Here is a 72,089-nt window from a genome sequence, read left to right on the forward strand (position 1 = left end):
TCATGTATAACATGATGAATTGATTGGAATATAGGTACATGCTTTATTTATCTTATGATGGTTATGAAACATACCAAATCGGATGAATAACATGTGTACCATCATGCTCTATCTTCAAGATATATTGTATTTCCAGTAAATTCTTAATTAATAATTATTACATCCTCGTAAGGCTGCATGAGGCCACTGGACAAAGGCCTCTTTGCCAAGATCGTATTTGCCTGTCCTGCTTTAGTGGTTATCGTTCAACAATTACCTAAACCGGTAGTTCTAAAATCTATTATATTATTATTTGAGTGTTAAAAGAAGTCATTATATTCGCTCTCAACGTCGTGAAATTATCACGTTAATCGAAAAAAAGAAAAATATCTAGACCACCTATTGTCAAGAACGTCTAACGATCTAGATTAAATCAAATAGTCTATAACAAATACGATTAATAAGTAGCTAAATTCGTAACTAAAAATTATGAAAAATTAGCATGCCAATTTCCATAGGTTTACAAAGCAAAATATCTAAATAAAGGATCAAAATTAAATAAAATTAATAATAAGAAAAAATAAGGATCTATATCAAATAGTCTTAAAAAATCAAATTATTATAAAAAATGCATAAATAAAGAGTCCATCTAAAATACACGTTAATCAGAAGAAAAAAAAGATCTAGACCACTCATTATGAACATCTAGCGGTCTAGATTAAACCAAATGGTCCATATCAAATACGATTAATAAATAGCTAAATTTGGAATTAAAAATTATAAAAAATAGCGGTTTGATTTCCATACGGTTTGGGAAGAAAATTATCTAAAAAGAATCAAAATAAATAAAATTAATAATGATTGAAATTAGGTTAGATTAGAAAAAAGAAGGATCCATATCAAAATTATTATAAAAATCAAATACCTAAATAAAAAGTTCATGCAAAATACAATTAATCAATAGTTAAAATTCATAATGAAAAATAATGAAAACATTTCAAAATTATTACTAAGATAATAGATTAAGAAGTATTGTGTAGCTCAAGATCGCTGTACCAAGTAGGCAAGACACAACATGTAGGCCTAATTTTATGTATTTTGTAACTAATGACATTAAAATCATAAAAAAGCTAAATATACTATTTTTTAATCAAATATTATCGTGATAAAATATTACAGCGAAACTAGTCATGTTATTAGTATGGATCATCTTGTACAAGGAAGGAAAAGCAACCAACGAATGCTTGTCTAAAGATGATTGCTTGGTGCACACGTTCTGATTTACTTATACCATTATCCATTAAACTAGCCTTAAGATATTTTGTACATTAGCTCAAGCCTCAAGGAAAGTTAGCAGAGTCCTGGTTGCAGAAGGTGTTTGCTCGCCGTTAGAGAATCAGTGCCGTAAGGTGTAAGGTATCAAATAATCTGTGAGTTTGCATGGACATGGTACCAAATGTAGCATCATACACAAAGTCATGGTTTCACTTGACTCCTAAACGAGAGTCCTGTTGCTTATGACATTCAGACTCTTGAGTGGTTTGATTATACTTTGTGTCCCCAAAATGTACTGTACATTTGGCTGTATTTCTCTTAGAGCAGCAGAACTTTCAGATACAATTAGGCTCCGTTTGGATCTTTGAATTGCTATGAATGAATTGAATTGGGTCTCAAATCCATATCTAGATGGAAATAGAAATAAGACTATAATTCAATTCTTTTATTTGGTTAGTGGGAAAATTGTTAAAATGAAAATGAGGAGGGTCTCCGCCCCGTCATCTCCTATGATGACGGCCACCTCCCCTGAATCCCCTGCCACCACCCACCCTGACGACCTCAACGACTCCCTCCGTCGCGGCCTCCACACCTACGCCATCATTCTCTGCTCCCACACCTTCCTCCTCTGCCGCGGCCTCCTCCTCGGCCACCTCAACCCTGCCAGCCTCCTCCTCACTACCTCCACCTTCTCCATGGCCTGCCCGTCGGGTTAACACGGAGGTCGAGCACCGGCACGACCTCGAATCCGAAGAGCCTGATGCGGCGCAGCGTGCAAGTGAACATGCCAGCCTTGGAGCAGGACTCCGCCGGCGCAAACCTCTGCAACGCACCGGTGTTGAGGAGGGACTCCACCCAGGCGGGGTGCCACAGGAACGCACTGATGGCGTCGCCGGAGACCCCGTCTACTAGCCAGACACTCTCCCGCCACCTCACCGTCTCCACGCCAAATTCGGACTCGAAAGACGGGTGGGGGAGTTGCTTCGATTCAGACCCCAGCAGGTCTGAATCATGATGCTCATATCCTAGTTGACGTCTAATTCCGTAAAAATCAACTTTTAGTTCCATTTCCGATTCCAGAGGACATCAAACAGCTGACATGACAAAACCTAATTCCAATTCCGCAATTCCGAGCTCAATTCCACGGACCAAACGGGGTCTTAGACAATTGGACGAACCAGAAAGGGAGAATATATCTAATGTCATTCTTTTTTCCCCCCTTGCATAATAGCCAGGCATAGAGGACTCGCAGTACAGGAGCTGTATTTCTGAAAGACGTCTCTGTGCTTGCTTGCTGCTAGCTCTGATTGTTCTGCATCTGCACGCTTCTTGAGCTCAATTTTTCCTTTTCGTTTCTCCCTCTAGAGATCGTATTGCACTCTGAAAATTCAAGGGATGATTCGTCGCTCCGTTTATGATCTCCATGAATTTGCGCTGTTTTTTCGCGCACCTGTGCAACCGGCAAAACGACGATTGGGGATTTTTCTGGGTGGTCGTTATTTCATTTACTGACCACACCACGACACCATATAAGAAACTGAAATTTTGCACGATGCTTCGTGGTCTGCTGTGGTTGTTTTTGGCGTACCGACCCTCCAGGCCTCTGTTTCAGGCTTCTGCCACGAACAGGACGCATGGATGCCTAGGGAGCGAGTGTGAAGATTGTTGTGCGGACTAGTAACTAACTAGAAAAAATGCAGATCTGTTGCTCCCTTCAATGCTAGAATTCCACTTCCACTACAGATCTTGTGCCGAACTAGTAACTAACTAGAAAAAAATGCGCGGCATTGCCACGCTTCCTTTGTTTGGGGGGGGGGGGGGGGGGGGAGGGGGCTCGCGGTTAAACTCATTAGTAAAAACTGAATCAATGGGATATATCACTGAGAATAACAGGGTCTCAACTGGTCTAATCTTTAAAACTTGGTATTATTATCATATTGTTACTTATAACGCCAATTATTGCATTATTGCATACAGCGGTATGAAATCTAAATTTTATATCATTGCTAGAGGTGTAAGGAATTTGACCTCCGGCTATAGTATATTGTAGGTTTGAAACTTTAATTATGTGCGTAGTGGTTAGACCAGCATGTTCCAATCTCATTGAAGAATCATTAAATATATGATAAATAACATGTGAGATAAATATATGTTGTAAAAATAGTAACTAAGATACACGATCTATATATTATATATAAAAGGTTTGGTACAAATGTTACACATACATAGGAAAAAGTACACCGCTGTAGTATGTTCAATTCTTTGTACATTTGTTGTAAATATTGTTGGTAGTTGGTTCAATGGTGTGAAATTGTACATATCAATTGTCAACTCGTTCCCTTATATGGACACCAACCTATTATTTCAAAACAAAGTGTTTTTAATAATTAATCACCTCTAGTAATTTGAAGTGAATATCCCGAAGTTTAGCCTGTCTGTAGTGAAGCATACATGTATACATTATTATTTATTGTACTATAAATTATATAGAAATTAAGATTTTAGTTGGTGGCTACAATGGTTGCACAAAATTTATTATAATTTTTCGTGTAATTGAAACCCACCCTTAGCACATTGTTACTGTGCCATTGTTGCAATTCCTTAACATATTTGCATGAGGATTGGTAAGTCAGCTTGTTTTGCATTGTACCAGTACGTGGTGTAGTGTCTAAGGTAGGAGAGGCATAGAATTTGTTTGGAACATCTAATTAGATGTGATGATTTTAAAAAAAGATGTAATGATGACTCGAGGAATTTGCGAAGAAAGCACATGATAACGATATCGATTGCGCAGAATTGCCACGCTTCACTTGTTTTTGCTACCTATTCTGTGACCCTGTTTGGTTATTTTGTTCTTTAAAATCATGACCAATGTTGTTCTTTATATATTATCAAACGATGTAGAAATACAGGGAGCATATATTACATATAAAAGGTTGCATGCAATTAAAGGTTCCGTACACTTAAAAGAGACGTGAGACATTATATATATTTTAGTTTTTTATTTGAGGCGAAGCAGTCCACGATGGAGAAGACACTAATTAAGATGGATTTGATTTCCAATCTGTATTTGAAAGAGAAAGAGATATCTCCTCTTCTTCTCTTAGGTGGTTCTTTTTGGTTTGGTTGATTTAAAGAAAGTAGAAAGAACAAGGAAGATAGGCAAACCACGTTTTTGAAATTATATTATATCTGATCTATCACTAGGTTCTTGTCCTTCTAATAACATTATTTCAATTTTAGGTTATTTAGGATTGCATGTGAAAGTTATGAATAGATCTGGCGGTCTGTAAACTCAATATATAGCTATACCATCATGGTAATTTTATATCATGTATCGTCTGCATCCTATATGACTCAATGGTAGAATATCCTTTTCTCCAATTTGATCTCCCCTTAGTAAGCTATTTTCTATAGCATCTGCTATACCTCGTAGATATTGTACTCGTAACGTTTTTTCCACATTTAAAAACATTATAGAAAAACTATTTAAACATTAAAACTATTTGATCTCCCTGTAGTAAGCCATTTTCTATAGCATCTGTTATACCTTGTAGATATTATACTCGTAATGCTTTTCCACATTTAAAAACATTATAAAAACCTATTTCAGATTTATTAAAACATTATTCGATATTTATACATTTATTTTATTAAAGGAAAACCTATTTAATGAAGTAAAAAAATTATTAAAATATTTTTCAATTTTATGAATTATTTTCTCACTTAAGTACTGTACATTTGGCTGTATTTCTCTTAGAGCAGCAGAACTTTCAGATACAATTAGGCTCCGTTTGGATCTTAGAATTGCTACGAATGAATTGAATTGGGTCTCAAATCCATATCTAGATGGAAATAGAAATAAGACTATAATTCAATTCTTTTATTTGGTTAGTGAGAAAATGAAAATGAGGAGGGTCTCCGCCCCGTCATCTCCTATGATGACGGCCACCTCCCCTGAATCCCCTGCCACCACCCACCCTGACGACCTCAACGACTTCTTTCATCACGGCCTCCACACCCACGCCATCATCCTCTGCTCCCACACCTTCCTCCTCTGTCGCGGCCTCCTCCTCGGCCACCTCGACCCCGCCAGCCTCCTCCTCACTACCTCCACCTGCTCCATGGCCTGCCCGTCGGGTTAACGCGGAGGTCGAGCACCGGCACGACCTCGAATCCCAAGAGTCCGATGTGGCGTAGCGTGCAAGTGAACATGCCAGCCTTGGAGCCGGACTCCGCCGGCGCAAACCTCTGCAACGCGCCGGTGTTGAGGAGGGACTCCACCCAGGCGGGGTGCCACAAGAACGCACCGATGGCGTCGCCAGAGACCCCGTCTAGTAGCCAGACACTCTCCCGCCACCTCACCGTCTCCACGCCAGAGCCGGACTCGAAGGACGGGTGGGGGAGTTGCTTCGATTCAGACCCCCAACAGGTCTGAATCATGATGCTCATATCCTAGTTGACGTCCAATTCCGTAAAAATCGACTTTTAGTTCCATTTCCGATTCCAGAGGACATCAAACAGCTGACATGACAAAACCTAATTCCAATTCCGCAATTCCGAGCTCAATTCCACGGACCAAACGGGGTCTTAGACAATTGGACCAACCAGAAAGGGAGAATATATCTCATGTCATTCTCCCCCCCCCCCCCCCCTGCATAATAGCCAGGCATAGAGGACTCGCAGTACAGGAGCTGTAGTCCTGAAAGACATCTCTGTGCTTGCTTGCTGCTAGCTCTGATTGTTCTGCATCTGCACGCTTCTTGAGCTCAATTTTTCCTTTTCGTTTCTCCCTCTAGAGATCGTATTGCACTCTGAAAATTCAAGGGATGATTCGTCGCTCCGTTTATGATCTCCATGAATTTGCGCTGTTTTTTCGCGCACCTGTGCAACCGGCAAAACGGCGATTGGGGATTTCTCTGGGTGGTTGTTATTTCATTTACCGACCACACCACGACACCATATAAGAAACTGAAATATTGCACGATGCTTCGTGGTTTGCTGTGGTTGTTTTTGGCGTACCGACCCTCCAGGCCTCTGTTTCAGGCTTCTGCCACGAACAGGACGCATGGATGCCTAGGGAGCGAATGTGAAGATTGTTGTGCGGACTAGTAACTAACTAGAAAAAAAATGCAGATCTGTTGCTCCCTTCAATGCTAGAATTCCTCTTCCACTACAGATCTTGTGCTGAACTAGAAACTAACTAGAAAAAATGCGCGGCACTGCCACGCTTCCTTTTTTTGGACTCGTGGTTAAACCCGTTAGTAAAAACTGAATCAATGGAATATATCACTGAGAATAACAAGGCCTCAACTGGTCTGATCTTTAAAACTTGGTATTATTGTCATATTGTTGCTTATAATGTCAATTATTGCTTATAAAATCTAAATTTTATATCATTGCTAGAGGTGTAAGGAATTTGACCTCCGGCTATAGTATATTGTAGGTTTGAAGCTTTAGTTATGTCCGTAGTAGTTAGACTAGCATGCTCCAATCTCATTGAATAACCATCAAATATATGATAAATAACATGTGAGATAAATATATGTTGTAAAAATAGTAACTAAGATACATGATCCATATATTATATATATAAGGTTTGGTACAAATGTTCCACATATATAGGAAAAAGTACACCGTTGTAGTATGTTCAATTCTTTGTACATTTATTGTAAATGTTGTTGGTAGTTGGTTCAATGTCAAAATGTACATATCGATTGTCAACTCGTTCCCTTATATGGACACCAAACTATTATTTTAGAAGAAAGTGTTTTTGAATAATTAATCACCTCTAGTAATTTGAAGTGAATATTTTGAAGTTTAGCCTGTCTGTAGTGAAGCATACGCGTATACATTATTATTTATTGTACTATAAATTATATAGAAATTGAGATTTTAGTTGGTGGCCACAGTGGTTGCACAAATTTTATTATAAATTTTCGTGTAATTGAAATCCACACTTAGCACATTGTTACTGTGCCGTTGTTGCAATTCCTTAACATATTTGCATGAGGATTGGTAAGTCAGCTTGTTTTGCATTGTACCAGTACGTGGTGTAGTGTCTAAGGTAGGAGAGCCATAGAATTTGTTTGGAACATCTAATTAGATGCGATGATTTCTAAAAAAAAGATGTAATGATGACTCGAGGAATTTGCGAAGAAAGCACATGATAACGATATCGACTGTGTGGCATTGTCACGCTTCACTTGTTTTTGCTACCTATTGTGTGACCCCTGTTTGGTTATTTTGTTCTTTAAAATCATAACCCATGTTGTTCTTTATATATTATCAAACAATGTAGGAATACAGGAAGCACATATTACATATAAAAGGTTGCATGCAATTAAAGGTTCCATACACTTAAAAGAGACGTGAGACATTATATATATTTTAGTTTTTTTATTCGAGGCAAAGCAATTCACGATGGAGAAGACACTAATTAAGATGGATTTGATTTCCAATCTGTATTTGAAAGAGAAAGAGATATATCATATTCTTCTCTTAGGTGGTTCTTTTTGGTTTGTTGGTTTAAAGAAAGTAGAAAGAACAAGGAAGATAGGCAAACCACGTTTTTGAAATTCTATTATATCTGATATATCACTAGGTTCTTGTCCTTCTAATAACATTATTTCAATTTCAGGTTATTTAGGATTGCATGTGAAAGATATGAATAGATCTGGCGGTCTATAAACTCAACATATAGCTATACCATCATAGTAATTTTATATCATGTATCATCTGCATCTTGTATGACTCGATGGTAGAATATCCTTTTTTCCAATTTGATCTCCTGTAGTAAGCCATTTTCTATAGCATCTGCTATAACTTGTAGATATTGTACTCGTAACGTTTTTTCCACATTTAAAAACATTATAGAAAACCTATTTAAACATTAAAACTATTTGATCTCCCTGTAGTAAGCCATTTCTATAGCATCTGATATACCTTGTAGATATTGTACTCGTAATGTTTTTCTGACATTTAAAAACACTATAAAAAACCTATTTTAGATTTATTAAAACATTATTCAATATTTATACATTTATTTTATTAAATTAAAACCTATTTAATGAAGTAAAAATTTATTAAAAGATTTTTCAATTTTATGAATTATTTTCTCACTTAATTAACTAATTTACATGCGTCCTGTTTTAAAATTCAAAAATAAATAAGGTGTTCCAAACAAACTCACATGAGGGGAGTACTTAGCATGACAAAATGTATTTTTTACTGTGTCATGTATACTTAGATAAGACCTTAAAAAATTGCTTCACATTTTATGATTTTTATTAATTTTTGTAGAAATTAATCGAGTTCAAAAGGCTTCATCAAGATTTGCCTAAAATCATAACAAATATTTCATGGCTAAACTATATTTTTTCTGTACTGATCATGATAAAATAATATTAATAAAATTGGATTGACCAATTTTAGATATTCCAAGATTTAATTATGGAATTATCAAGTTACAGTACATTTAATGAAGTAGAGATATTTCCGTGGGCATTTTCCCCAACCCCAGCAGCCATCGTAGGCCACTGCCGCCGCCGCACGCATCGTCAGACCTCCGGCACTGAAGCAGGCCTGGGCCGTCGCGTGCGCCGGCCGGCCACCCACGTTGTCGTGGACTGAAGCTTTAATTTGCTATTGTTTGAATAGGTACAAGTTGCCCGCCCCCCTGCTTTTGCACCACGATCTGCCGCTGGAAGGGTGTCTCCCCATCGATACTCATTTACCATGTATATATATACCCATCAATCAATGAAACAAATATCCATTTTATTCTCTCAATTCGAGTTATACTCTGCAGTATATTCTAACACATACCATGTAATGGTGGTTGCCCACTCTGGATTTCTGAAGTACTTTATCAGCATTCATCAGACCATGCGGCCATGGCCACGGGTCCCATTCTGAAGTCAGGGATAGACCTAGCTTAAAAATTGAGCAAGGGCAAAAACATTAACTAAGCATTTACAACTTCATAAAAACATACATAAGTTTATTTAAAAATAAGAATTTAAACGGAAGCATATGCCATCACTGGACCTCTCCTTAGTCCGCCCCTGCCATTCTCTACGGCAAGCTTTCGATCCGTTCCTTTTTCCCGAGCTTGAACAAATGAAGAAAAGAGAACGACGTTGTATGGCGCCGGTAATCCGTACATCACTAATTGTGACCGTATCTTATACTCACTCATATTGTAAATGTAGTTCGTTTTAGATTTATACATAAAAATTAAGAAAGTAGATCAAATAACCTTGTTGCCTTTTATTTATTTTGTATCGGAAAAGATAACTTATTTATTTGTAAAAGTGGTAGTATTTATTAAACAATGGTAAAAAGAAAAAAAAAAGAGAGAAAAGTGCATAAAAATTCAAAAATGACTTATATTTAAAGAATAATTAAGAAGACTAAAACGATCTATATTTATCATCAGAGTAAATATTATGTATCTCTGGTCTACCAACAACCTTATCCTACGTCCTCCAATGATACGGCTACCACTTCACTAAGTTCCTTTTCCTGTTTAATTGTTACTACACCAAGTTTCATTGGATGGCATTATGCCATTCTAATGCTATACCGCTACCCGTGCTACATGTATTGTTGCTTTTGCTATGGCCTTTCAGCTAGCGAAGGAACAAGACGTTCAAATTTTGTGGGCGTTTTAGCTTCTCACGGGAGCATGGTAAAGTTGTAGGAGATCCCAACAGCAATACAGCATCCATCTGCTTTCATATGGAAAATCTGTGTTACTGACAAGGACCCGAAGACGGAAGGTAAACAAACAACGGATTGAGCCACTAGCGTGAAAATTGGTATTCTATTTTCTGGAATCTCATTATTGTAGAGGTAGAAGGTTTTGCTCAATTCTGATGAAAAGACCACTATAAAAACTACGGTGTCACATCTTCTACATTGAATCAAAGTATTTGATGTTAACCCCATGCCTCTCACTTATGTGGTGGAGATTTAATCCATTGTATGGTTGTTGAGTTGGTCGCTAGGTGCTAAGGGTGAGCTAAGAGTATATATATCTGTATCCTGATAATTATAAACTCTGCGCTACTTTCGTTAGCTGATATCCCCAACCGGTTCTTTTTTTCGATTTTTGTTTCGTGTTTTTATGCCTGTATAAGACTACTTTTTAGTTTTCAATACAAACCGGGAAACCCCTTATAAAAAACTAGCGTGAAAATCATTACGCTAACACGCATCCGATTTATTACTTGATTTTTATACGATTTTTTAAAAGCAGTTGCACAACCTGAAAAATCTCGAGTGATTCTTCCCACTGAGCAGGCGAGAGGGACGGCTCCACGGGCTACTATAACTATACCCAAAAAAAAAAACACCATATCGAAGCCCAACGGCAGGGTCCGCGGCACCACGCTGCACGGTCGCGGCGCAATACTCGAGCTCGGCCCGGAAGGAGCCCCGCGGCACGGGGACACGGCCGAATTTTCAGATTTTTTAATTTTTATATTTCGAAAATTAAAGAAATTGTAAAACTAGATGTCTATTTAATTTTTTATAAAAATAGACTAACCAAAGCATCGTCCATCCAACAAAAGATAACTTATAAAAAATAAAGATATCATCCTTTCAACAGATGATAACTTAAAAAAATTACATTCTATACACTTAAAATTCAAAACACCATAGAAATAATTATAAAAAATTCTAAAAAATATAAACGGTAGATGATACTATGCTCTAGATTAAGAAATTTAGGTAAAAATATAATATGATAAAGAAAAAAAGATAAATTTCAGATAAAATGTGTATAATAAATTTGTCCTTTTTTCATTGTAAAATAAATTGTTTGAGTTAAAAAAATTTAAGAGATATATTATAGTATTCTCTACAACATACTTTTTAAAAAAATATATAACTATTTCTATAATGTTTTGAATTTTGAGAGCAATAAAATATAGTGTTTTCTATTTTTAAGCTAACACCCATTGAAATAGCAACATCTTTATTTTTTAAAGGTGTCACCCAAACGGCGACATAGTAAATTTTTGTAATTTTTTAAACAAATATCTGGTTTTGCCATTTTAAATTTTCGAAGCATAAAAATAAAAAAGGCTCGAATTATCACGCAGTTAACATTGGCGGTCGGGTGTCGAAAAGGAGGCCCGTACCGCACACGCCTCGCTGGCTCGGCAGGGCCCAAGCGCCGCACGCCTCCAATAAAAAAAAAGCAGGATATGTGCTGAAGAACGCAACAGCACGGCGATGTCCAGTGTTTTTTTTTTCTGAAAATATATTTATATTTTATTAATATTACAAAAGTATACCTCCGTTTGCAAATTTCACTCAAATAGACCCTATCACCCACCCGGTGACCGAGCAAATTCACCCTTTGATTGGACGATTTTTAAAAAATCAAGAAAATGTTGCATGACTTTGCACATATCTTAAAAAAAACCTTCGAAATTGCCAAAAAAATCTGAGAATATTTTTGTATGGTAGATTATGCTCTTTTCAAGTTCTCCACAAAATTGCAACTCAAACAATGTACTTTACAGTGACAAAAAAAGAAACAATTTTCAGGTAACAAAAACTTGTCTTTTTTGCTCCTCATACATTTGAGGCTGAAATTTTGTGGATAACTTGAATGTAGCATCTAGTACATCATTAAAAGTTTTCAGAAATTTTGTGACTATTCGACAAAGGAACACAATATTTTTGTGATTTTTCAAATGCCACCCAACAAATTAGCAAACTTTGCAAATGTCACCCTATGTTCAGTGCAAGGACTTGTTGCCCGTTTATTGAGCGATAGGTATCTATTGTCATAAAATTTTTAAACATAACTCTGAGGATTGGTGGCGTTCTAAAAGGAGAATAAATTAGAATACTTGGAATCTATTTAGTTAAAAAACTACACAAGATAAATCTATATTAATTTTTATCTAAATATGTTATAGATTATCTATAGTGTCTATTCTGCCACTTAAAAAATTTGTAACCTATAGTCAGATATCCTAGCAAATTATTATAGGAAGATAAATATGCAAAGGTAGATTGTAAGTATGTAAATACGAAAACGTAAATAAGTTAGAGAGAGCAAACTCGGCACAAGATATTTTTATCCGATGGTATCAATAGCATGAATGTCACCCTTAGTTCACGTTTGAGCTCCACCAAGGATATGTTTCTGGTCGTTAAAACTCTTTCGATCACGACTCTTGAGCCACCAAATCACAAAGATAAAGATCTCAACTCAGATGAGCCATCAAACCACAAAAATAAGATCTCACCATTAGGCTCTCTCCCAATCACTTGTCGCCATCTTTATTTCGGAGCTTGAGCCACTAAGGCAAGAGTATCCGTGTCCCTATACAAACATCTTACCAATATTCCACACTAAGTCGGAGGGTCAACAAGCTTGAGCAACTCAGACCCAAGGTGCAAGCGAGTCACCAAAACTCCAAGACTCCAACATACCACCCGGTACAAGCTAGAATCACTCCTTTATCCACTTTCTAGGCAACAATCATCAAGCAACACTCTTTCTAGGCCTATAAGCAATAATCACTCACTAATATTATGCTTAATTATCTTGGATAATCATTTTAAGCACTTTGGTGGCTTGGATATATTCTCAAGTATTTCTGTGTTTCTCTGGACTCTAGCACATTCAAAAAGCCAAGTGAGTGGGTATTTATAGCTTCAAACTCACTAATAGCTCGACTTTCTTGTAAGCACTAGATGATTCGATGATAACAGTAGTACTAACACCGGATCATCCGATAAGTACAACCTCAACAACTAGCCGTTGGAATCACGCTCAAAACTTATGTGAATACCGGACTATCCGGCGTAACCGTCAAACCATCACCGGACTATCCGGTGAGTTATCTTGAGACAACCAAGCCATTTTATTCTTCTCTACACAAAATACTCTGATGTGATCCTCTGGTGTACACATATATTATCGGTAAATCCGGTGAGTTGATCGTCAGTCTTCAACATTTGAATCGTTCTCTGTAGAAAATACTCCGGCGCAATACTTCGGTGAGTACGTCTCCAATCACCGAACATATTGGTATGTTGATCTTTAACTGCCTTTTTTCTGAAAATGTTCCGGTGTGTACTGTTTCATTGAGCAATTGATCATCCGATAAGGTTATCCTCACCATCTGTCAGAAATGTTCCAACGTGTTCACGGTTCATCACCGGACTTTCCGATGAGTGTAACTTTCTTGAACTTTACTGACAGAAATACTCCGGTGTAACACCATACTATTCGGTGAGGTCTTTCTCTTATATTGAAAATATTCCGGTGAGTATATCCTTTCGTACACTGGATCATCTGGTGAGAACAAATATATTGGAACTTCGTCAATTCAAACAAACTTTGTTTTGACTATGTTGATTTCTTTAGTATTATATTTATGACATCTACTAACATATATGATTGATAAAATGATAGTCTCAATGAATATATTATCATTAATCATCAAAATCACAATCATAATCTAATAACATCATTTTTGCTATAATAACCTAATTTTGTAATATTAATAAAAAGAAAAAACACTTAAAAATGCATGTCGTGGGATAGGATCCCGTTCGGCTGAATGGCTGTCCAGGTGCTTCCCGCCATTTCGACAACATTTTCCGGCCGTGACACAACCCGGCCGCACCGCGTCCTGCAATTGGACAATGGCAGCAGGTGCCCCACAGATTAGCTGTTCGGCTTCTTGCCTCCCGTTGTGACGTTGTCGAATGTGCATCGTTGGCTTCGTGTCTAGTCAGGTCGCGGTCAATCAGCGAGTCCTCCCGCGCGTCCGCCGTCGACGATTCCATCTGCACCGCGGTGCTGATGGAAAAGTCAGCAGAATCCTCTGGATCTTTGCCTGTCACGACACGTCCCAACAACGTTATCTGTTCAGCTGAGAGACCAATCCTCGTCGAGCCCATCCGCGGCTTCTGGAGTTGAAGCCAAGGCGGTGCCTGTTGCATTGCAACACCGTACCAATAATTTAGGCCTTCGCTGATCCAGAAGGGGGACCCACCCGGCCCGGTGCACTGTTGGATGATAGACACTTATCAATCCACTGAGTGGTAGCTATAGTACGGTACAGTACTGCTGTGGGAAATACGCGTAACATGGTGTTATGGTCGATGAAAGTAAAATGAACGTTTACGAGTAGAGCAAGTATACATGTGAGCATCATGCATGCACAGTGGCGGACGCAACGAATTTACGGAGACGTTGATCTTTCTTCCTCCATCTCATCTCTATCATTTTCACCTCTTCTCTTACGAAAAATAAAGGAGCCTAGGGCTTAGGCCGTCACTAACAAAAATCGTCATATGTACTTTTTCGAGTTCTACAGTATTTTTACCGATCAGCTGCCCATCGTATCCGGCTGCAACGGACACTCTATCCAGCTCTACAGGGATTCGGGAGCTGCATTTTTGCGGGAGGTTCGCAACATCTTTGCGGGAGGAAGATGACTACGTATTACTGTTCTATGCGTATGTTTGTGGGTTTAGGGGAGTACGAGAGTAATAGAATGTAGGAAATATGATAGCTGTTAGAGATGAAAAAAATAAGAGATTTTATAATAATATTAGAGGATACTGTAATAGTATTATAAGAGATGATTTTATAGAGTAGGGATATTTGATCAGTAGCAGATTTAATAGATGGTACTAGTGGACTGTGAACCATCCTAAAAATTTGCACCGACGTGGGGAGCGACGCAGCGGGCACGACAAGCAGAGCAGCTCGACTCCCGTCAGTTTGGTCGTCCCTCAGCAGCTCAGCCTGCAGCACCATCGGCCTGAGCTCAGGTACAGCGCACACCCTGGACCACCCTCACCTAATTTCTTGGATCCACCACTGCATCCGATAGGTGGGACTTGAGCCTTGCCTGCCCCTTGAAGATCCGCTGTTGTGCATGATACACACCTTGTTACTAGCTAGCATGGTTCATTGCACCCCGATCTTGTTTCTTGTGCGCATGCATGCTATGGAAAGTTGGAAATAAACGACAGTTTGGAACACAAGAAACCACTAGTTTCAAATGACTCTCATCAACCAGCCACCAGGCACCCATTGCAGCTGGCAGGTACTGTGGCTGGGCATGTTTTTGCTTCTGCTACCTATACCGTATTCTAAACTACAATCATGGCTGCTGACGGATTGGGAAAGTACTAAGATCTGTTTACTTCCAGTCTTCGAATATCATCTTTTCGTATAAAATAAACAAGCTATACACCATGCTTTTGCTTCTTCGTTCCCTTCAAAGCTTCAACATTTTTACTTTACGATTTCATCATGCAGGATCAGTATTTTCTCTCATTTTCGTTCAAAAATCACTTCAAAGGAAAGCTATTAGAGGTAAGAGAAAATAAAATGAATAGAAAAAAAAGAGAATAAGAAAAAAATAAAATGAAAAAAATATGATTAGAGACGATCTTAACGTGCTCCATGGCAAGTAATATGTCGACGAGTTCACCTGGCAGGCTGGTGCAGGAGGTAAGAAGCCAATGGCATGCCTCGAAACCAAATCTGATTTCTTTCAGCATGGCGCAGCTTACAAGTCATCTAGAAACCCACAGCTGTCACAGAATTTCATGGCAAGAAGACGATGCTCCGAGGGCGACACGGTTGCACACTCCGTAAGTTGATAATTCCCATTTATTTATAAAGAAGAGAAATTATTTAATTTATAAAAAAATTAGATTCAAAAATCTCATAAACTGAGACGATAATACAGCCTCGAAACAAAATGACGCCTACTTCAAAGGCGTAACCAAACAACAGATAACTCCAACCCAACTCAACTCGCACGCTAACCGACCAAACGATTATCTCACACACAACTCGACCGGCAGAGCCCAGCTCCCACGCCGCCACAACTCGATCGGCGAAACCCTACTCTCACACCGCCACAACACAACTCGGACGGCGGAGCCCAGCTCCCACGCCGCCACAACTCGATCAGCGAAACCCTACTCTCACACCGCCACAACACAACTCGGACGGCGGAGCCCAGCTCCCATGCCGCCACAACTCGATCGGCGAAACCCTACTCTCACACCGTCACAACACGACTCAGACAGCGGAGCTCAGCTCCCACAACGCACCTGTCAAACCAACAAGACAACAACCCGTCACTTCGAAGGAGCCCATATTGGAACAAAACGCTGCCGAGAAGCACCGAACCAGAATGAAAAGCCGCCATAAAACGAGGACGTATGAGTAGACCTAAAGAAGAAGCCGGTGGTTCAAACCGAACCCAACTAAGCCGCCAAAAAGTTATCGACCACCTCATCGACCACCGTAGCATGGGAACAAGACTTCTAAAGCAATGCCTCCAAAGAGGACACAATGTTGAGATACCATCATTGCCTGTCCGGTTGCTCGAACCAGGTTTTCACCTAGAAGGTCAAGGGGAGCGAAGTGGGGAGACACCCTAAAAACCCTCCAAGGAGGAGAACAGCACCCGGGGGCATCACTGTCATCGAAACCGACCAAAATCAAGACAAAGCTTTCGTTGTGAGGCGGCTCCCACAACCCGCTCCTCGTGCATGGTCATCCCTTGGAAGGGCTAAGACCCAAGCAACAGCACCACCTTCACCTCACAGCCGCGCCACCCCACAACCATCCTAGTGTCATGAAGCTCCCCACGGGCCTAACCTACAGAAGAGGAGGAGGTCGGATAAGGGGAGGAGCAACGCAAATGCTAAGAGCCAGCAGGACAGCTGCCCATAGAGTCCACATGCCAGAGAGGAAAGAGGGTTATCTCGACAACGCCTCCAAGGAGGTGAGTGGCGCCTGGATGTGTCACAGTTGTCCACGTCAGGGGGAATCCGAGTAGGGCTTTCGCCCAAAACCCCCACACCCCACCAGACAAGATAGCGATCACCACCACCGCACATAAAACACTTCCCTAAGCTGCCCCCATGCCGTTGAGCTCACTACAGGCTAGATTTGGGGAAGGGAGCAAACCCATCAAAGGAAGGAGACCAGCAACACTGGAAGGCTAGGGCGAGCACCGCGAGGCAGGGAGGACCGGCTGTTGTAGCCCCGTAGGGCGCTGGAGAGGAGCTGCAGCCGGGCCAGAGAGCAGCCCCAAGGCATCCCAAGATCGACCGGCCCACCGACCACCAGCAGCCACCAGTTAGCAGCATAAGGCTGCCCTCGCATGGATATGGACAACTACCACAGATCAACGGCAAAAAACCATCGTCGTCAGCCACAAAACAGACACGAGAGGGGCAGGGAACACTAACAAGTGGACGACAGAACCCACGATGAAGGTAGCGCTGGCAGCCACCGCTACCGAGCCATCGAGGCGGGAGAGTGCGAGCGCAATAGAGCTGTCGATGGAGACGACGCGACGACAGAGCACGACGAACCCACGAGATAGGGAGCAGGACCATGAGTTGGCGGAATAGCCACAAATAATTTCCACAGCTGCTCCAGACTAGCCAACAAGGGCAAGCAACGAAGGAAGCCCCCCAGTGCCACGTGGGGCAAGCACTCCACCACCACTTGGAGGCGGTTAAGATATAACTAGAAATTTTAGTTCCACCGTATACTCTTTCATTAAGTGGTGATCCCCGACTCCTACAATCACAACAACCCCTAGCCTGCAAGCCATGCCGATATGCTCTTGCTCGCATCAGGCGCACGCAGCGCAGCGTGCGAGCTGTAAAGCAACAACGGCGCGTCGCAGCTCGTTGTCGTTCTCGTATGAACGATCGGCATCGGCGGAGCTGCTGCAGCCGGTCAATCTATGTTGTTTTTATCTGTCATCGCTGTCAGAGGAGGGCGACTCCACTTAGTTTCCTGAACTTACTTATCGTCTGTTCCTCTGTGACACACCGAAGACGAGCAAGAGCACATCATCATCACCGAACGCTTGGAGGCCATCGCCTGGTCAGCTGGGTTGGCGTGTCAATGTGTCATCGTCGGCCGCGATCTTTTTCTATGGCGATCTCGTTCGCCGTGGATTCAAGCACGGATCTTTCGGTGTCGTCATTAGATCTTCCTTTTTGTTTCTCGTGATGGAACGTATTTATCACATACAGAATGGAGATCTAGTGTACTGACGATGCATAAAGTAACGCCTTCACACTACAAGAGAGGTTTCCATAAAAAGAATAGTAAAATATAAGAGAGGTTGATCTGGACCGTCCATTGGATGACAACGTGCTCTGCGCCATGTGCAGTTTCCCTGCTTGCAGTCGGCTCTCCTTTGTCCTTGTCGTTTCTTTCTCTGTCCTCCAGCGAACAAGTGTCCCAATTATTCGAAGCAAGCTGCGTTGGCTTGACATCCGGCGCGCCTCTGATAGTTCTGCCGCGAGCCCGTGATCTGATCATCTGAATCTTTACCTGCGTACGGCAAGATCAAATCAACCAGGCTCCTTTTTACCGCTGTTGGAGCATGCGTTTGGAATCACGTCATGGTCGCGACAGAAGTGGATTCGACTTTGAGAGTTCAGAATCTCGATAAAATTGAATAATCACTTGATGCCTAAATTAGAAGGCCAGTTACAAATAGCCGTCATGCCTTTCGCCGGCCGGTGACTGGCTAGGCGTACGTGCAGGCGGCCGGCCGGCCGGCCGGCCGCCGAGCTCGACCAGCTGCAAAAAGTGAGGCCGAATATACTCGTACAATGTTTTGGTTCGACTGACAATGCCGACACAAATTGTATCGTGACGCCAGCGCCGACGCAACGGGGCACGCGGCTAGTTGCACCAGTTGATCGATGAGCCGTCGTGCGACAAGATCTTGATCTCGCCTGGCAGGGGCGGACTCAGTATATACCGAATGGTGGCAGATCCTACTTATTTTTATTCATTTAGTAAACTATAGATGCTTTTACTGTAATTACAGAAGTCCAGTAACTAGCACACCCCGCTCAAATTTGGGCTGGATCCGCCTCTGTCGGCAGGTGCCATGTCGTCTTTATGGTGATCCGAGGCGACAAGCGCGCGAGCGCGGCCCCACTTGCGGCCATGCCGAGCCAGCTCTCGCTCGCCCGTGGGTGGCCCGGCGGTGATTTGCGCGGCGGAGCGCGACGTGCAGGCTGCGTCGTTGTGGACTTGTGGCTGTTCCCGAGTTCCCTAGGCAGACAGTAACTGAAGATAAAGCCAGACGAGTTGCCAAAAAGGCTTGCAGCTGTTTCTGTGACGGGGGAGGTGGCGATTTGACCTGACGGCAGCTGCTGCATGTGCATTCGGCCAGACTCCCCAATTTTGCATGCAACTTGGAAGATATTCTGGTAGCTGTCTTGTACGAGGATCGTATTTGATAGTGTCCACTACGCTTGTCCCCAGCGATAACATCCCGAGTGTGTTGCCCAGCCAGCATTCTATGCTTAATTTGCACCGTAGCTCTTTCTATAATCAAATGCAGGTACAATCGATTGATGCTGGATGTTTGTTCAGTTTGTATGGATCTTAGTTTGCAGCGAACAAACAGCGTACATACTAAAGCAAGCGTCTCTCGTGCTTTTGTTAGCTTTCCGCAACCACAAAAGGCGCGTCTGTTTCTGCGAGCCCGAAATTGGCGCGACAGCGTAAACCTTGCCCACTCCCGCGATCGAGAGGACGATCGGGCCAGGCAGGAATGTACTCGCAGCTTGCAAGGTTGGAGATCGGCGAGACGCGGCTGTGTTTGATCCGGCCCCTACCGTGATCGACAAAGGAGGGATCAGGGAGAAGGGACACACTGATCAGAGATGACGATACACTCTGCAGATCCATGGGACTGGGGACCGGGCTTCCAGCTGCGTGCTGCGAGATTGGATCCACCGATCCAGTAATGAAGGTTGGAGGCGAATCACATATGTGCGAGATTAGATCCACCGATCCAGTAATGAAGGTTGGAGGCGTATCACATACATGAGAGATTGGATCCACCGATCCAGTATTGAAGGCAGGAGATGGTACTAATAGGGTCCTTCCAGCAGATATGTTAATTGAAAAGTACATTTGTGTTACTTGTTTAGTGAATGGTCCTAGCAAATTGGTAGTCTGAATTTATGAAGAAAACGGATGGGCCAACTATTTATGTCTGTGCACGTACGCTTAAATTTTATTTGACTAGTCGTGCGGTCATAACGCAAACATAAATATTGGACACAATAACATCAAGTATTAACTTAAGGTATAAATATGCGGATGAGGCATGAGAGCGCTACCGAACGAATACGTTTGGATGCAATGTCATAGTTTAATTTCTCTCCTAATTTCTTTATTTATTATTAATAAAATTGATCACATATTCGTAACCGGTAACGATATGGTGAGATTGTAAGATGAGTATGAATGACAAAATTGAATATATTATTTTTTAAAAAAAATTATTAAATAGAAGAAGAATAGGGGAATAAGTGATGCCAAAATTGACTCGTGTTATATATATATATATATATATATATATATATATATATATATATATATATATATATATATATATATATATATATATATATATTGACTTGAACATGAGTGCACGAGTAGCCGCTTTTTTAGTTCAGAATTTTCCATGACTAAAATTTCGGTGGCTAAATTGGTCCATGGTCAATTGGCGTTTATATTTGTGACCAGAAAATTCCACTCTGGGGCCTGGGCCAAGTGTAGGCGTCTAGCGCCTAATATATCTTTGGCCCCATCAGCAATCTATAAAAGTATGGGATTAGTCTGGATCCGTACGTAATAGCGTTCAACACTTAGGTTAGGTATAAGAATAGCAACACTATCATGCAAAAGTATTACTCTATACTACTCCATCAAGCATTCAAGGACCAGGTAGCAGGTAGCAATCTGTTTTTTGATAGAACAAATAAGCTCTGTTTTTATTAAAAACAAAATACCAGTTATATACATTAAGATATCAAAAGTCTTACAAATAAAAAGAAAACAAACAGGATATAAATACAAACAACAAAGGTAGCTAAGATAATATGCTAGGAAAGACTACAACTCCAAGATATCAGATATAGAGGTAGAGCTTGGTTGGAAGTTATAGCAGCATCTCTCAAGTTGTTGCAGAGCTGGATCAATTTTCTCGCTATCGCCTTTTTTAATAAGATTTTTCTAGTCTACAAATTAGAAAACCTTTAAGGAAAAAATAATTAGCTTGCTAGATAGGTCTTTTCGACCGTCATCTTATTACAAACACACCAATTAACTTAGCTAAGTTCTGAAAAAAGAAAAGACATAGTTTTATAGGAAGATTTAGAATATAGGACAACCGGGCAGGAGCAAAGTCAAGCAGGTAGCAATCTTGTAGCGAATCTGTGTCGATCGGGTATAGGCTGCGTCATCGCTAGCGGCGGGCGTCTACACCACATTATTTCCTAATCCGTTTGACCGTACATACTAAACTGCTTCGTAAACTCGTACGTCCTCAGGGTCATTCTAGTAATCTATAGCTCGGTGTTAGCTCCGCGCGCCTATAAATTGGGTGGCAGTGGCACTCACCGCCTCGGAGTGCGCACATACTCAGCTTACGAGAGCGAGCGAGCGAGCGAGACAGAGAGATGGCAACACCCGTGCTCTCCTTCCCGGTGATCGACATGGAGAAGCTGGAGACGGAGGAGAAGGGTCCGGCCATGGAGGTCATCCGCGACGCCTGCGAGAACTGGGGATTTTTCGAGGTGCCACACTCACATAGTAGTAGATGATTATCGAATAACCTACGTACCTTACGGATAATTTGATCCTAACATGAGGACTGGATGTGTTATTTTTATTTACAAACATTCTGTTAGTCGGTCTCTAGCGCCGGTTCGAGAAAACAGAGAAAAGAAAGCATGTCTTTAGCGAACCAAAAGTACGTCTCAAACAGATTCTAATTCTCCATCATCCTATCGACCAACTGAATCCTGGCACGATCGGGGATGCTGCTTGTTATGCCTAGTTAAACCGTGATCTTTTTTAGACCTCTAATTCGGTGCGGTGGTTTCGTGCAGTTGCTGAACCATGGCATCTCGCACGAGCTGATGGACGAGGTGGAGCGGCTGACCAAGGCGCACTACTCAGACTGCCGGGAGCACAAGTTCCAGGAGTTTGCGCGGCGGACGCTGCAGGCCGGCGAGGAGGGCGCCAACGTCAAGGACGTCGACTGGGAGAGCACCTTCTTCGTCCGCCACCTCCCAGTCTCCAACGTCGCTGACCTCCCTGACCTCGACGACCACTACAGGTGTGTACATACGTGCGCGCTATTAACAATCGTATAATATTAGATAGCTGTCATCATATTAGTCTTTGTTTTCTTTTTGTTGACTTCTGAAGAAAAGTTTAAGCCCATGTCGCCAGCATTTGACAAAAGTTTGTTTAGAATGGCATTTGAGCAAGTTGTGAGTATTTTTTTTAAAAAAAACCCCCGACTGTTTGCATCTAGACGTCTTGTTGATGCAAATGTTGAAAGTTGTATTTTAGTATCTTTTTTTTTTTGACAGAAGTTGCAAAACCTGGAGGATAAGTATTTTTCAATTGGAAGATTCTGAGCTTGAGAGACTTTAGTCTCCCAAATTGAACTGCAAATAATTAAATGGCTTTGGCTAGCCTACAAAGCAAGGCTGAAGAAGCCACCTATTTCTTAGACTTAGTCAAGCTCTGTTCGCACCTCACAAAGTTATACCTGACATGACTTGCTTCTATTAACAAATTGAGTAATGTTTCGAGAGCTCATACAAACTAATTTTCTTTCTCGCCAAAAAAAAAGAGAAAATGGTTTTCCAGTTTTGTAATAGTATCTTTTAGCACGAGGAAGAAGAAAGTGTGGTTCATTTGCAGTGTCAATTTTTGCAAAAAAAAATACACAAATATCATCCTTTTCATCTATATCTATACTTCTTCTTATATACCCCTATAAAATACATGATTTATGATACAACTGAATGATCTCTACCATACATCCGAATTAATTAAAAGTTACTGTATGAAGATTCTTTCTGCTCATCCTCCCAAAATACATTTAAACTCGTATTAGTTGTTTTCTATATCTAGATGTTTAATATCTATTTTGTATATATTTTAAAAATATATTTAATCTCATATTATTTATCTTTCATATACGTGCATTCAATATTTATCTTTTATATATTCCTATATCGTGGATTTATTTAGCGTGTGCAGCTGCACAGATATCCAATCATTTCATTACTCGACAAGTTACGTCAGATCGAACCCTATGTGGTACAGTAACCATCACGAGTGGAATCACCCTTCAGCAAGTCACAGTGTGATCGATGCGCTTGTTGGAATATTCCTGTGAGAGCCTTTCGTGTGTGTCGCTGCAGGCAAGTGATGAAGGAATTCGCATCAGAGATAGAGAAGCTCGCGGAGAAGCTGCTGGACCTGCTATGCGAGAACCTGGGCCTGGAGAAGGGGTACCTGAAGAAGGCCTTTGCAGGGTCCAACGGCCCAACGTTCGGCACCAAGGTGAGCGCCTACCCGCCGTGCCCGCGCCCCGACCTCGTCGACGGCCTCCGCGCGCACACCGACGCCGGCGGCATCATCCTGCTGTTCCAGGACGACCAGGTGAGCGGCCTCCAGCTGCTCAAGGACGGGGAGTGGGTGGACGTGCCGCCCATGCGCCACGGCATCGTCGTCAACATCGGCGACCAGCTCGAGGTAATCACCAACGGGCGGTACAAGAGCTTGATGCACCGCATCCTGACGCGCACCGACGGGAACCGCATGTCCATCGCGTCGTTCTACAACCCGGGAGCCGACGCCGTCATCTTCCCGGCCCCCGCGCTCGTCGCCGAGGGCGAGGAGGAGCTCGACGAGAGCGGCGGCGGCCGACAGACGTACCCGAGGTTCGTGTTCGAGGACTACATGAACCTGTACGTGCGCCACAAATTCGAGGCCAAGGAGCCCCGGTTCGAGGCCATGAAGTCGGCCGTCGCCACCGTGTAAATAAGAAGTGCCTTCGCGGTGGCTGCATGCATGAGGCGGACATCGCGGCATGCATATGTATGTTCGAGCTTGAACAGTGTCGATGTTGTATTGTACTACGGTAGATAGGCACGTAATTTTGTGCTTAGATGGCACGGTGCGTGTGTATCGTGTTGTGGGAAATGTGGTGTTATGTATTGCTTGTGTCTCAGCTATATATGTACGTTAGTACTTATATATTGCATAAAGTGTGTTTAGAGCAACCTGACTGTTTTTTTTTTCAGTCAACGAATCTCAGCCATCGGATCTTGATCGTGCAACGCTCTTCTTTTCTTCTTCCTCTGGATATCTAAGTCGGTTCTTCTTCTCCAACATCATAGAAGACCTCGCTCCCCCACCCCACTCTGCATTCTCCGTCTTCAACAATGTCCCCTATCGATCGACCGTCACTGTTACTCCCTCGCTAGTCAATTTATTTTTAAGCTCCCACCGCACACCACCATCCACTATCGGTCTGGTGCTGCCCAGATATCCCTCAAAACCAAAAGACCTCTGAACCCTGAACCTTAGCCCATTCCCCAACCCTAACCACGTCGGCGTGCTTCATTTTGCCGTCGAGTCACTACAAAATAGGAGGCGCGAGAAATAAATCATGTGAAGCCGCAGGGTCAGTGTGCCAACATCCATTGAGATTGAAAGGGTTGGGCGTCATGGGCAGGCATTGCGGCCGAAGTGCCTTTCGGCCCTCAATCCGCCGTGCCCGGCAAGCAGTAGGCCCAATTGCCCATATAACTAGTAAGCTTGATTATACATACGGGTCCAATCCAACTCTTCGTCAGGACAGGACTAAAGTGTATCCTCCCGTTTCTGTGCAAATCTTATACGATAAAACGGAACCCAACACATGACCACGAAAAAATAGAGCTAACCCAACACAGCCCACCAGCAAATTTGTGCTGCGCACCTCGAGCGGCTCGGGCTCATCCCACCGGCCGAAGCCAGAAATCCTTTTTCACGCGTGCTTGCTCACGCCGTCTAACTGACAGGCCCACTTTTTATTTTTGATTTTTTTAAAAAATCAAATAACTTTTTCGAGTAAGTTTTTTTTAAAAAATTTCTCGTTAACTTATTCGAAAATTTATTCAGAAAACTTATCTTGACAGCCAGAGATCCTATCTTGACAGCCAGAGATCCTTTTCGCGCGCACTGCTCTGCTCATGCCATCTCACTGACACGATCACTTTCTATTTTCGGATTTTTTTTTGAAAATTTTTTGAATAATTTTTTCGAGAAAACTTTTTCTTAAAAATTTTCTTGTTAACTTATTAAAAAAAAATTCAGAAAACTTATGATAATTTTTTTAGAAAACTTTTAAAAAAAGTTACAGACGGAAAAACTTTTTAGAAATAGAAAGTTGCAATGGGCCAAATAGCACGGTCCAGCCGAAGCTTGCACGGGAAAAGAAACCAAGCGCTCGTACAGCTGCGCACCCGACCAATTCGCACCACCCGGGCACGAAAATCACTGCGGATGACGGCAGATCTCCCGTCTCGATCGGTGAAATCACTGGGACAATATTCCATTCCCGGCTTCTCCTCCGGTGGTCCAGCCTGCCGACCCCAATTGGCAGCTCCCTTGGCATGTGCGCCGTGGCACAGGGCGCCCACGAGCGAGGGCGGCGGTAGAGGTCGGAGACTCGGAGCCGGAGACCGGAGGTCACCAACCCTACCCATGGTGGTGGCCGCCAGCCTCGTGGTGGTGGTGGCCCATGGAGCCACCCCATGTGGTTCCAAGCCGAGTTCGTGGAGGCGCCGAGCAGGCGAGCACTACCGGCACGCGGCACTGGTACGCTGCGTGGTTGACAAAAGGACTCAGGAAACGTGTGCCGTGGTGGCAGCACAGTGATTAGTGGAGAACAACAGATTTGGCAAAGTTTCGTCCAAGCGCATGTCTGTCCACTATCTTGCCCATACTAGTTAAGTACGGCCGCTAAAAACTTCTAAAAGTGTTGCTTTCCTGAGACCAACGACTTAACCAAATCTAGAGCTGCTATAAACTTGTAGGATATCACTAGGGATTTCAGGTATTATAAGTAATCAAAATGTAAAAGGAAGGTTTGCTTTGTGACCTTAAAAGTCTTTCAAATGAGTCCGGCGCAGATTCTCCTTTCCAAGGTTTTTGTAGTCAAAATGCTCGCCAAACTATACCTAGCCAAGTAGCAAAACCGCGCAATAACATTCTACGGAGTAGGGTGCTAAAAAGCCAAACATTGACACTGCACGAGGTAGTGCTGCTATCATGAGTTAAGCTCGATTGCTAGTGTACATTGGCGTCCAAGCCAAGCACCATTTCCGACACACAAACATGAGACGACGATGGTGGAACAAAGTCTACCACATCACTCGAAACAAGGCATAGCACATGGGCGCAAAGGCTAAATTAATCTACAGTAATCAATATAGTATAAAAGTAGTAGCATGGTTACAGACACTAAACAAATATATCCCCAATTAGCCAAAGCTGCAAAAAAAAAAAGCGTACAGCTACAGTATTGTTCCAGGCTGCATTGCCGCAGCAGGAGTCAAAGCTGCAGCACAGCAGTAAAGAAAGGCTGGAAGGCAGCAAAGGTTTCAACATCTCTTCCTCTACACTGACTGAGCTTGCGATTGATCCATTCTTTCATGGTAAATCTGCCATCTCGAGATGGCTGCTGACCTCTGTTGTTTCGGTTCAGACCGTAGATGGGAGGTCGCACTTCCCCATCTCTGTAAACAATGCAGCAAACACCCAGTGAGATCACAAGCTGAAGCACAATTAACCATAGAATACAACACATTCTCCGGTCTCGATTATCACACTGCCATCATGTGAACATGAAGACACCTTTCTAAATAGTGCTGGTCCAAGGAGACGCGTACGCTCAGTATACGTAATAAAGTGGCGTAAAAATTGCGGCAGGGTACAGCCTACGAGCTGCAAAAGGCACCAGAAGTGGCAATCAGTCTCTCTGCTACATCCAGACATGGCACGCATCTCCATGAAACGAAGGGAGGACGGAGGAGTGAATAAAGAAGAGCACAGAACGGGTCATATCAGATATCACGTCGAGCTTCAAGCCGCATCGGCCCCATCTCGTCGCAGTCATAATTGCGCTTGTGCTCTCCTGTACTACACTGACAGGCCTGAACCTGAGCAGCAGCAACTCAGTTACAGTGACAATAGCTCGAATCCAACCTAATTACATCTCGTCGCAGTCATAATTGCGCTTGTGCTCTCCTGTACTACACTGACAGGCCTGAACCTGAGCAGTAGCAACTCAGTTACAGTGACAATAGCTCGAATCCAACCTAATTTTAGGATTTAGCAGAGATTACGGATCAACTTCTCAATTAAAATAAGAGGAGTCGAATAAGTGTGAGTGATTTTATAAAATAAAATAAACGTTGGTAATAAAAAACAGTTTTTTTATTCACTTCTTGCAGTGCGAGAATTACTTTCTTTATATATTTTATTTTAAAGAATTATTTTCAATCACAAAATTAAAATTCGGTAAAAAAAACAGATTTACTTAATTCACTTCCCGCACAGAATCACTTTCTCTATATATTTATTTTAAAGAATTATTTTCAACCACAGGATCACTTTCTTCACAGAATCACTGCATAAAGATAATTTAGATAAAAAAAACTCAAACAAATATACTTTAGATTTTAAGGATTCGATTGTTGAATTATTACCATTTAGATTATTTCAATCGGCTCAAATTTACTCATCAATCACTGAACCACAGCACCACCGCTATCATAATAACTGTCACCCATGCCACCACACCACACCTCCTCATCGCTCTATACCTGTATAACCCCCACATCACTGCCACCCCTACACGGGTCGTCGTCGATCAGCGTTGCCTAGAGCGCCACCTTCTCCCCCCTTCGTGCTCTTGCTGCGTCACTCTAGCCTCCCACCTCCCATTACACCGCTCCAACCACTTCATAGTTACCTAGGGCGCTCCCTCAGCCCCATGCTACCATCCCACCAGGCAAGCTCCACCGACCCTTTCCTCCCCTCTAGGCGTCCTCTTCCTCCCCTCCAGTCTCTCTCCTCCTTCCCTCCATCCTTTCTTTCTCCCTTCTAACCTCCTCTCATTTCAACCTCTCTTCCTCTCTACGAGCCACTAGCCAGACTTATCCACACGCACTCTCTCCCTCTCACAATATCGAGTGGACCCCACCTCCTCTGTTAGGTGCAATCCAACTCTTATAATCTAAGTAGCCAAACAGTGCTTAAATTTTTCACAATTAAATTTTTCACATTTCACAATTAAAAATTAATTTTCACTATTCTAAAACTAAAACAAACAAAACTTTAATAGTGGCTAAAAATCGCAGTACAGATTTTGTCACAGCAGCGCTGCAGCAGTAACGGCTGCTGCAGTTGCAATGGACCGCAGCATGTTGTGCACTGTGCCGCTTGCTTTCCAGATGTGGTTTAACTGGGCACGACAAGCTGTGTGGTGGTAAAGAACATTAATCATTCCCGTACAATTGCAAAGCACCTTTGATTTGATTTGAACTGTGGCCGGGGTGATAAAACAGGGATTGTACGGGATGTTTGATGGTTAGATTAGGTTCCCAACATTACTTTTACACACTTTCTAACACACTAAATTTTAGATGTCAGAAATTTGCTTGTGTTTCACATGATGGATAACGGCGGCGGGTTAGGATTCGAGTTTCTAGCGGCGGCAAGATTGCACGCCGGCCTGACAGAGGCGGCGGAGCACGATAGGTGGGTGGGGCTAGCGGAAATAAGCGGTTAGCAAGGAAAGAGCGACAGCCGCGAATCCGGTGGTGAGGTCACCGTCGGAGATGGCCGGAGGCAGGGGAGCGAGTCAAAATAAAAAAATCAAGCATCTGCAAGAAACACCTTTTACCGAAAATGTCTCCGTATGGCTTGGGTATTCATCATTTACGTCTGTGCAATGTACCTAGAATCTACCATTTTGCTTTGTAATTGAACGAATTCATGGAGTACGTTTGCACGAATGGTATTTGGAGTAAATGAAATCACGAGCAAGAAACGATTTTTAGCCGAGGAGAAATGGGCACGAGGAGATGATGAGTGGCGGCTTACTTGGTGCCTGGTTGACGACGTAGGCGGCGCCAGCGAAGTCGCAGGTGCCGATGGAGCGGCCCTTGCGCTGGTAGTAGTCGTTGAAGGCGTAGGAGGCGTGCGCCACCATGGTGTTGGGCTCGAAGCACGCTGCGCCGGGCTGGATGGCCTTGCAGTCCGCGCCGCCGGGGCCGCACGCGTAGTCCAGCGCCGCCTGCAGCCGCTTCTGCCCGGCCATCGCGTTCGCCACGCACCATGCCTCCCCCGTCGTAGTCGCCTTCACCCCGCTGGGTGGATTGCCGTTGGCGCTGCCGCTGCTGGGCCCGCCGTTATCCTGCCACCCGAGGCCACCGTTGCTCTTGCTGCCACCGCCCGCCGCACTGCTGCCGCCGAGGACGAACTCGACGTCGTACACCTTTTGCTGGTTCGGGTAGAACACGCCGTAGTTGCGCTCTGAGGTCGGCCCGGGCTTCTGGTTCTCGTTGAAGAGGGCGAAGAGGTACACGTCGAAGTTGGCGTCGGGGCGGCGCGGGGTGCCGGCGTTGCCGGAGAGCACGCGGCGCACCAGGTTGCCGTTGTAGGCGGCGGCGTTGGCGGCAGCAGCGCCGGTCTCCTTCGCGTCACCCTTGGACGGCCAACCCGTCTCGGACACCACCACGCGCACGCCATTGTAGTTCCCGAGCTTGCTCACCGCCGCGAACACGGCGTCGAGCTGGGCGTCGAGGAGGTTGTAGTACTTGAGGCCGCTTCCGGAGTCGAGCACACCGGCGTTGGGGCGGAACAGAGCGTAGTCGAGGGAGATGACGTCCGCATTGGCAGAGTAGGCGAAGAACGGGTAGGCATTCACCATGAGGTACGAACCGGTCTGCGCCAAGAAATCGAGCATGGGCTTCATGACGGCCTGCGCGAGGTCCTCCTTGAACGCGCCCGCCGAGGGTGGGTACGACGCGGCGAGCGCGACGAGCGCGATGGGCGACGACACCTTCACGGCCTTGTCCATGTTAAGCCTGGTGAGCGCGGCGTGCACGTTGTTCATGGCCGGGACGAGCAGCGCCGTGACGTTCTTGGCCGTGGCGAACACCTCGTTGCCCACGGCGATGCCCTGGATCTGCGTGGCCGGGTAGTACGCCGCCACGTTCCGCCGCACCCACGCGAGCGCGTAGGACGCGCGGGAGGCCGCGGCGGCAAGCTGCTCGTTGGGCAGTGCGACCACGACCTTGATGCCCGTGTTGGCCAGCGCCCGCAGCACGGTGGGCTCGGCGTCGTAGAGCTTCACCTGCGTGATGCCCTGCTGCTTGAGCAGCTGCGCCACCGCCGCCGGGTTCGGCAGGTTGTTCGCCACTCTTCCCCAGTTCACGCCCACCGTTCCCGCATCTGCAACCAAAACAAAACATTTTTCACTAATCCGCGCCTGCATTCTCACCAAAACATCAACCTTTGCACGCTCCCGTGGTTACCTGCCGGGCCAAAGAAGAGCAGCGGCAATGCCGCGGCGAGGAGGACGGCCACGAGGAATTGGCGGGGGAGCGCCATGCTCTGCTGCAGCCGCGAGAGGCAGAGGAAGACGGCTCTGAGGTGAGTGGCCAGTGGGGAGGAGGGAAAGGGGCGGGGCGGGGATTTATGGCCGGCGAAGTCGAGCGGGACGAACGCGCTCGTGTATTTTTATTTTTTACTATCTAAGTGCGGTAGGTTAAAAAATAAAAATATTAAAAGTGCTAATATTAATTATAAGTTACGAAGATATAATGTATTATAGGGGTATTTTGAATATATGGATGTGTTATGAAAATATCTCCGAATTAATATATTAGAAGGGATGTCCTAGTTGATTTTACATATGATTTAAAAATATCATAAATTATATTAAATAAATATATTATGGAATAGATAACACGGGATCAACTTATAGGTTTTTTTTAAGGAGAACGACCCAGGTTGAGGGAAGCAAATTATATGAGATCGGGTCTCACAGAAAGACTCTCATCTCCGTATGACACGTGTCCTCTCTTTCTCTCACCTGTGTTTAATCAGACCGTTAGATTCAGAACGAACGGTGTGGATTACGATCTCACAGAGATCTTTCTGCGTAGGATGTCACATAATTTTCTTCCGGTTGGGAAGTGGCGGGTATGTTGGGGAGCGCCGGGAGCAGGAGTCGTGGCCCGCTCGCGGCGACCGTTGTTTGCTGCGCACCAGGGCCCAGCGTACGGCCGTTTCGGCTGGGCTGGGGTGTGTGGTTACTGGCTAATCAATGTCAATGCTGTAGTGTGATGAATGAGACTGATGCTCATCTCAACGGCTCGAAAATCCTGTGCTCCTTTCTCCTTTTCTTTCCCTTTTCCCGTTGAGGCAGTTCCTTTGGAAAAGTTGTTTCCGTGTGTTTTTTTATCATGTTATCAACACAGTAATTCTGCTATACTGATAAAATATTTGAGTGATAAAAGGACACTTTGAGAATCAGAATTTTGGATATCAGTATTGGTCTCCGATACATTTGCCGTCCAGTGTGCTGTTATCGGACGTGCCATATATTTTTTTAACAGTGTAATTTTATCTGCACGGTTTTTATTAAAAGCTCGGAGCTAGATACGAAACACAGTCTCTGTGTATCCATATAAATCGGAAACAACCTGATAAATACCGCGCGAGCGCGCACTCAAACATGGCTGGCTTAGACGCTCACTCCGTGCTTGCGCTGTCATCGACAACCGAGCTAACGCCCAAATACTGATGGTGCCACATGTCACTGTTGTAACACTGCCACGGGACGGAATTTAAAGATTACGATATAGCAGGATAACGTTTGGTATTTTGGTTGGCCTGCCAAGGGAATGGGAAGATCAAGGTTTGGTTGGTGCTGATTCAACACCCCCCCCCCCCCTTAACCTGCACTACTGTAGCTGCCAAACTTGGGTGTTCTTAACTGACAAGCTAGGCTAGCAAGCCGGCAAAGGTCTTTGCGGTTACAGTTTCCAGTGACTTGAGCCGACGATAATCTCGTACACTAACCCTATACTTGTTCCGTCGGCATCACGTAGAAGCCGCGTGACACCGACAACAACCTGCACGCGTTGTCCTCGGAGGACGTAATAACAAACTCTGCCGACTAAAATTGTTTGGTCAGTGAAGCCAAACAACCAAGGCATGAATGCGCCAAGATCTTGTTGTACCTGCCCATTGACGACAGAGCTAGCGTACCAACTCGGCCAAGATATGAGAAACGCCGTGGTGCAGCCTCCGGTGTCCGACGTGCCGTTTCTGAACAGTGCTGCGGCGACAGTAAGATGTGATCAATTACCAAAGCAAGCAGGTAGCCGAGATCTTGCTGTGTTAAACGGAAGGCTGGCAGCTGAAATCAAATGGGTGGTTAGTAAAGGCAAAGCGAGATGGACAAAAGGGGGATGCATCTTTCGATTTCGGTTACTTGTTTACACCATGGTCGGAATTGCGCTGCAAGGGCAAGAGTACAGGAAAAAGGTGCTACTTTAGGTGTGTCTGTTTTGAAGGTAAAATTGTATATGACAGTGTCATTCTTATTTTTATAAATGGGTTGATTTAATTTTTTATTTAGTCGGATCGGATGATATGGTTTAATTTTTTGTTTGCTTGATGGGATGAGTGAATACAATAAGCTATTTAGTTAGATGGATAGGATATGCTGAGTGAATACACAAGCTAAACCATACAGCTCAAATACGCACATATGCTACACGCGTTGAACCATGCTACTTCATTCAGGGGGTTCGAGCGCGAGGTGATGCTGCGGCTTCAGGATCGGGCAGCGAGAGCGGGTCCCGTGACGCTCTGCGCCAATTAGCCCAGTTGCCGTGAGCTTTTAAGTTCTAGAAAAGTTTAGCAAATTCAGCTAAAATATCAGCGATGTAAATATAGCATGCCACTTCATAATGAGAAAAGGGCCGATAATATTTAAGCTGGGTTAGCATGTGAACCAGGGAACAACATCAAAACAGCAGGTAATGCCACTGCATATTGCTGGATACAGCATTCCTTCCGTGCGTAAAGTTAGATCTGCTGTATCTCATAACACCATCATAATTTCCCTAATGGAGTCCTATTCCAACAACTACTAAACACAAACAATAAACGACGGCTGACAGTACGTTGTTTCTGGATACTGCTAAAGCCATCTCAGAGCAGCCTCTGCAAAGACACTACATACCAAGTCTCTTCGTACTCACTGCCAGCACTAGAAAAATGCAATATCCAAAAACCAAATTCGAGAACCAAAAATGCCTTAGACCTTAGGATCCAATAATGGTTATTATCCCTAGTTCAGTTGATCAAGTAAATTCGAAGTTAGTGCATGTGATTTACAATGTAAGGCCTTGTTACAACTCAAAGAAGGATGGCATTAAAAGTAATAAGTTTGCTTAGGTTTAAGCTGCAGGTTGTACAACTGCTATTGGTCTTGCTAATCATCTTTCATCTACTTTGCAATACTACACAGCATTGGTTACTGCCAAAACACAGCTTACAAGTTGTATCATTCTTCCAAACCTAAGCACATATATCATTCTTCCATATTTTGTTATCTAGATACTAAAATCTCATCATATCCCTTTCAGCTATTAGCCCATAGGTAATATGTTCTCTCCTTGCACCCCTTTTTTCTTTTCCTAGACTCAAAAACCATACCAGTCATTGAAAGAAGCATATATGTTGCTGCCTCATAAACTAAAAGTTTGGTCCTCTTATCCATCTACAATACCACAATAAAGCACACATCACAAATATGAGAAATATAACCATCCATTCGTAAAAAACAAAGAGCATTAGATGAAACTATGAATTGTCTGCCTACAAATAGAGTAAGAACAAAAAAAAAATGCATCACTTCTGGTTGGATCAATCTTTCCTACTACTACCAGTAATTAGGAACATACTCATGCAACAAGGTTAGAAGAAAGTTTTTATGTCCCTACTCATTCATCACTTAGGAACTACTGGTCTGCGCTACAGGAACAAGCTTTGAGTTCCTCGATTTGCTACTTGCAATCAGAGGTTAGATAGAAGCACCAATATATAAACGGTTTCAGATTTTGGTTTACAGTTTTTCCCCAGTATTTTTTCTTTGATAATCTGGAACCTCAAATGGATTATAAAAGGTTTTTTTGTTTAAATTGTTTGGTGGAATATAGGATGTCCTTGCTGCTCTTATTGACGCTAGGACATGTTTACCAGGTTGAAGATAAGACATCTTTGGTTTCTGAACTTTAAGTTATGGCGAGACAAGAAAAGGCTGCTCTTGATGAATGCAGAGAGCTCTTAGCATCGGCAGCGAAATTGCAGGTACTTTCGGATTACAATCTGGTAAAAAACTTTTGATTCCTAGTCCTAGTCAAACAATTTCCTTGAGATTTTATCCTACTTTCTTATGTCACTTTTAATCCCTAGTTGACTCTCTCCTTTTTAAGAAACCTTGACATCAGATCCTAGTTGACAAATTTTAAGAAACCTTGACACAAGATCCCCTCTACCCCTTATTTAACAAATCCTGGATGTAACATCCAATTGGGCTTCAACAAGAATGGCAACAACATGTAGGGCTTGTTTGGTTCATAGTCAAAACTTATCACGGTTTGTCACATCTAAGGTTAGTCAGGTTTGATCAGCTTAGGTATCTGTTTGTTTTATAGTCACAATTGTGATAAGATTCTCTTCTTACTGCTATGGTCCTGAGCGTCAGTGATCCAAAAAAGTGTGGCAAGATTCCCTTAGTATTGCCAAAGTGTGACGAAAATTTTGATCAATTAACCTTAGACGAATGTGACAAAAATTTATGGCAAATAGTGATAATGTTAGCATATGAACCAAACAAACCTGTACTTTGCAAACCTCAATTCACGTTCTTGTTGTTCTATGCCTATCCACTACAAGGCCCGCTGCAAGCCCCAAATAAGTTCCATTCCTCGCCAAACAAGTGAAGCACAACACACAAGTCCTCACCATTCGATTTATTAATTCAAGTCCGAGCCATTTGTGATGCAAAGAAAGGTGGGTACCTGTGACTGTGCGGGCTGGTCGAAGGGGCGGAGCCGCTGATTGAAGGAGAGGGAGCCGGGTCAGAGGGGTCATCGGATCTTGGGAGGGGCCGCCGGGTCAGAGCGGATCAGGAGGCACCTGTCGGAGCGATGGGGCCTCCAATCGGAGGGGCCGTCACCCACCAGATCTCGGGAAGGGTCATCGGGTCAGAGTGGATCGAGAGGCGCCGATCAAAGGGGTCACCGCCAAGTTGGAGCGGATCAGGAGCGTGATGTGCCAGAGACGGTGAGTGGTGATGCGTGAATGGAGTGGGAGGTAAAGTGAGTGCGTACGCACGCGTGCGTGTCATGTGCTTGACGAGCACAAGTTGGATGGCTTGGTCTGGTTGTTTTTGCAGGTTCCACTCATCCGACATCTCAAGGAATATTCTTTATACTTGGTCACAACATTCACGTCATCCATCCAACGAAACACCTTTAAAACTAGGATGATTTTCACATCCATCCATATCCGGTTAATTTATTTTTTATCACTCTAGCCAATAGCATACTTTCAAAAGCCACTCTCTCGAGATAATGTGCTAAAATGCCATTAGGACCCCACATAGCCTTACTTATTTGCCACTTTGAGCCATTTTTCACCGTCATGTGGTATTTTTCCTTTTTTTGCACCTGCTGACGTGGATTATCATAGGAAATGATCACTCTACCTCGCGCCTCCTCTGTCGCCCACGCGCGTCGCTGCCGACTCCTCCCCTACGCACACTGCCATTATCGGCTCCTCCCCCATGCGAGCCACCGCTAGTGGTGCCCCGCCCTCGTTGTCCTCTCGCTGGCGATAAGTCCCACTGAAGTGGAGCGCGACAACGTTGTAGGCACGCACCGCGGCCTCAGCTCCATCATGCTATCAGCCATGGCGGTGGCGGGAGGAGGCACGTTCTTTGGAGCCATTGAGGGAGTGAGGAGCACATGGGTACTTGGTGGTGGTGGTTGACGCGGTAGCCGGTAGCGATGGGGAGCTATTGGCGACAGACGCGGTTGAGGGATGTAGCGGAGCAAGGGGCTTGACCATGACGGGTGTGGCCGAGGGATGTGGTGGGCGGCAGAGGAAGCGCGGGGGAGGAGCTGCCGACGACGGCATGCGTGAGCGATAGAGGAGCCACGAAAGTGGAGCTGGCGGCGTCGGCGCGCACAGGAACCGTATCGGTCGATGGACGACGTGGTGCTCCCATCCGAGCTCTTCGGCAGCGCACAGTCCCTGCACTGATGGCCTGGCCTGAGTGGCCAGCGACGTGCTAGCGGCGAGCCCCGCCCTTAAAGTCTCTGTGCCAACGCACTCCCTGCCTGTGCCTCTGATCAACTCGCTCGACATGGCGCTTGCATGCCACCAAGAGAGAAAATGAGGGAGAAATGAGGGGGGGGGGGGGGGTTAGAGTGGTAATCCACATCAGCAGGTGCCAAAACAAAATAAAAAATGCTATGTGGTGGTGAAAAATGGTTCAAAGTGGAAAATGAGTAAGATTTTGTGGGGCCTAGGTGGCATTTTAGCACATCATCTTTGGAGTGGCTTTTGAAAGTGTGTTATTGGCTAGAGTGAAAAAAAATTAATTAACCCATTTATATCTCGTAAATCAAAAATACTTTTAAATGAAGTGATATGAAGGCTCGTAACAATAGACGCCCACATGTGCCCTAGTAGGCAGGACTGTACCGTAGCCATGGCGAAGACGAAACACATGACACGGTGGCCACGACACACTGCCCAAAGGTGACACAGGCAGCTGGCCAAAAAAGGAGCATTGGCGACCTTGTGAGCTGTACGTGGTAGGTGACGTACGTGCTACGGAGCATCATGCGACTCATGCTTGTTCTTCACTTCAACGGTGGCATTTCTCATATGCAGGCCATTTCAGGTGAGCAACAGACACAACTCGAAGCATGATTTGCCCTCCGTGGCGGTTAAGGGAACCTGAAAACAACCAAACCGGGTGAGACGGTTTCGCACGGGAGAAGCTTGCAGAGGCACACCGTGTGGTAACTGGTCTGAGGGCATAAAGAATATTACTGCTTATGATTAGATGTTTGTAGAAAGATAGTGTAAAGTATTTATATAAAAATTATAATTTTTAATGTAAATAAAGACTACAAATACTTAAATATAATTAACTATATTATTAGTATTAATATAAACAGCGATGTTTATATAAGCATCTTGTCCTCCAACTAAATATATGCGCTAATGCGGTTAAAAAAATCTTGTTTTTTCTATAAACACATCATCTAAACATCCTATTTATGCATGCTCATAACGTGGGGTCGAACACTATGAGCAAAACGGAACAATTCACCGGGGAAACGCAGGGCCCGGGGGAGGCAAGAAACGATGTGGGATCAGAGCGGTGGAAAAGAGAAGGGCGCGGACAGCTCGGCAACGGAAAGCGGGGCTGTCCTCCACCGTGCGCGCCATGTGCGCCGTGACGCCGCGCTCCGATCAGCCGCTAGCTCATCCGCGTCTCGCTTACGCACTGGATGCCAATGTTCACGCCGGCGCAAGTGCAGCAAGCCCGCAGTCCAGAGTCCAGACGGTTCTCTCGATCGATCGGCCGCGCGCGTTCATCTGGGCGAGACGAGCTGAATCGATCGCTCCTGCTTATGTGAGTTCTGGCAGAAATGCAGGAGTAATGCGTGCGCCATAGTTGGATTGTTTAGATCTGGAGGTTCTTTCTTCTTCTGACGAAAAGCTGGAGGGCTGCTATCCGTAGATCTCACTGTTTCTCGTTTCATTGTTCTCTGACACTTCCCTTCTCCTCTCAAGCATGTGGCAAGGGCGGCATGGCAACCTTCTATCCTATATTCTATATTGTACTAGTATCTTGCGTGCAGTGAGGCCAATAATCCCGGATTAAACAAACGTTTATCACTCCTGCATGTGCATGGTGTTGCGCATCATTGCACCGTTTGTTGGTGTTAATCCTCTTTAAAGAAACGATTATCACTCTTTATCTCTCTCTCTCCTTTTGCACGGAACACTCTTTCTCTCTCTCTCATATGAGAACAAGCCACCAACTTTGTTGCTCCGTAGTCAGGGATATGAATGTTCACCGCTTTTGATTTTTTATGATATTCGCCAAACAATTTTAAGCATTATTTTTTTATTAGAATATAGTTATAATATTTAATAAAAATGTAATATTATGAAAGTATTTTTAAAGATAAATCTATAGGTATGATTTTTATATTTCTAACATAAATATTTAAAAACTATTGACGGTCAAAATTTTAAAAGTTTAATTAGATTTTGATCGAAGCGATAAGTATTTATGACCGTATGAAATACGTGGCATGGTGATTCTGATCGCAACTCCCACATCATCGTGTGTCACCCATGTGGATCGAGACCAGTTCAGCGCTGGAGGCATTTCTGTCGCTGACTGAAGAATTCACCAGCTTGCCCTCAAGATTAGGCCGGGGATGGCAAAATGATGAGCATGCTTGCTCGGTCACTCTACGTCAAGACGGCGTCATCCTGGGACCACCCTGGTTGATGATTGAAGCTTGGATTATATGTACTGCGCCTGCGACTCGATGGGGGGCAGTAGTGCGACAACCATGAAGGATCAAGACTCGAGAGTGTGCTCATGTGATTCAAAAGCTTTATTTGCGCAGTGGACACCTCACACAGTCACATTGCAGTGCAGTGCGGTGAGCTCTCACTCTCCGTCACTCGTGACCCTCTTGAACCGTCAGGAAAGCCAAGCCATCGGCTCAACGCTCTACGACGATCACGGCTCCATATGGAGTCAACAGATTCATGCTCTCAGATGAAGACGTATCACAAAGCTGAAACTTTTTATATCCAATGCTGCTGGTTCATACCATCCACCAGCTTCAGAAAGTGTGGCGGCAGCAGATTCACACGACCCCGTCAGTAAAAATACAGTGTATTCAGTCAGGGTCCAAGGTGCCTCAGAGGTGAAGCCGTGTATTTCCCCTCTTCACCGGCAGGCCAAATGGGGGAATCGAAGCCTAGATCTGGCACTGTTGCACACATGGATCCGTCTACCAACCCCACATGCCCGCGGGTGACGAGGCAGCATGCACGAAGGCTGCATCTCTTCCATGTGCGGCTGGGTGATGAGGCAGCATGCACGCAGGCTGCACTTCTTCCATGTGCAGCTGGGCAATACATGACACAGAAGAAGAATAGACGATACCTGGGTAAAGGAGGGGAAATCAAAAGGTCATCAAGCTGAGCTACCTGATTTAAAACAATTCACTCCTCTAGATTCTCCTGTCTCTTCAGATTTAGGGGGCGGGGGATCGATCTTATCTGGAATTGAAACATTGAAAGTGGAAGAAGGCCAACAGGTGCAGAGGATGAATTGGACCAGAGATTCATGTGTGGTAGTGCTAGGGCATGAAGGTGATAGTGACATACTGACATACCAAGGATAACAAAAGGGATTTGTGGAATAGGCACACGGTCTGCTGGAGTGCTAGTGCATACTAACCCCACTAAAGGACAATAATGTATACCACTTCATGAGTATATGCAGTCTGTTAGTGCCAATTTCACATGTACAAAATGCTGCTTGCGCACCAGATCAGTAAAATGAACGAATGGCGCAACTTTTTCAAGGAAACTGAACACTGCATAAATGCTGGAGACATACATTACAAAATTGTTGTTCAGAGGGGATATTATAGGAGGATATGCACAAGCCTACAATACAAGCTATGACAACGAACAACAGTAAGAAGGCCCGCTTATGTACAGTTGCAGTGTTTTGCTTCACTGCTTGCCGGTACTTGGTACAGAAGGAAACTGCTGGTTAGAGCTATGTAACGGAACTTTCAGCGTTGATGTATGAGTCCTGTACATGACTGTTCCAAGGTCATCTTGTTATGAAGGCCCCAACCGCGTAGAATTTCCACTCAGTTACTGATTGTTCTCTCTCCAGTCTCCATATTTTGATTGGCTTATATTGTTTTCTTTTTTGCCTTCTAAGGATTTTCCCTGAATTAGCATGTTACTTGCTTATGTTAACCTCCCAACTACACTGTTATCTCGTCCTACTTTTCCTTCTCTGCACAAAAACATACCACAAACACATTTAGAAAAGTCAAGCAAAAGAAAAAGAAAAGTCAACGGAGAAAATTAGAATGCCAATCCATGTCTAGAATGCATATGCTAGAATAAATAAACAAACATTTCAGTAATAATCGAAGTTACAATAGAAAAGAAATCTCTCGTAATTCTTGGTTCTTACTTGTGGTGCGTAAACTACAGTCAAACTTGCTTATGTAGCCAGATCGTGATTCTAGAGTAACTCAAACCAGCTTGATATCCAGGAAAAACATAACAAAAATTATAAGATTGTTCCCAAGTAATTTGCTTGTTTTGGAAGAAACTATACAGTTAAACGGCAAGGAATGTCTATGGTTATCACAACAAATATTAACAATGCCAATTCTGAAGCGAAATCATGCTCTTACAAATACATAAACATTCTTGAATGAACACAAGAGCAAACAGTCTGTTGAAGAATAGAATGCCAGATGTCCTTACAGGATAATTTTGGCTAGTATACTTTCGAGCTCCTTCGCGAGAGGTGGTATGTCGTGCACCAGTGGAGACATGAGATAAGCTCCGGAGAAATACTTCAATGTGATTGTAAATGCTGCAGCATGCAGTAGTACTTAGCACCCAGCACACTATAAGTTGTAATGGAAGCTAACTTTGGGACAAAAATGATTTTGCATCTCTTTCTGGGCCACATAACAATGTTATAGAGAGAAAAGGGGAGGGGGGGGGGGGTTGCTTAAACAGTTCTGTTTGCACAAATTGGCAAGAAATACAAGCCATTTTGAAGGACAATTTTAAACTCAACAGTACAACTGAGGCTTCTTTATCATTCTGATTTCTTGTTTAATTTTTGTCTGATCTTGCTAAACTGTAGCGCTGCATACATGCGGGACAAAAAATTACCTGAGCCGGTGCCTATTACATGTTGAAAAAAAGGCAACAAAACCATACAAAATGCTCCGGATTGCACGGAAAATCTGAAAAGAGTCAAAGTAAGTTTCACAGATATTTTAATGTCTTTTTTGGCCATGTCAACAAATATCTGATACCTGATAAAGAAGATCTTTCCAGAGTGACCCCCAAATGCTAGTTTCAGATGTAAGCCCAGGTGATCTGGGCACAGATCCAACTTGATATAATGCACTTATTGCTGACCAGGTCTGCCTTAGAACACTGACAATATCAACAAAAAGGTCTGCTACAAAACTAGATAGCCCAACGACAAATCGGAAAGGTGTAGCCAGTATCTCTCCAAGGAGCCAAATTACAGGGTACATAATTGCATTTACTGGTGTGAACAGAGAAAAGGGCATCAGAATCAAAACGTCGAGGGAAAAGGAAATAGATGATGTGAGAGGTTACAGCAACCATACCAATGTTAAGCACAGTACTAAAGACAAACCAAAATGGCCAGATAATCATCTGCACTGTATCAGAAACTACACTCCATGACGTCTCCAACGATACCATGACAACTGAGCTCAGATATCCTACTGTCTCAGCACAAAGGTTCCATATTGGCAGGGTAAATTCAAAAAACTCCAAAATTGGTCCCAAAATTGGCTTTGTCAAAACATTAAGAGCAGACTTAGCAGCATTCACAATCTTAAGAGACCATGTAAAAGCCTGCTGGAAGTTATGCAGAAAAAGCATAGTTCCCAGATACTTAAGTCGTGATATCATTTCCCACGTTTCTATCCAGTCAAATAAAGGGCCAAACAATCTTGAGGCAGTTGCCTTCAACATGGGGACATTCTTGTAGAGGTCATAAAATCCTATAAGGACAGTAATTATTGACATCAAGACATACAATGCTCTGGCGAGAGGGCACATCCATGGGCGATATATCTTGCAGAACACTGGATATGACTGAAGAAAGATGACCCATGTAGGAAGGCCATACTCAAGTAACGTTAACAGTCTCACGTCAGAAAGTATAACTTCTTTCAGTCTGAATGGGAGGTCATGATCATTGAAGCGGAAACAGATCAGTACATCCTTATATGTGCTAGGCTCTAACAGAGGCTTAGCACTCTCGTTATCACTGCCACATGATGAACACGACGATGAAGAGTATCTTGGTGAGGTCACAATTTCTGAGTATGATTCTTCAGACATACTACTTCCAGCATAAGATTTTGTTATTTTTCTTCTCTTGTAAGGTCCAGAGCAAGGAGGTGGTGTGCAAGATGAGCATGTGAAACTTGATGACTCTCTGATGCATTGAGCATGACAAGAATCATCATTATCACTCGGTAAACTCTCGCTGTCCCATTCAGTTGTTAAGAAATCTTTCTGAGCATCATAAAACACATCACCTGTACAGTAAGCATATAAGTGGTTTGTACTAGAAGCTATGAAGAAGAGAAGGATAACCATTCATGTTTTTACCATTAGAAGAGATGCTGTTCAAGTAGTCTTGTAAGAGCTGGCATTCAGAGTGATTTCCTGAGAACCAAGAAGTGATTAATGATGAAGCTTGATTGACACTTTCAAATTCCCATCTCTTCATTATTTTAGATTCCACAACCATTGATGTATCGGTCTACAATGATACCAAAAGAAATGAGTTTGTGCCATCCCTAAATGTAAGATTATCAACATTAATACACAATACCTGAAGTTCATTCAAGTAATTGATGCCACGCACGTCAGCCCAGTCTACCTCAAAAATAATAAAACCATATAAAGTTTGATGCAGCTCCTTGTTCAGTAGGCGAGAATCCTTCAACTTATTTACTTGAAGCTTCTTTTCCCGCATGGCCTCATCAATCAAGGAATACCATATAGAAGATTTATTCCACAGGTGGGGGGCAGATATCGGGATTTCTGAGAATACAAGCTTTCCACCAGTTTCATCTTGCTTTCTCCTTGTTCTAGTGTTTGCAAAAGGGGATAGCCTTGACTGGGGCACAAAATAGCAAGAATCAGTTTGTAACAGCGTGGTGCAATGAAATTTAAGCAAGAAAGAGATAATTCCATAGGCAAAGTGGTGCATAAATCAGTAAAAATGACCTTGGTAACCATCAGCTGCCATAGGTGAGCAGGTCTTGTGTCCTGATCTAGCAACCATGGGTGGTTGTCGAGCAATATAAAGAACTTCTTGGTATCAGGGCACAAAAATATAGTCAGTTTTGCAAGATATGACTGTAAATCCCTGCATATAAAAATAGAGCAAACCTTGTTTAGTTATATCTGATGAAAGAAGTTCATTACAGATGGAAATCGAAATTTACTATTGCATACATATACCATCAGGTCACTGGATGAATGTGATAATTGTGTGTCAAAACATAGATTCTAGCATGCATGAGCTAGGATAAACAGTAGCATATGACAAAGATAAACATTGAGATATCAAGACCCAAAAACTAAAGAGATGTAGTTAAAACTGCAAAATGATTAAGGGCACCATTGTGCGCCGTTTTCTACAACATGCAGATCAATGAGCATACTTATGAAAAGATCACAATCACAGCATTAATTCTCGTTTGTTAACAATGGAGCGAGATGGGAAAAATCATATCGAAACATTCAGTTGTGAAATTATCTTGAACCGGAAATATTTTCTAACGTTTTCTATCCTTCAGTCTAATGGAGCTCTCAAGTTCAAATATGAATGAAAGAAATGAAAGTTTCAGTTTTCGGGATATGGATATGCACAAAATGCATATGCTGATCAATCTACAAGAAGGAATGTGACAGGCAACTTAGATGCCAAGGGGGGATTTTGCTGGGACCACGGGATTCAATACGAGTTTACTAGGAATAAATTCCGTGGATGTACATGTTGAAAGAAATGCGATGAATGGTGAAATATCTGATGGATCCAGTGCAGTGTTGATCCTATACCTTTACACTTCAGTCTTTGCTAGACAATTTGACCATCTGTTACCTCAAATAGCAACATTTCCAACAGTGGATTTCCTTTTCATCTGACTACCATGTAACTGCCAGAACAGTGGATTCCCATTGAAGCGTTTAGCAGGAATCAAAACATTTGGAGAAGACAATTCAACTACGCACTCCCCATTTGTGATAATTCGAAAAACAGTATGCTAGAACTTTCTTCTCCAAGCAATACAAACAAGCAAGTCACTTCTTTGAGGTTCATGCAATTTCTGTCACGGACTAGGCCTTGCCATTGGGTTTCCTTACTGGACAAATGGTCGGCCCATGGCCCAACCAGAGGAACGGGGACATCTACAAGAAGGAACCCAGGAGCCATGGAGGAAAGGGAACGAACCAAACCGCCGGAAACACGTACCCGATTTGCAAGCTGGTGAGCGGGAAGAAATGCCGCTTCTCGCTGTGCCGCATCATTTCGCCACCGCGTTGTCCTTCCCCACCCTGAGAAACGCCAAATTTCCACATCAAACGGCAGATCAGACGCCGGAGACTCGAAATCCAAACGCGAATCGAGCAAAATCCAATAGGTTCCTCCTCGAATACCTGCATCGAGGTCAGCGGCGTCCTCCCATGGCGTCGTGCTTATCCGCATGCCAAGGCGGCAGAGCCCGGCGTTAATGCCCCCGCGCGGGCGGTAATAAAGCCACCGCTCTCCCCCCCCCCCCCCAACCTCCTACGCGAGAGGCACCAATCACCAATGGCTCCCTAGAAACCACCACCTCGCTTTCCACCGCGCGGTCCGGTGCTCCGCCGGCGCCGCGGCAGGTAGGAGACCAGAGGCGGCGACCGGATCGCGGCGCGTCGCCCCCGCGGGACAAGGCAGGCAGGCAGGCAGCCAACCAACCAACGGCGGGCGCTGTCCTCAGAGACACACGGTGCGGCCGTGGCAGCCTTCGCTTCGCGCTGGGTAACTTCTGCGCCCGAGGCGGTTCGGATATTTAGCTCCTTATGACATGTGGGGACGTGGCTGCGTGGGTCCTACGTGTCAGTGCCCTCCGGTTTGTTTAACCAAGGCGGGTGCGTTCGGTGTGGGGTGATGCTGATGGCGCGAAGGCTGGCGAACCGCGTTACTGCAGGTGGGCCCGCGGATCCTGCTCGCCCGCCCCACAAGGCAGCGTGATGCGCCTCCAAAGCTGTCGTCATCTCCTTTGGCACATCTGCTTGCCGCGCATCGAAGCAAGGGACCGCTACGCGCTCGGGTGCTTCTCCGATGACGTGTGGGTCCACAAATGTGGGGACCACCTGTCAATGGTTAATGGCTGGGTCAGATGAGAGGTGATATAAAGCCGCTGCTGGGTAGGCCGCGATCCTCTGCGTCGTAGAGCCATGCGGTTAACATGTGCGGGTTTTGTTTCCTGACACGTGTCCTGATTATTTTCGAGATGGGAATTTCGGCACGAGGACGTGGGTGCGTGGTGTTCGGACAAGTGCACGGCGGCTCGGAATACCAGGGGGGCACGCAAGTCGACGGAACGGCGTGCGCGTGACGCCTCGAGCAACGTGTAACGGATTTGTTGCAGACGAAATTATTGGCATGCATGCTCCTCTTGTTCAGAAGCAGTCAATGATCGTGGGCCTAATTATGTACAGCTCACGCGGTATGGAACTTAGCCAATTCTAGCGGCGTCTTTATTAGTAGAGCACTACAGAGATGTGGGCAGACTTTAGCGTTCGAAAAGCACTCCAGTGGAGCCCGTTTCAGCATTAATAGTGATGCGGACGTGACAAAAAAAAAAAAAACGGGAGATGAACGGTAAACTTGCAGATTCTCTTCCAATTCCAACTCTATCATTATTTATAAGTATATTGATGGATTGGATGAAAGAAAGAGGCTAATAGAAGGTAAAAAATAGATAATTATTAGAGATGAAAAAAATAGTGAATGATGTAATAGTGTTAGAGAATATTATAATAATATTATAGGGAACGAATTTTTAAGTATATGTAGAAAATTGTATAAGACTAAAAAAGACTATAAAATCTACCGTAAATGTAAGAATATATGTTGATGAATGAGTAGGTTATTGTAGCCTAAATTGAATTTTTCTTTCATATTTAATCAGAAAAATATATAAGTAAGGTATCTTGAATGTTACCACTAGACGCGTAAAACAACGAAACAAGAACTGAAGTATCCCGACCAATGTCACGCGCATTGGTGTAGAGGAGATAGTTGATCTTGTCACGAACTGAACGTATCATCTTCGCGTCCTTATCACCGATCAGCACCGTAGCAACAATTCTAGCACTCTTATGGTATCCACATGTTCACAGTGAAAGCGATGTGCGTCGATGTGCTAGCACCGCCCTCGGCTAGGGTTTCATGGGAAGGTTGGGTGGACGTGGCAGTCAGGGTTTTGAGGTGAAAGGATTGACTGACCCATAGCATCATGCCTTCACTTATATAGAGCCTCGGTGGGCTACCATGTTGAAAGCATATTATGATTTTAAATTCTCACAGATCATTATTTGTGTATCCCACGTATGGATTCAAATCGAATTAGTGTTCCAACTCGTTAATTATGTGACCGGTTAGATTCATATATCAACCACAGCGACTCGAAACACTTTTCATACCACAAGTCAATAGTAGTAACTAGCATGATATATTGACTTCCGAACATTCATAAAGATCATATAAACTGGACCTTGATATACCCATATAACAATCCCTTTACCTCACATTATTAGTCAAGTTCAAGGCAGAGATGCATACTATCATTGTGATAGTTCGACCATTCACTCGATCTTGTAACTCATGATTACTATCTCTGTTCTTTTTTAGCTTTCAGCATAAAGAACAATGTTGCAATAAATTCTTTTATGCATTACATGTTTACCCCTCTTGATTTCTCCCACATTCAATCAATGGCACATAAGCAACTAATTCACCATACTCATTGAATTAAAACTTAACTTTCCAATAGACTTTAATATAGACGCTATAGTAAAATAACACATTGAAAATCTAAAACGACATCTATTTGAGAACAAATGTAGTAATTATTTAATCATATTCATATAGCCATGCACTTCCTTAATCCAACTACATTAAGAAGTTATGTCTCTTGTTATCTAGGTAGAGAAAATTTCATCTTGATTGTTCACACGCTACATCATGTTTCGTAGCATACTTGAAAACTATATTTATAACTGCCCAATTATGGAGTAGCGTTTGACAACACTGGAGTATGATACTACATATTATGAGGATCAGTGATGATCTTAGGCCTAAGAATTCTGCAGGTATACCATATGAGACAACTCAGGGCTACTTCGACGACAGGTTCCATGACCACTTCGAACATGACATCTACATGAAGCCCGACAAGTTGACGGAGGTTACTTAATTTTTGATGATGAATTTTGGCTACTGAGCCCTGGAGCTCGAAGGTAAAGATGATTACTCACTTGATTATACCGCTAGTAGATAAACTTGTGGCCTCAGATTTCAATGGCTTTTAACATCGAGTAGTCGTCAATATAGAGAAGAAGATTTCGAATGATGAACCTCACTTCTTGAATTACAACATATCTACAGATGAAGAAGATATGCAAGACTACGGTGTCAATGCACTCTTTGTTGATGAATAGGAGGACCTAGCGATGGTTAGTCCCGACTATGAGAATCTCGTTGCAAGTAGCATTGATAACGAGGCATGACAAGTTCAGTCAAGTCCATCAAAACACCTCCACACTAGCATATGTTCGAGATGAGCACGAACATTGTGGGAATCGCCAGATGCCGTCTGGCTAAATAATTTTTGGCTCATTGGACCGACAAGATAGCAAATGTTAGTTTATTTACGATACTGCTCAATACCTATAAGGCGCAAAACCCTACGCTCCATTCTGACTCAAGGGATATTGAATACTCTAGAGGGGCACGTTGGTTACAAGGCATTGTTGGGGTTATCACCGATGCACAACACGAGGCAAAGGCCTCCAACCCGGCAAGATCTACCACTCCGAAACAGTTCCGACCAAGTTTTCCCAGGTCGGTAGAGAGAGCTATATTATCCTATGAAAGGATGCACGCCTGTGACCAGCGAGCATGCCGTACAATGCCTCCTAGAAATCACCATTTGCGAGATCTACGCCGCAACATTGATGAACTTCACAAAAGGGTGGAACATCGAGATAGATCTCCCATAAGAGCTAGATCAAGTTCCGATAATCATGCCAATATGATTTCTGAGGGCCAGGGCTATGTCTCCAACCACAAGAGAAGCACTACGGTGGATATCATGTGTCGAGCTTTCATCGAGCAGTATGCTGGCCAGATAGATTATGACCTGACACGCTGGAGAAGTACAATGTAATCTCTAGTCCATTAGAATTTTTCAAGATCTATACAACAATTATCCTAGTGATCGGAGGGGATCGAAGAGGGTGTGTCAAAAAGGGAGTGAGGGGAGAGAAGTAGAGGATGGATAGAAGCAAAAACCACATATTGAGATACACAACAGATTCAATCCACGGTTAGATTCATCTGACAAGAGTTTTAGAATCTAGAATATGAGAGAACTCATCAAGATTTATAAGAGTAGTCATAGACATACTCCTATTATAATTGTCTTCTTCTGAGATTAATCAAGACACCACCGGATATAGCTCTATTATCTTAAGGGAGACACAAACCTATATAAAATCTCATATATTTCTCTTTGACACACATAGTTGGTGAACAAGTATCTCTACTGTAAATAAATAACTTTGTTAATTGTCGATAACATTGTTTAAAAGCATATAAGTGTAAATATAATATAATTATCTCTAGGACATATCACAAGAGGAAATACGAAATTCCCATTTCTCACTGACGTAAAGCCAATCATTTCTCCCTAAACAAGACTTATCACAGTTTTAACCTCAAGCAATGAATTTCCACGAACTTATATCCAGCATGGTACCATAGGGTGCGAACCGGCTGGAACAGCACGCATAGAGCCTTTTCAGCCGCATGCCAGCAGCATGATTGAAATCCTCAGGAAACAACATCAACATGATTGAAGCATCCATGATGACTCCTAGGATAATTGAACCTTATGTTTCTCTTTATCATATCATGCATGCTAAGAAAATACCAAATGGTTTATTAAGGTCCAAACTGACATGTTAATGTTGTTTGGTCTTTTGATAGAGAAAGAGGATTTGATTGATCCCTAGCTTTGCATGCTGCACATGGCGTATCTGGCGTCAAATCCCGGAGGCATATCCGGCTGGACCAGACCCCCGGAGAAACCCTCAACCAAATGTTAGCCCAGCCCAAGCCAAAACATGCCACATGTATTCGACCCGTTGTTTTTTATTTTGTTTTTTTAATTTAGCAATTTTATGTATCCGTTTGAAAAAAATAGTAACTATAGACATCTGCCGTCCATTGTTAGGATTTTTTTTATTTTTTATTGTATAAGTAACTTTTTTAGCTAAAATTTTTGTGTGAGCTAGATGATAGTATCCTCTATATTATATTTTAAAAAAAAATCATAACCTTTTGTATAGTATTTTAAATTTTGATGAACGAGGTGTATTTTTATTTTCCAACATGTGACATACGTCTATTTATATTATTTTTTCAAATGGATGTCTAAAATTACTAAATTTGAAATTTTAAAATATAAAAATAAAAAACTCCCAACCCGTTCTGCATTGCGGGAATGCCGGCCCAATTGCCTTCTTGCTTGAACCTGAAATAACCCAACCCAACGCTTCGCCTTCGCCTTTAAGTCAGTTCTCGCCGATAAATACCCCTCTCCCAGCAACCGTAGCGCCTCCCCGCCCCGCCTCTGTGCCCAACTTCGTCGACGCTGAGGCCTCAACTCGACTCGACTCTCGAGGGTTCTGCCACGTGCAGCCACGTTCACACCAACGTCTCTGTGCTTCACGACCCGAGAGGAGGGCTTGAAACCCTAGATGCCACCCCCACAATGCCTCGCCGCAGCCAGGAGGAGGAGGAATGGACCGGGATCCCTGACTTCGTCACTGACGCATGGGCTCGGCCCCATGCGTCAGTGACCAACGATGAAATCAGGGGATCCAGGTCAAGGAGGAATATGATATGGATGAGGAAGAAGAGGAGGAGGAGGAGAGGGACGGAAAGAGATCGCGCGGTGGTGGCCACGGTCGTGTGGCGTCAAGAGCTTCATCAACGACGCGGTCAGCGAGGACGAGGAGGACGAGGAGGATGCAAATGACGATGAGGTTAGGGGGTGGAGGCCGAGGCCATGGCCGTGGCTCCAAGAGGAGGCGGTCATCAATCCTGATCGACGACATGGCTCAGGTCGACCACGACGGAGAGGATGATGATGATGGCGGAGAGTTCGAGCCAGGTGAGTCGCTGATTGCCCTATGGATTGTGTCCCAATCGTGGTAGAATCGTTCGATTGGTTCCCGTATCCGTATTTACGTAAGTTACCGTGAAATTAGCGAAATTCGACCCATTGCGTTTATGCGCTATCCTGCATTGGGTCATAGCTGACGATTTCAATGCGTTCTTCTCTGGACTAGCTTGAACCTTGATAGAATCGTTTGTTAATTTTCTCTTACATTTAGGAGTTGCCAGTCCTGTTTGAAATGGTGAGGATGGTGCATTACTTAATTGGGTCGTTGGTTCAGGTTTGATCCTGTGTCGTTGTAAAACTTGTGATTGGGCTATATGTCTCATAAGGGTCACATTACGTGGTGATGACTTCTGCAGAGCTTTGCCTTTCTTCTGCGAACCATCAAGGGACTATAGAGACAATTTAATTCCTGGATCAAAGACTCACCTTTTGTCACTATGATGATGGAAATAATCATATTCATAGGAACTATGTGTTTTTTTTGGTAGTAGCATCCATTAACTCTGTTATTGTAATACCCTAGGACCTCCACAAGCCCAGAATACCACCAAACCAATCTACAAGACCGCCAACCTTAAAAGAAAATTTTAGCAACACCTCCCCTTATTAAGGAACAAGCCCTCAATCATATTTCTATGTCACAATGAGGCATATATACAACACAATAACTAAGAGGAATTAAACTGACACTACAACCAAAAGGATAACAAGTAGAGTTGACATGTGCAAAAGTTGTGCTACTGTCCATCCGTCCATCCTGCATGCTTGACGTCACCTCTACGCACACCTAAAAAGATAGTAAGGGTGAGATTTAAAAATCTCAGCAATTGAATTGTTTTAACAAGCTATTTAGCAATAATTGATTAAACATTCATCTTTAACAAAAGTATTACATTGAACATGTTAACAATATCTAAAAAACAGGATTAAGCATGACAATAACATCAACCACGAGCTATCCTCCACTAGCTATGATCCGTCATCACAATACCATTCAAAATAGTAGTAAAAACTTCCTTGCAATATGAAGAGACAACATCGATGTATTAAAGTAAAGACATCCACATGAATGCATATGTATGTTCATGACATGTTGTTTCTCACCCTTATTCTTTCTCGGGTAACATAAGGGTGTACACCATATCTCTTCTCAAATAACATACGGTGTTACACCAGTACGGTCACAGCTATAAGACAACAACAAAACTTACAATACAAGATGCCATATTTATGATATGTTTCATGCATAGCCAACCACATAACTTCCAATATATGCTTAATACTTCAAAAATTACATATTATAGTAAGTGAACAACTTCAAAGCGACAAATCTCACAAACTTCAGAAATGTAAAAATTAAGACAACAAGCTCATGCGTAATTGAAAGACAACTTCCAACATAAGCATATATTTCGTGTTTTGCATACAATGAACATGAACAACTATAATAAATAAGACATATCTCACTTTACCTCATAAACTAGGGAAAACATCCAATCTTCAAAAGCCAGAAAGTAAGTTATATGCTCACATTTAATTTAATAAATTATTAGTAAGTACGGAAATTAAAAGATAGAGTTAACCAAATAACAAGTTAAAGCGTAGTCATCCGCTGCATTCACTTAACTTTACCGACGATGAAGGCGGGAACTAGGTGCGTCCCGAAGCGGCACCACCTGAACAAGTGTATAATTAGCACCAAACGCTACAACAACGAAGCAAAAGGAGACACGCTCCTACACCCAGGAACCCCACGTACAAAGTGATAACAAAAACGTCAGAGAAACACCTACCGCTTGACTAGCTCGACGAATGACCACATTGTATTACACCCAAACCACTCATCCAAAAAACGAGAAGAGAATTACGGAGGATAATAGAGCTCAACGAACAAGACCATGCCAACAGAAAGGTATCGACAAGACCTACATCTTTTTCCATAACTATATGATCGAATTCAACACCAATTAGACCTCAATTTCAAAATAACCAATTGCACGCTAAGCGGACCATCAAAACACTAATCCGACGACGAAATCGATCGTTTTCACCTATCTACAAGCATCTAAGGACTACGAAAAGGTCACCTTCACGATGAGGAACTTGAATCGACGACAGATCCGACGATTTCCCGTGAAAGCTCCTCCTCCTTCTTCTCTTATTTTCTCCTCTTCTCCCGTTCCTTTCTTCTTCTTCCTTTCCTCCTTCTTCTTCTTCTTCTTCTTCCTTCCTTCCTTCCTTCTTTCCCTTTCTCTTCTTTTTCTTTCTTTCTTTTCTTCCTTCTTCATTTATTTTCCTTCCTCTTCTTGATCAGTCGACCCTCTCTGCTCCTCTCCACGCCCCTTGCACCACACCCCCTCCTCGGCCTTGGCCGACCAGCGACCGAGCGCAGTAGGGCGGCGGTCGAGCGTGGTAGGGTGGCCAGGGCGGTGTGGAGGTCGGCAAGCATCACCGGCGGTGGGGCGGCACAGCTGGCGGGGCGAATGTGTAGGGTTAGGGAGGGGCAGTCAGGAGAGGCGTCGGGAGAATGAGTGGGATCGGGTTGAGGACCGATCTCCGATCTTATTTTTTATTTTTCTTGTATCCAACGGTCTAGTTTTATTGGGCCTGCTACAGATTCATCAGGTGTTCAAACGGAATGTTTGATAGAAAAACGGAATCGTCTCGACGAGTCTACACATCCGTGGTCTCCGATCGTCCATTCGAATAATGGTTCAAAAGGTTAAAATTTGTACTCCTCGTAGGTCTAACAATCGACATATGAATTTTGCATTTTCGAGTATTACAGTTATTACTAGTTCACTCTTTGTTTCAAACGGGTGGTGCTCAATTGGAGGATACAAATGTTATACTTAATCGATTGCTAAATTGCAGTTTTATTAATTTAATGGACTAACCGTTGGTCATGGATGATGTGCCTGTCCCTTCCTGTGATGAAATAAAAAAACATCACATTTCCTTTGGGGTTTGCAACAATTTTCATGTTGCAACTCAGTATAGCTATTTTGGTGTTGAATTGTAATAAGGGAAAGCAAGGTCAAGGAATCAAGTGTGTTAATACTGTGACTTGTGCTTACTTTTTGTCAGGCTTTATTGATGATGCTCGGGTTGACTTCGGTGACGAGAATGTGGGAGTAGCTCTCTACCTCTGATATGGATTGGCTAGGGATAGATGGGATAGCAGGAGAAACCGGTTAGTCGCCCTCTCTCTGGAGGCTCTGACTGCGTTTAAGATTCTTGCTTGCTATAATAGATGATATGTCCTCCTTTATATAGGAGCCAGCTCTAACAATCTAACTAATCAATCTTATCTCTAAGACTTATCGCTAACTAATCTAATATTTATCTCTAATCTGGTGCTACAGTACCGAACAGTAATTCTAGCACTAACTAACTAACAAACTATATTTCAGGCCCAAGACCCAGCCCATAACATTTATTCCTTTCTATTGCGCCACATCAACCTCATTCTGGCTCTATGAGGGATGAAGAAAAGGACATAGCAGAGTTTGTGAGGCGACTGCAAAATAGATATGAAACATCATCACATTTTGATTATGATGAAGAAGTAAAATGAGTTTGAACAACAAGCTCTCTTACCATCAGTGAAGGATCCAAAACTTTGGATGGTGAAATGTGTGGTAGGCTAGCTGCAACTTCAAGGCAATTTACTTGTAGGCTAGCTGCAACTTTATTCTTTGTACATTTGAATATCACTGATATCTAATCATGACTTCTGATCGGCATGAGCGGGAGACAGCGGTTTGTCTAATGCAAAAGTTCATTGACAGGCCAGATCTCCAGATAAAATCCGTTGTTGCATTAGAACACCTAAAGAATTACATTTACGTTGAAGCAGAGAAAGAAGCCCATGTCAAGGAGGTAAGCGGGTTCTTGACTTGACATTTTTATTCATATTGATACGGGGTGTTAATTAAACTTAATTTCAGATTTGACATTTTTATTCATATTGATACGGCGTGTTAAGTAAACTTAATTTCAGGCTTGCAATGGTTTGCGGAACATATTCGCTTCAGCAAAATTAACTTTAGTTCCTATTAGAGAAATGGCTGAAGTCCGTTCTGTTGAGAGCAAATCTGTTGATCTCTCGAAGGACTCGTGGGTACGGATGAAGCTTGGTGTATATAAGGGTGATCTTGCTAAGGTATGGTCATTTTTGCTGCCTCCATCAACATACTTTCTCCATATATTGATTGGGCTACCTTCAGCTTTTTTTTTTTTTTTTTTTTTTGGGATAAAGACTACCTTCAGGTTGTTGATGTTGACAATGTACGCCAAAGGGTTACTGTGAAGCTCATTCCTAGAATAGATTTGCAAGTGCTGGCAAATAAACTGGTAAGTTATTTCGTACTTCCTTCAAATCTGAGTTCTTCTGCGAATGCAGTAGCTTATTTTTTTAGGTTGGTATATGGCTTTGCCGTTTGAAATTTAGCTTCAGGGTTCCTTCTCATGAGATTCACAGATGAGTTTTCTTGCACTAGGAATTAGAGGCCTTTTACCTATTGGAGGACTTTCTTATTTATAGCTTATCTGCTGGATAAATGTTGCTTTTTCTTTGTCATGCTCCTTCTTGTGATGGCTTGGCTTGATGAATATTTGATGTTTTCAGGATGGACGTGAGGTTGCAAAGAAGTCTTTCGTTCCACCACCAAGGTTCTTCAATGTTGATGAGGCGAGGTGCTTTTTCATCCCTTTCTCATCCAAGAGTGTTTTGTATTTATTGATTTTGCTATTATTTACTAATTCCGATGAAAACAGGGAGATGAACATTTGTGTCGACAGAAGGAGGAATAGAGATTCCGGGGAATACTTTGATGTTGTTGATGGTTTAATGTTCAAAGATGGTTTCTTGTACAAAACATTATCTATAAAATCAATCAGCACGCAGAATATTCAGCCATCATTTGATGAATTGGAGAAATTTTTTTAAAAAATGGTGATGACATGAATGAGGATGTGGCTAGCTTGTCCACTCTGTTTGCAAATAGGAAAAAAGGGCCACTTCATGAAAGGTGATGCTGTAATTGTTATCAAAGGTGATCTCAAGAAGTTAAAGGGTTTTGTTGAGAAAGTAGAGGATGGTACCGTTCACATTCAACCAAAACTATCTGGGCTTCCGGTAATTACTTGCAAACTGAAATTACTATATTATATTTGATCTAATTATAATCTTTTGATCAAAATTTACCTAGGGAACTGATAAATCTCGCCATAACTGCAGAAAACACTGGTCTTCAGTGAGAAGGATCTCTGCAAATATTTCAATCCTGGAGACCATGTAAAAGTCGTATCTGGTGTTGAAGAAGGTGCGACAGGCATGGCTGTTAAAGTGGAAGGGCATGTTTTGATCATTTTATCAGACACTACTAAAGAACATGTGAGCTATTTTCTGTCCATATATGTGTTAGTAAATGCTTAGTGCAAACATTTTTTTTGTATGATTTAACTTTCTACAGTCTGCGTGACTGCAGATCCGTGTGTTTGTGAACCAGAATTGGCGATTATGAATTGCACGATCTTGTTCTTATTAAGCCTAAATTACTAGCGATCCATACTTGATCCTGATTGTGTCTAACTGGCTATGACTAACTTGTTCCTCTTGTTCACTTTTCAGTAATTTATCATTTGGTATCATTATAAGGGTGGAAAGTGAAGCATTTCAAGCAAGTAGGTTCTGTCTATCTTTTACCAGAGATTGTTAACGTTTAATTTACTATATTGACCTTAGTATATATTTAGGTTCTGGTGGGAGTGCCTGAAAAACCTAAACTGGTGCTTGTGAAACTGAGAGAAATAAAAAGCAAGATTGATCGGTGCACATCTGCGAGAGATCGGTCCAGTAATGTTATGTCAACTAAGGATTTTGTGAGAGTCATTGAAGGAGCATGTAAGGTGTGTCCAACTACACATGATCTAGTATGTTTCAATTGTTTCTGTCAGAAGAATAGAAGATATGCTTGCTTTGTGATCTCAATATCTATTCTCTTTTTTTTTTTGTCACAACAAGGAAAGCAAGATCCTGTGGAACATATACACAGAGGCATACTTTTTATCTATGATCGCCACTACCTTGAACATTCAGGATCTATCTGTGCAAAAGCACAATATTGTCTCCTTGTTGGGGGGTCAACCGGCAGCCACCGTGGGAATGTATGTGATAATATATTTTAATTTATCTGCATTGATAATTTTAAAATATTGTGTCTGACCATGCCATTTGCATATGTCATGCAGGCTATGGATACAGCTGATGTAACGTCCCGAGTTTTAGAATTTAGATTTTAGCAAAATTTAATTTTTTTTAAAAAAATCTAATTATTTAAAACAACATAAAATCAATGAAATATACATTTGAATATATACATACATGTGTGTGTATACACACATGTATGTATATATTCAAATATATTGTTTTGGTTAAGTATTTCAAAGAGCCCCAAATTAATTTATAAATTAAACCCTGCAAAGAGATGATCATATGCATTTTTGGTTTAATATTATTTTTTCCTTGAGTGGAGATTTGAATCTGAATGTCTCTCAAATTCAAATCTATTTCTTAGATTTAATTCAAATATTTTGATTTCAAATCCATCATCCAAAACCTAATTCAAATAAAATTATTTGAATTTTACCAAATCCAAATTCAAATAAATCTATTTGAATTTATCCTAATCAATTCCCATTCCATTTTTTTCTTCACGGGCCGCCTTCTTTTCTTTTCCCTTGTGCAACCCAGCTGCACTGCCCAACCGAGTCGGCTCCCTCTCTCCACCCTGTTGCACGCGTGGACCGCCGCGACACCCATATGGCCCGCCGCACAGGCGCGCGAGCGCAGCCCAGCCACGCCGCTCTTCTCCCTCCTCCAGCTCGCCGCCACACTGCTCCTAGCCGCCGCCGCTTTCCTGGCACATTCAAAGCACGACAACTTGCCGACTGCCCATTCTCCTCTCTCTGTTCTCACAAGTGCGCAACTCTAGGCAACACACTAACAGCGGCGATTTCGGTGGCCGTTTTCCCCCGTTGGATGGTCCCCGCACAGCCACACGCCGTAGGAAATCCGGTAGGCGCCATCGCGTTGTTCGACCAAGAAGACACCCCCGGAGTTGGTCCTGGCGAAGGTTCAGGCAACGCTCCAAGCCCATATGTACCTTCAACACCTATTGGTCAGCCAATGACCCCAGATTATGCCTCCTACTTGCCCGGTACTCCTGGTGGCCAGCCTATGACTCCAGGCCTTCCAAGGGATGTTGGAATGGATGTAATGTCTCGTGTAAAAGGTTCTTCCTTGTCCTTCTGTATTGTTGCATTTGCAACGAAAACCATTCCGGATTGGGTTGGATCGAAGCAATCAACCAATCAATCTGGATGCACACATCTGAATTCTTCCTGTCAAAATGCGCAGGTGGAGAAACCGAGGGCAAATGGCATTTACCAGATGTTTTGGTCAATGTCTCCAGGGACGGTGGTGGTGATACCAATTGTGTGGTGAAGGAAGTGCTCCTGGTACGTATTTACATCGATTACGAGTGGCTGTGGAGCTTGTTTTCCCCATGTTATCATTTACTTCCCTGTGCTAACATCTTTGAGAATCTAAACTTCCTGGATGGATCATGTCTTGTTGCCCTTGGGTCTCTGGGCAGCGGAGATGAAGTGATTGCTACCCCAAACGAGCTAGAGGTCGTCAGGCCGAAGAAAAACGAGAGGCTCAAGATAATGAATGGCTCCATGCGTGGAGTTACGGGAAAACTGATAGGAGCTGATGGATCTGATGGCATCGTGAGGGTGGAAGGTAGTTTAGAGGTGAAAATAGTGGACATGGTGATTCTGGGCAAAGTGGCTGCTTGAGGACGCTGTGCCGTCGAGTCTCTTAGTTAACACCTAACTTTGTAGTGTAATTTTATTTGTGCTTAGGTGCCCAAAACTGTATTTGTTCATTGCGTGCATAATTAGTACCTTTACATGTTCTCATATGCTGATTGATTAGGAACAAGATGGTAATGGTACCGTCAACGTTAACTGTCAGCTGTTGCTGCCTGAAAGCTGGACTGCCACGTTGATTTTATTCCTTTCATGTCAATGCGATTCTGGCTTTCGTAGTTTGACACTTCATGACTAGTTTGATCATCTCGTGACAGATGCTCCCCTTATCGGGATTAAGGTTAAAGAGACGTTTTCCCCCCCAACAACGGCAGATTATATCAGTTTGTCTCAACTTGCCAATTATATCATCAGACTCGCTACACCATTGACTATACTGAAACATCGAAATGGAACAGAGCAGGAGAAGTAATTAAGCAATAACTTTCCCTAAAAGTAGTCGTACATAAACTGCCATCAAGTGGCACCAAGATCCAAAAGGGAAAAGAAAAAACAAATTATCACTTCTCTCTCCTCTCTGTCGTCTTCATTCCTTTTTCCAATTCCTCCAAACTCAAAAAGTCAAACGAGCAGCTGCTTGCTAATTACAGATTATTACGGTGAAAGTTGCACCTTTCACGTGTATTTTATACTCCCCGGAATAATCTCAAGAGGTCAATTGGGTGTCCAAAAACAATTTCAGAGGTTAATTGAGCCCCACTCGAAGCCCTGGGAAGTAATACGACCTGAATGACCTGATACATCCTACAATCCTGAAGCGAACCAACCCTACCGACCAAACAAGGCTAGCGTGTTGGGCCTCACTTGACTCGCGAGTAGTTTGTAAGCTAGCTCGAGTCAACTCGTTAACGAAACGAGCTAATCATGAGCTTGGCTTGTTAAAATTGTACCAAGCTGAGCTAGCTCATGAGCTAGCTGCTTTTGGTCTAAGGCTACCCTTAATACTACAGAAAAACGCACTTGACTCAAGAACATCAACTAGTTACCCTACTGACAATCCTGAAAATTAAAAAACGAAACAGAACAGAGCTGTAAAATAATTAAGCCATAACATTTCCCCAAAGTAAAATTATACATAAACTGGCATCACATCAGCACCAAACAAATGAGCTTTTCTCTCCTCTCTCTATCTTGTTTGGTCGACGCGGTTCCAAATCGAACACATCTTCCTTTTACCGCAAACTCCAAATAAGTCAAGATAGTCGCTGCTACTCCCGGACAATTCTGTACCCCCAGCAATCGCGAGGTCAATTGGGTCTCCATAAAGAACTTAGAGGTTAATTGAGCCTCACTCAGAGCCTTGGAAGTAACTAGAGCCCGATCCCCTGCAGCTTAACACGACCTGATCTGTTCTACAAACCCTTTTTTTTAGACCTTACACTGATGGACATTACGGAGTACGGACACAGGTAGTAGGGTGATTTTTTAGATGGACAGGGCGGCGCTTCCGACTCAGCGGATCATCTGAAGCTGGGGCGCGCGTCAGGCCCGTGGCATGAGCAGCGACAGGCACCCGACGAGCCACGCCAGTAACGCAAGAAACAGGCGAGGCAAAGGCACCGGCGCGGCGGCCGCGCCCATGATGACCGTTGCTCCGAAAAGCATCAGCTGGAGCGCGGAGACGCGCAGCAGCGGCCCACGGCCGGCGTCAGGGGCGGGCTCTCGCTCTGGCTCTGACGCGGGGGCCTCCTTGGTGACATTGCCATCATCCTCAGGGGCCATTGGATTGCGCGGTCGATGCACGGACGCTCGGTGCGCCTGCGAGGTGAGGAGGCGCTGAGGCTGAGACCCACACCAACGCCTCGGCCAACTGGATAGTCTTTTTGGTGCTGTGCCGTCCACCTGATGGAGGCCGAGTTTTATAGTGCTCTGCACTTCGCCTCGGCGCTGCTCCTGGGTCGATTATTCAAAGGGGACATCCAGTAGGTAAAGCGACGTCCCGAATTCGGTGCGGAAGGCGATGCTGAGGAACTTGAGGCCGAGGCACATTTTCGTGGGCTACTCGACGTTTAGTCGGCATCGAAGGCGACGTTCGCTGCGGAAGGCGACGGTCGCCGGTTCTACTTCTGACTTCTCCTAGTAGATTTTGTTATTATAGTTAGTGATTAATTAGTAAATAGATGTCTTTATCAAACGGATATATCCTTTGGTGAAAAGAGACATGTCTTTTCAATAACACATCTTCATCATGTATATGGACGCTACTAATGCACGGCCGTGCATGCTATTAGCATCCTGTCCGCAAGCCAAAAAAGGAATCTTTCTTTTGCCGCGCGCGGACCGTGCGTATGGCCCATGCCTTTATTCTCTCCGGCGCGGGAGCGCGTTTGTGCACGGAGCGCGCCTGGCAACTGCTGGGCCCACCCAAAATCGATCGGAGGCAACTCGGAATTGGCTTGCCCAAACCACGCGCCACCGCCAGCATGAAAAAAAGCTATCGCGGAGGCAAAAGCTAGGGTTCTGGCGGAAAAAGCAAAAAAATCTCCATTGGAGCAGCACAAAGCTAAGCAGATTTACCTAAAAAAATCAGGTATGCTTTAGTAGCTATATATATTTTCCCAGATTCTTTGATGTTTGATCAGCTTTACATCGTTTTTGTCTCAACCGACGGGGGATTCTCAGAGTGACACTGAAAAGTTTGCATGGATTTCCTCTACCTAAAATCTACATGTTTGCTTCCTGGAAACAACATTTAGCCTGTTTGATTGAAATTGTATCATAACTTGCCTGTACAAAGAGAAAAAACAGCACGCAAACTTGCTTTTGTCATCCTGTTGGTACCTTTCTTATTGTACCTGATGCAACTAACTATACAGACCTGCAGAATTGGGAAAAACTACATATAAGAATGAGCTATCCCTGTTCCTATTTGATGTAAATTACAAAATAAATTAAACAGAAAAAGAGGAAGAAAGTTTATGCTCAATAGAATCTGACTATTTTGCTTCTCTGAACTGGTTTAATGTTACTGAAGACATTAAATCTGCCTTTACAGGTCATCAAAATAGCTTGTATCTACTTAAAGAAGTTTGTATTTATCTTAAAAAGTTACATCTTCTAAAATTTGTTCAACCTTGTCAGGTTTTTTTCTGCATGTTTTGCTTCACTGAATGAACACAATATAGTTTGTGCATATTTGCTTCTCAGATGGTTAATGACCGTAGAAAAAAAATAACAGAAATTGTACTTCAAAAAAAGGACATACCCTAGATTTGCTTCCTGATCTGGTTCCAGATGTATGTATATGAATTCTCCAATGATACAATTTATTTGTGCTGCGAAACACAAAACCTGATTCAGCATGCGTGATTGTACTACGTACAAAAAAAAAAGCAAAACCATGCATGATTTTCTTGCTTATGAAGATATGCACTACTGAAGAAACATTTATGTATTTATGTAGGTTTCAAAGAGATGGATCTAAACCAGCTGCCACCTGACTTTGACTATGATTTCATCTCAAGACATATTGAAGATGCAATTGAGAGCAATCCAAAAAATTGCACTCAGCCTCCCCCTATCCAGCAAGACTCCCCAAGCATTTCTGATGTTAGACTCTCTTTGGAAGAAACACATTTACAAGATGTTTAGCAAGAAAATACCGATAACACACTGGTTACTGTAGGGGATATTGTTGTTTCAGATATTACTGGACAAGTTCTGCATGAAGAGGGTGAGGTGTGGTCTACGCCGCAAGTCCCCTATACTGGTATGACATTTGGCAGTGTAGTAGAAGCAAGGGGATACTACAATGCATATGCTAAGAGAATTGGTTTCTCAATAAGGACAAATACCTCGCGCAGATCAGGAATTACAAAAGTGCTGGAAAAAATCCAGTTTGTCTGCAACAAAGAAGGGAAAGGGAAGAAAAGCAAAACTGATGAAAATACTGAGGAGCCTACAGATGATTCAGATGAAGATGATTTTGAACAAGATGATGTTGATCTACCGCATGAGTGAGCCATTAAACAGGGTGGGGGGGGGACATGGTGGCAAGAAAAGGAAAAGGGAGAAAATGAAGTATACGCAATGCAAAGCAAGGATGACTGTGAAGCTAATTGGTGCTAGGTGGCATGTAATTTATTTCATAGCTGAGCACAATCATCCACTCATTACAAAGCCCTCACTAACAAGATGGCTTAGATCACACAAAGGCATATCTAAGGAAGAAAAGGCTTTCATCACTATGCTGCATGGCTGTAACATGACCACATGGCGCATTATGCAGCTAATGGCTGAGTTCTATGGCTCCATTGAACTAGTACCGTACGTAGGCAAAGATGTCAGTAACTTCCGGTCCACACTTCGTACCACTGAAAAGTATAAAGACATGCAAGAAACACTAGACTACTTTGAAGAGTTGAAAGTGCAAGATGACCCTGATTTCTTCTACAAGTTCAAGTTGGACAATGATTATAAGATTCAGAACCTATTCTGGGTGGATGGTTCAGCAAGGAAGGCGTATGAGGCATATGGTAACTGTGTTTCATTCGATACGACATACATGACTAATATGTATGACATGCCCTTTGCCCCCTTCATTGGAATAAATAGACATGCTCAATCGTTCCAGCTAGGATGCGCATTCCTAAGGGATGAGAAGACAGATAGCTTTGTTTGGCTTTTCAAAGCATTCCTTGAAGCGATGAAAGGCAAGGCTCCCCTTAATATAATAACAGATCAGGATGGGGCTATGAGGCTGGCAATTGAGCTTGTCTTCCCTAATACAAATCATCGAAACTGCCGGTGGCACATAATGGATAAAGCTTCTAGAACAATTGGTCCATACCTTTCATCTAATCAAGAATTGAAGGATGAGTTTACAGACTGTATTAACTACAGTGTAACACCTGAAGAATTTGAGGCGAAATGGGATGCTATGATTAATAAGCATGGCCTGGGGGACATACAGCATTTTCAGCATTTGTATAGCATCAGAAAGAGTTTTGTTCAAGCGTACTATATGCATTGTTTCTATCCTTTCCTCCAATCAACTTAGAGAAGTGAAGGGTTTAATGCAGTGCTGAAGAGATATGTGAATCCAAACTTATCAATACTGTTATTTGTGAAACAGTATGAGAAAATTCAGCAAAAGTACCTTATTGCTCAGGATGGTCAGGACTTTAGGACTGATGATAATGAACGACACACATGGTCAAAGTACCCTATTGAGAAATATGCATCAACTGTGTACACAAAAGGTATTTTCTATAAATTCTCAAAGGAATTTGAAAAGACTGCAGAATATGATGTGCAGGAGCATGAAGTGCCCTACCAATACAAGCTAGTACCGAATGACAAATTTGTTAAAGACTATGGGACTAGGTCATATATTGTGACAGCAATTGAAGAAGAAACAAGTTACTATTGTGAGTGCAGCAAGTTTGATAGGGATGGGATAATTTGCTGCCACATCATGAAGATTTTGATCAAATTTGGTGTGAAGACCCTGCCTGAGAGATACATATTGAAAAGATGGACACAACAAGCAATTCTTGTTGACACAGATATGTCTGCTGATGCAAACATTTCTGTTGATATTGCGGCTAGTGGTATGTCTTTGCAGAACAAGAGAACACTGAGATTCAGCAACCTTGCTTCTGCACTTGCAAAATTTGCACGTGAAGGTTCAAACTCAGATGATGCTCATTCTATTGTTACTAAGCACATCGAAATGATGCAATCTGAACTTGCAGATCTAAAAAAGAGGAAGAGTAAGAGGAAGAAGACAACTGTTGTTCCTAGCAATGACTTTTCTGTTGCAAATGTATCTCAGTCTCTTTCTAATGCAACTACGACAACTTCACCTCCTGGTCATGCCACTACAGCTACTATGTCTACTCCTAACCCAAATGTGCCTGCTCCTGCAGATTTTTAAGATGCTTCATATCCTGATAGTTCAAGATTAGTAAGGAATCCGCCAAGATCAATAACTAAAGGGAGGAAGAAGTCAAAAAGGTTGTCTAACGGGAAGAATGTGCAACCAAAGAGAAAGAACAAATGCAGCATTTGTCACTCTGAGAATCACAATGCTGCAAAATGTCCTGGAAAAATAACTAAAAGAATCCCAAGCAAGGAGATGCAACTATTCACATGACATTAGTATGCTTCTTTTTAGGTTTGTGGCAGGAGGAATGTATGCAGTGGAGTTTTCTTAAGAGTTTGTGTTAATCTGCTTAGTTAGCGTAGTAAACTGCTTTCTGCAATCTAGTAAAGTGCTTGTTTGGTTTAAAAGTGCTTTCTACAGACTATTAAAGTGCTTTTATTAGAGGAATATATTACTTCTTTTTTATTGAACTGTTGTGTTAACACAACAATCCGGAACACTCAATCACTCAGATCAATCCACCCCCCAAATGAGTACACGTAGCAAGCTCAATAGTCATCTAGTTCGCTGGATACATAGGTAAATAGCACATAGGTAAAATGTATTTTCAATTTTGCTTTCTTAACAGGTAATATATATTTTCAGAGGCAACTACATTTCAGCAGCGGGTAGGAAAAAAAGAAGATAGATGTTACCTAAATGATGTTGAGCTTTGTCTTCCAGTGCGTCATGTTTTCAGGGTGACTTAGCCATTTGTATGTCAGTAGTTTGCGTATGTTTGGCATATCTTTTTCCTTGAATGTGGGTAGCTTACGACCGTCCCAGTGTTCACAATGCATAAGCATATGGAAACCGCAGTCATATCTGTGAAAAAAAAATCTGTACACATTGCCAATGAAAACATCAAACAAAGTTGCAAAAAAGCATTATGATAACTTACATATTGCTCTGCAACGGAACCTCGATGTCTATTAGTCGATAGCTATCTATCTTCTTCTTCGATTGCGTATAATATGTGATCCACAGACGCTTGATTGCAGATACCAAAGTACTGCAGCAACTTTTCAGCTTGTTATCATGTAGGGACCTCATTGAGTCAAGTACCTCAAAAGCACATAAATGATACAAGTTACTTGTGCTGAATATGAATAGAAGACCTTATTGATAATGAACATAATGACTTTAGAAAAGTACCTCAAACCATTGTTCCCGTAAGTTCAAGGACAATAGAAAGTAGTGCCCAACTTCTTCGTGGAGACCCTCGACCTCCCACATTTGAAGTACAGGGAACATTACCTGGAAAAAAATGGAGAAAAACATATTGTGTCTAAGAAATGCCAAAAAATGTGAGGGAAAAAAGAAAAAGAATGAAAAAAGTAAGAAAGAATGTTACCAATTTAGATCTGTCAAGATGGGTCAAGTCTCTCATGAATGCCCTCTTTATATCCCCATGATCCATTTCGCCCCTCAGGAGTCGATGCTGCATATAGAAAAAAATACAGGGGGGAATTTATAAACATTTAGAAACCCATGTTGTGTCTTTTCCTGGGTATGTATAGAGGCAAAAAAAAAAAAAGAATACTCACAGCAACCCTTAGTGGCAGTACACGTTTAGCAGGGCTTGTATTATCAGGTTCGTTCAACAGATAAATCCCAATTTCAGCTATAGTGTTGATTAACTTCCCCCCTGGTTTGACTGACTTTGAGAGATGATTTAAGGTGACCCAAAAGTCCCATACATTGATTATAATATCACTGCATGAACATTGAGAACAAAAGAAGAAAGATTTAACTTAGTCAAAAAAAGACCCACTTGGTAAGGTCAGATGCTCAAGAACATGGGAAAAATACTTATCAGTTGTATGGATTTGCTTATGAGCATGGAACAACTTGCTTTCAGTTTACTGTCATTTTGCTTATTGATTGAAAATTTCAAAAAGTTGCTTCAACTTGTATAGAATTTGCTGTACAAGTATGAAAAACTTGCTTGTCCAAAATGCATGCATTAGCTTGTAGATAGACAACAGAAATGCTTCTCCAAGTTACTAAAATTGCTTTTTCGAAGACATTACTATTGCTTACAGTTTCTAAAATAATTGCTTTTATACACCTAGTACAGATAAGTAACTTAGTAAAAATTAATCACTAACTTGCATAACAATGATAAGTAATTTGTTTAAAATATAATCACAAACTTGCTTAATTATAATTAATTACTTGTTTAATCATAACTTGTTTTACCATGTTTTTGTTTTCTCTGTGTTTGGTAAATTACTTTTTATGCTAAAAAAAGAAGAAAGGCTTATACAAAATTGCAACTATCCGTGCTGAGCAGCTGATAAAAAAGAACAGGGTATGAAAAAAAGAATGGTGATGAATAAGCAATAGAGAAATACATACTCTGTCTCATTGGAACTTTGGCTTGACCTTGTAGTCCTTCCAGTGGCTCTGCACACCGCATTGTACACCATGCAAACAAACTTGCTGCATTTAAAGTTATTCTTATTATTGTAGTCAATAAATGGAGATCTCATTGTAGCTGGGATCTTCAAAATCCTTCTGGGGGCTGCTGTACCAGATGTACTTGGAGCAGTAGAAGGTTCAAGATTGATTGCTGCTGGGGTTTTTTCTGCAATTTCATCAGTTTGAACTACTGCAATGCTTTGCATAATTGCTGCAGCTTCATGCATCTTCTTTTCTTCTATGTGCCTTCTTGCATCTTCTTCCATTTTGTGTAACAATTCCTCAGGTTTATTTGCAGCGTTCTTTTCTTCTATGTGCCTTCTTGCATCTTGTTCCATTTTCTGTAGCAATTCCTCAGGTATGTTTGCAAATGAATCATCTGAGTCCTCCTTGTTACTGCATTCAAATTGTGGTGATGTGTCTTTCTTGGCTATTGTATCAAGTACAGTGAGGTTCCTTAGGCCTTCTTCAACCTTTGTTTGCTCTAAATTTTTTTGTTCATCCTCAATCCCATCAGATTCAATGTCAATGAACTTCATGATGTTACATTCTGGTGCCGGAAAATCCCAAGAATTGTTCCTAGCAATAGGTGCTGTAACATCTTTTGTCTCTAGGACATCATCTGTTGATTTGCTCTTGTTTAAAATGAAGTTTTCCTTCACACTATCTGCTGGGACAGGTAGCCTTAACCTCTCCCTCTTCAATTTCTTCCGAAGCTTCTCACTACAGTCATCTTGCTTAGCAACTCTCTTCTTAGTGCTACTACTTATTCCATGCTACACATCTTCTAGATGCTCTGGTAACCGTAGCTCTATGACTTTGTTGTTAGCCAATTCTCCAACTCCTTCTTCTTCATGAACAACGGCTATTCCTGATGTTCCCTGCTCCCTATCTAGTTCATATTGTCCTTACTCCACGCCTCTATCCTTCCTTGTTCGCCTAACCAGAGGTGTTTCCTTTTCCTCCATGTCTTCTTCAATATGTATTTCACCATCATTCATATCTTGTTCTTGTTCTTCCTTGTCATGACCTCTCAGATTCTGCTCTTCTGATTCTGCATGCGCACTGGACTCGTTGTTGCACTCCTTCTCACTCAACTCATCATCATATTTGCCCAAGTCCTCCCCCTCATGACCTGCACATGCTTCGTTTCCACTCTCTGAACCTTCCTCCTCATCCTCATCTTCGCTAGAGTCTTCATCTTCATCCTCATAGTCTTCGTCCTCATAGTCTTCGTCTTCATCGTCGTCGTCTTCGTGTTCATCACTGTCTTCATGTTTTTTGCTCATCCTCCTCCGCTTGGATTTCCTTTGACTTGGTTGATCATGGTACACAGAAGGTTGGTGTTCCCCCATGATTTCAGATACCACTCCTAAAAAGGTGCCCATCATTTGTGTGATGCGAAAGCATACTTTGCTGACAGCTTCAGAGAGCTTCCTCTTTTTCTGCATTGAATTCATGTAAAAAAGCTTCTCCAAGTTACTAAAATATTTTTTAAACACTTTAAAAATGCTTAAAGGTACTAACAAAAATGCTTAAACAATCAGTTCAACACAAGGCATGAGTGAAGGGCTGACTAAATTGCAAGATATGTTGCACTAAAAATGTGTAGAAATGACTTGACGATTATCAGGTACAAAAAAAGTAAAAAAGTGACAGAATGAGTATAATTTCATGTGACATTCATTCACCATGACAGAATGCCATAAAACTTCGACATGATTGTTACACCCTAATACAGGATAAAGTTTGAAACAATGTCGATTCCAACAAATAGCAAAAGTTGGAAACTTAACTTTTTAGCAACACCACCAGAAAATGCTTCTCCTAAGGTAGTAAATGCTTTTTGAACACATTAAAATTGCTTAAAGTTACTAACAAAATTGCTTTTCACACCTGGTAAATTGCTTTTATACACCTGGTAAATTGCTTTTACAGTTACTACAAAATTGCTGGATGCAGATTGGAGTATTGAGATAAAAAAAATTCATTATGATTTTGCCTATCATCGGATATGTAGCTTTGATCCAATACTTCTAGTGGCATATTCATGGCTGTTGTAAACGAGTAGGTGTAGCTTGAGATTTAACATTAAAGTGCTTGAGAGGATAAAAGTGAAATGCTTTCAATTAATAAGGTGCATAACAAGAATATGGGACAGACCTCAGCTGGTAAGCCTGGAGTGACCTTAGATGAAACAAAGCTTTCAATATCATCCATATGTCCCAGAAGTGACTCCTGGACAACTAAGTGGCATGAACTTTTAAGCTGAAAAAAAAGGAGACAGAACAACACGAAAGAAAAGTGAGATTTTGTAAACCCTCTTGCAGGGATAAAAACTTGTACATATTAATCTGAACTAAAAAAAAGATTTGAGAATAAAGTTCACGCACTGTTAAGCTTCCAAATGACCCATTTCTGTTTTTGTCAAGATGGATGACTTTATCGATGATTGTCCTCTTCCATGCCCCAATTCTTGGAATGCAATCAGGAATTTCATATCCGTCAATGACCAAGGAGTCTAGATACAGGAGCTGTACATATAAAAAGGAATTTAAAAATCACAAACTGCCAGAAAAAGAAATTATCTTGTGGAGTTCAAAAGATGAAAAAAGAAAAATAAAAAGAAACTGCAGGACAAGCTTACCACAAGGAAAAATAAGCAACCCTTCACAGAATTCCTTTTGTGCATTTGATGTACAGATTGTCTCAACGAATCTACAACAAACTGACACCAATTCAATGTATTAACCTTGGATAAGTTGACCAGTGCAGGATAACATTTTGGACTGATGCCAAGGCAGGTGGTTGGGCACAGAAATGATGAAACAGCCAACATAAGCCATGTCCTTAGGTAATCTTCATCAGCATTCTTGTTAGCTTTCAGTCTCTTCACTATTGAACCAATCTTCGGTGCATTCTCAGTATCATATTTCTCATGTATAAAGTTGATGGCTTTTACATTGAAGTCATACAACACCTTGTCTCCCTTCTTTGGCAAGCCAAGAATCCTATGCACTGATTCAGCTGTGACACTGATCCTCCCTCTCCCCGGGATCACAATCTCACTGGATTCAGCATTGAAATTCCTTATCACCCACTTGGTAAGGTCAGATGGTAGTGTACTTGTCCCTATACTGAGCAACCCTCCAAAACCAACTTTTGTAATCATGTCACGCTGTGCACCTGACATGCATTTGTACAGCTTAACCAATCTTGATGGTGAAACTCTGTTCCTGGCACCCTGAGTCTGGGGCATGGCATCATTTAAAAAAAAGCTATACAAAAAGCCACGCTATAGAAAAACTAAAAAAGCACTGCAACACAATACTCCCCTTAAAAAATCATTACTTATAGCAGTCGAAATATGCATGATTTCCATGTTGTATTCCCTCCAAAAGCAGAAAAGCAAGTTAACATTGTTCAGATAGAAATTCAGGCTTTTCCTATTTGAACCAGTACTTGATCAGCATCAACGCTTAACATAGAACTGCTCTAAAAGTGAATATTTACAGATAGAGTGTGACACCATCACACCAAAAAACTAGATGAACAAAAAAGTCAGATCACATAGCGCAAAATTATAGAGACCATGGGCCTACTGAAGTAAAACAAAAAAATAAAATGACTTTTGTTATACGCACCCCACACTGCCGATGATGGTTGCTACGTGATGTAGAAGCCACATCCTCTTTTGTTTTTTGCCTTGTCATTACCTATGAAAAAATTACAAACAAAAATAGACACATGGAGATCAGAGGAGCTATGTGAAAAACAATGGAAGAAGAAAAAGGATGAATAATTAAAAAAGAAGATCAGCGTGTATGCATGTGGAATGTTACTTACCTGCTTAAACAAATTTGCTAATACGAAAAAAGTAATTTGCTTATCATACCATAAGCAATTTAGGCTACACAGTAAAAAGCATTAAAATGCTTATAATACATAAACAAATTGTCATATTAGTAAGTGTTAAAAAAACAATGATAAAACATAGTATCAGGGGAGATGTCGAATAAAAAAAGGAACCACACAGATTATATATATGTGATGACCCAGTAAATACATAACAAAGTTTTTTAACCATTCGATGATAATACATAAATGACATAAAGAAAAAAACCTTGTATATATGTATGAATGTAAATCCACTCATATCAATAGCAATTGTGAACAATGACATGGGCTAGCTACAAAACAAGCATTGAACAAAAAAAGAATGAAAGATGAAAAAAAATACTCATCTAATGTTTGTTGACCTTAAAAAACCTTGTATATATGTATGCACAAAAAAAAGTGAGCATAAAACCATTGTATGAAGAGTGAATGGATCAGGCTATAACTATGATGTGTTTTAGGCAATTTTGTGCACACTTTCCAAGCATTTCTATGCAGTTTAGTTTAGCACCTGGAATCGGAAACCCCACCCCTTACGTTAGACTAATTTGGGGAGAAATCACCAATCAGGAAACCCTAGCTCATAAGATTGGGGAGAGAAAAAATCACATGCGAGAGAACCAAATATGTGCACACTCAGAGGAATCCACGAGCGGGTACAAAACGATTTGCACTGGATCATACCGTATTCCCGAACAGTTAAAATATGTGCGAGAAGCGAAAAAAACAACACATTCAGACGGATTTGGGGGGGGGGGGCTCACCTTCTGTGCAATCCTCCTCCCCGCCACGCTACTAATTTGGGCTAGATCAACAAAAAAACGCGAATCAGAAAACCCTAAATCGCGCGAGAGAAGAAAAAACACAGCACATTCAAACAGATTTTGGGGGAAACTCACCTCCTGTGCAACCCTCCTCTCTCGCCGCGCTACCGATTTGCACTGGAACAAAAGGAACGCGCGAATCAGAAGACGAGAGCACGCAGCTTGCTTTTTTGTGTTGCGAGAGCGACGAACCTGGAGAAGAAGACGAGAGCAACGAAATGAACTAGCGCGGTTCCCGATGTTTGAAAAAGGACTCGCCTCGACGGTTCCGCGGCTAAAGCTTCGCTGACGCGTGGGTCGGTATACGGGGTGCGGGCAGACGGACGTATCTCGGACGCGCGTATCTCAATCGCCGTATGAGTCGCGCATGCACGCTCAGATGGAGAACGAACGGCGATCCGAGCGTGCATGCCGAGCGACGTGGGCATGCACGCTCGGAATTTAGTCATTGGGCATGTATATATATAAACATTTCATTGAATCACTACAAGAATTCATTCTCTATTTTTTTATCTCTTTATCTATAATTCTACTACAACACGTTATCACACATTTTATTCTACCGCTAATAGATC

General features: G+C 42.5%; 4 protein-coding genes and 1 pseudogene across 5 annotated transcripts; 3 read left to right on the top strand and 2 right to left on the bottom strand.

Annotated features, from left to right (window-relative positions):
• Positions 1-21,714: 21,714 nt before the first annotated feature.
• On the top strand, positions 21,715-24,402 carry LOC133919896 (1-aminocyclopropane-1-carboxylate oxidase 1-like). The gene is made up of 3 exons (XM_062364452.1): positions 21,715-21,900; positions 22,216-22,445; positions 23,548-24,402. Exons 1-3 carry the CDS (start codon positions 21,784-21,786, stop codon positions 24,167-24,169), a joined length of 969 nt encoding a protein of 322 aa, XP_062220436.1. The 5' UTR covers positions 21,715-21,783; the 3' UTR covers positions 24,170-24,402.
• Positions 24,403-26,583: 2,181 nt separating this feature from the next.
• LOC133919899 (glucan endo-1,3-beta-glucosidase 12-like) lies at positions 26,584-30,870 on the bottom strand. The gene is made up of 3 exons (XM_062364455.1): positions 30,721-30,870; positions 29,285-30,637; positions 26,584-26,913 (listed from the first exon to the last, which is right to left on the bottom strand). The coding sequence occupies exons 1-3, from the start codon at positions 30,794-30,796 to the stop codon at positions 26,879-26,881; spliced, it is 1,464 nt and encodes a 487-aa protein (XP_062220439.1). The 5' UTR covers positions 30,797-30,870; the 3' UTR covers positions 26,584-26,878.
• A 9,003-nt stretch (positions 30,871-39,873) lies between these two features.
• Positions 39,874-45,157, bottom strand: LOC133919897 (uncharacterized). Of its 2 annotated transcripts, XM_062364453.1 has the most exons (10): positions 44,804-45,157; positions 44,619-44,701; positions 43,367-43,508; positions 42,969-43,256; positions 42,743-42,896; positions 41,725-42,669; positions 41,401-41,639; positions 41,255-41,328; positions 40,835-40,946; positions 39,874-40,352 (listed from the first exon to the last, which is right to left on the bottom strand). In XM_062364453.1, the coding sequence occupies exons 1-10, from the start codon at positions 44,807-44,809 to the stop codon at positions 40,329-40,331; spliced, it is 2,067 nt and encodes a 688-aa protein (XP_062220437.1). In that variant the 5' UTR covers positions 44,810-45,157; the 3' UTR covers positions 39,874-40,328. The 2 variants fall into 2 exon arrangements, with proteins under 2 accessions (XP_062220437.1, XP_062220438.1); XM_062364454.1 differs by lacking the exons at positions 44,619-44,701; positions 44,804-45,157 and adding an exon at positions 44,204-44,594.
• An 8,925-nt stretch (positions 45,158-54,082) lies between these two features.
• Positions 54,083-58,470, top strand: LOC133918111 (putative transcription elongation factor SPT5 homolog 1; annotated as a pseudogene).
• A 3,447-nt stretch (positions 58,471-61,917) lies between these two features.
• Positions 61,918-64,381, top strand: LOC133918112 (protein FAR-RED ELONGATED HYPOCOTYL 3-like). Its single transcript, XM_062361857.1, has 4 exons — positions 61,918-62,052; positions 62,147-62,212; positions 62,732-63,346; positions 63,578-64,381. Exons 1-4 carry the CDS (start codon positions 61,918-61,920, stop codon positions 64,379-64,381), a joined length of 1,620 nt encoding a protein of 539 aa, XP_062217841.1.
• Positions 64,382-72,089: the final 7,708 nt, after the last annotated feature.

This window comes from Phragmites australis, chromosome 5 (genome assembly GCF_958298935.1).
Source record: "Phragmites australis chromosome 5, lpPhrAust1.1, whole genome shotgun sequence".
Lineage (NCBI taxonomy): Eukaryota > Viridiplantae > Streptophyta > Magnoliopsida > Poales > Poaceae > Phragmites > Phragmites australis.

Excerpts from the sequence above, each read along its gene's own strand:
- LOC133919897 (XM_062364453.1), bottom strand. Across the intron at positions 43,257-43,366 it reads GGCAGCTGATGGTTACCAAG|TCAAGGCTATCCCCTTTTGC; the intron begins GTCATTTTTACT and ends TTTGTGCCCCAG. Across the intron at positions 40,353-40,834 it reads ATACTAGCCAAAATTATCCT|AGAAGGAAAAGTAGGACGAG; the intron begins GTAAGGACATCT and ends GTTTTTGTGCAG.
- LOC133919899 (XM_062364455.1), bottom strand. The coding sequence starts at position 30,796 with ATGGCGCTCCCCCGCCAATTCCTCGTGGCCGTCCTCCTCGCCGCGGCA. Across the intron at positions 30,638-30,720 it reads GCTCTTCTTTGGCCCGGCAG|ATGCGGGAACGGTGGGCGTG; the intron begins GTAACCACGGGA and ends TTTTGGTTGCAG. Across the intron at positions 26,914-29,284 it reads CGTCGTCAACCAGGCACCAA|AGATGGGGAAGTGCGACCTC; the intron begins GTAAGCCGCCAC and ends CATTGTTTACAG.
- LOC133919896 (XM_062364452.1), top strand. The coding sequence starts at position 21,784 with ATGGCAACACCCGTGCTCTCCTTCCCGGTGATCGACATGGAGAAGCTG. Across the intron at positions 21,901-22,215 it reads AGAACTGGGGATTTTTCGAG|TTGCTGAACCATGGCATCTC; the intron begins GTGCCACACTCA and ends GGTTTCGTGCAG. Across the intron at positions 22,446-23,547 it reads GACCTCGACGACCACTACAG|GCAAGTGATGAAGGAATTCG; the intron begins GTGTGTACATAC and ends GTGTCGCTGCAG.
- LOC133918112 (XM_062361857.1), top strand. The coding sequence starts at position 61,918 with ATGGATCTAAACCAGCTGCCACCTGACTTTGACTATGATTTCATCTCA. Across the intron at positions 62,053-62,146 it reads ACTCCCCAAGCATTTCTGAT|ATATTACTGGACAAGTTCTG; the intron begins GTTAGACTCTCT and ends TTGTTGTTTCAG. Across the intron at positions 63,347-63,577 it reads CAGACTGTATTAACTACAGT|TATGAGAAAATTCAGCAAAA; the intron begins GTAACACCTGAA and ends TTTGTGAAACAG.